The sequence below is a fragment of the Caretta caretta genome, chromosome 1 (assembly GCF_965140235.1).
Source record: "Caretta caretta isolate rCarCar2 chromosome 1, rCarCar1.hap1, whole genome shotgun sequence".
Classification (NCBI taxonomy): Eukaryota; Metazoa; Chordata; order Testudines; family Cheloniidae; genus Caretta; species Caretta caretta.
In genome coordinates this window covers 190,626,223-190,698,311 of record NC_134206.1, presented here as the reverse complement: position 1 = coordinate 190,698,311, position 72,089 = coordinate 190,626,223, and the positions used below count along the sequence as shown (strand labels likewise).

Here is a 72,089-nt window from a genome sequence, read left to right as displayed (position 1 = left end):
AATACATCCCAGAGCAACCTAGCATATGTGTTGAATAATTTCATGTTTTCTCTTTCTTTCTGTTGGAAAGAGCTGGTGGCCAATGGAAGAGCTCCTAACTGAGACAAAGCTTTTGGCCATGCAGTTAAAATGGGGTTTGCTGAGAGATGGCAGGACGCGAAGACACGAAACTGATGGCTTCTTTCACTGATCAGGAGTTTGACCTGGTCATACATCAATTGCAGCCTAATAAGGCTCCTGGTCTAGATATTATCCACAAGGAGTTTGTCTCTCACTTTGGACCAACCACTGACAGCTGGCTGCTTTGATTTCTGAATTGTTGTACCCAGGACAGTAGTACCCAAAAGCCTGCTGCAGAGCAAAGGTCATAGCTGTTCCCAAATCAGAGAAACCAGTGACAGACCCAAAGATCTGCCAACCAATTTCTCTACTGTGTGCTACCTATAAATTGACGGAGACTGAGATCTTGTCTACGTTACAGGTTACTTCAGTATAATTTATGTTGCTTAAGGGTGTAAATAAGCCACACCCGGGAACTATGTAAATTATACCAATCTAAGTGCTGGTGTAGACAGAGCTATGTTAGCAGGAGAGCGTCTCCTGCCAACAAAGATACCACCTCTCATGGAGGCAGGAGTTATTAAGCCACTGAGAGAGCTCTCCCCCGTCAGCTTAGAGAGTTTCTGCCACAGGCGGTGCAGCTGCCCCCCTATAAGTGCTGTAGTATAGATGTAGCATAATCCCGATTCAGATTAATGAGGTAGTTGACCCTCAGCTGCCTCACGTTCGGGCTAGTTTCAGGAAGGGACAATAAACCCAAGTTCATGTACTTCATCTGACTCAAGACACAGAAGTTGCATTTGAGCAAGGAAAGAAAGTTGGTGCAGTCCTTATTGATCTGTTGGTGGCCTAACGTACTGTAGCACATCGGTCTGACTGCCAAGATGCGGCGAGTTATTCCCTGTAGGCTGATGGCATGTTTCATCCAAGAAATGAGTAGCATTTCATCCTGTAAATCAGGGAGAACATCAGTTACCCTAAATGCCTCCACAAAGGCCTTCCACAAGGGGTAGTTTTGGTTCCCCTTTTGTTCAAGACATACACATACAGCCTTCTTGAAACACAGGCAGAGAAGTATGTGTATGCTGAAAGCACCTGTGTTGCTGAGACTGCAAACGACTCCCAAGGGATGCAAGGGAATCTCAGCCAAGACATGAATACTTTGACCGCTTATTTCCAGCAATGGAGACTATTTCTCAATGAAACCAAGACTGTGGCAACTATTTCCCACCTAAATAATGTCTTGTCAATCAACCCATCTCGATCCAAGTCCAAGGACAGCCACTACCATTCCATCCAGTTGCCACATACGTGGGAGTAAAATTCGATTATAGCCTGGCATAATAGCCTCACCCAGAACATCTGAAAATGAAGATCTCATCCTGTAGCGCCTAGATTCAAAAACCTATCAGGAACCTCCTGGGGAGCAGACCATTGGTCCTTCACAAATCTGTATTACTCCTGACATTAGCTCCAACCAATGTTCCCTCAAATTTTTCCCATCCATGTGCGGAATGAATTTTGCTATGTGCACCAATATGGAGGTGACGTGTCACGGGGGTGAGGCCGAGGGGTTCAGGGTGCAGGAGGGGGCTCAGGGCTGGGGCAGAGGGTTGAGGTGCAGGAGGAGTGAGGGCTCCTGCTGGGGGTGTGGGCTCTGGGGTGGGGCCAGGGATGAGGGGTTCAGGGTGTGGGAGGGGGCTCAGGGCTGGGGCAGAGGGTTGGGATGTGGGAGAAGGGTGAGGGCTCCAGCTGGGGGAGAGATGCCTCTCCCCACCACAGCCCCGAGGCTGGGGGAGTTAAGTCTGCAGCCCTTGGTGGCCTCCTGCACGGCTGCGCAGGCACATACTTTAGAGCAGAGGTAGGCAAAGTATGGCCCGCAGGCCACATCCGGCCCGCGGGACCCTCCTGCCCAGCCTCTGAGCTCCTGGCCCGGGATGCTCGACACCGGCCCCTCCCTGCTGCCCTCCTGCCCCCGCAGCCTCAGCTCACTGTGGCATGAACGCAATGATCTGAGCGGCGGGGCTGCAGAGCCCTGCCTGACTCAGTGCTCTGTGCTGCGTGGCTGGCTCCAGCCGGGCGGCGTGGCTGCCTGTCCTGACAGAGCCGCGCCTCAAGCCACCGGTGCTGCAGGCAGTGAGGTAAGGGGACAGGGAGAAGGGGGGATTAGATAGAGGGCAGGGGAGTTTGGGGCGTGGTCAGGGAATAGGGGTCGTGGATAGGGGTTGTCGATAGGGGTCGGGCTGGCCAGAGAGCAGGGAACAGGGGGGTTGAATGGGGGCAGGGGTCCCTGGGGGGGCAGTCAAGAAGGAGAGGGGGCGTTGGATGGGGCAGCGGGGGGCAGTCAGGGCAGGGCTTCCGGGGCAGTCAGGCGACAGGGAAAAGGGGTGGTTGGATGGGGCAGGGTTCCCGGGGTGAGGGCAATCAGGAAGGAGGGGGGTGGATAGGGCGGCGGGGGGCAGTTAGGGGTGGAGGGTCTGGGGGGTGGTCAGAGGACAGAGAGCATGGGGGGTGGATGGGGCAGGGATCTCGGGGGGTGGGGCAGGCGTCAGCGGGTGAGAAGCAGGGGTGGTTTGATAGGGGGTGGGGGCCGGGTCACACTTGGCTGTCTAACTGGCACTCCATACAATTTCTGAAACCCAATGCGGCCCTCAGACCAAAAAGTTTGCCCACCCCTGCCTTAGAGGGCGCTTAGGCGCCAACTGAATGCTGCTCTGTTGTCTGGGCTGGAGTGGTGGTGGGGGTGCAGATGCCACAGTCAGCTTGTCAACAAGGAGCTGAGTTCAGCCACTCAGATTGTTACTGGCTGTTTGAACTATACATCAAGCTCCAGTCTGTATGTGCTAGCACACATGGCTTTGCCAGGCCTTCAATGCGATGCCATTACTGTTAAGTCTACTTGCAGAATGGCGATAGATGAAAATCTATTGTCATCTCCAGTTGACTGATGCTCCATTATCAAACAGGGAGCAAAATGCTGAGTCTACTTGAAGGGCTGATTGTATTCAGAGGAGGAATGCCACTTCTGTGGTCTGGACTGTGACACCATGGCGGATCTCTTGACTCCCCTTTTCTATGGCTGCTCATGCACTCTTGGACAAGAGCACTAATAGCCCTTTGCCGTGCATGGATGATCAGGGCTGCCAGAGATTAGAAAAGTATGTCCTTGCAGAGTGGAAGCATGAGTGGGAAAGAGAGCCTGATACAAAAACTAAATTCAGGAGTCCCTGGTCGCACCTGCCTCCCTGTCCACTTGATCACAGATCTGGGACCAGGATCAACAGGCTATTCTCTGTCTCAACCAGAGTTACCACAACCATGCACCAGCTTTGACTTGTTTCCTCCTCACTATGACTTGAGTGCAGCATCAGCGACAATAGCTCATGGGCGGGAGAAGTGCTCAACGTGGCATCTGGAGGGCAGTCTACAATGCCTAGTCTCCTTTGATACAGAGACCATCCTTTGGTTATAGAACCTAGACATTGAGCTCTGGTATCTGCATATGAGAGAGAGAGAGAGAAATTGAAAGAGGATTATAAAATTGCCTGGCATATGTGTAGTCAGTTAAAATTTCCAGTTCTGTTGCTTACCATTCACAACTACAGGAGACATCCAGAAGCAGATAACAATGACTCCATGATTAGGACCTCTGTACTCATTATGGGCTGGTTAGGAAGCACTCATTATTCACAGGCAAAGAGAACAATTTGAAATTCAAGTAAGTCTCAGCAAGTGCCTAACAAAGATCACCAGGCAGTTAGCCAGCTTTAGATGCACTAATGCATTAGCCTGATGTTTCAAATATTTTTTGTTCTGGTGCCCCCTCCGAGCCACTTGATATTTTTCCTTTATACATTTGAATTTTCTGTAGGTGGGATGTTGAGAAAAATGAACTAGAATGAGTGGGGAATATTCAACAGTGTTTTAAGAGTGTCCTACAGATTTTCTAGAATGGAGATTTTAGTACCTCAGAGTGAAAGAAATTATTTAGCAAGGCATGATTTGGGAACAAAGCAAAAGCTAAGCTAGGTTTTCCTTCAAAAGAACAAAGGTTTAAACTTTAGTGAATTATTTGCTTAGGCCAAATTATATCAAAAACCTGGCACTTGTGCTTGGAGTCTTTAGAACTTCATCTGCAATTTTCTCAGGTCCTCAAAGTAAGAGCAAGGTGAAATTATGCTGTATTGTACAGGGATATTTTTTAAAAAGGCTGGTAATGCTGATGCTCTGTTAGAATGTTCTGCATAAAGATTTAGACCTTGGATGACAGAACAGATTTATGCTGCTTTACCGAATTTTCTCTTTTGTGATCATTGATCTCAGCAGATAGCTAGCTCTTTTAATATAATTTATGTCAGAGCTATTATCAGTATAGATAAACTGCACTGAAAAAGATGAGAAAGGTGCTATATTTGTACATGTGATCCTGGATGACAAACTCGATGACCAGCACTCTGGATATAGTGTTGAGATGGATTAATGTTAAGCATTACTGAGATTCTCTGGAGTCATATGTTCTAATCCTTGGAGATTCAACTGAGCCTGTCATCTTTAGAATTGGTGTAAACTGAGTGCTGCTTAAAATGTCCGTGGTTGTGGTGGTAAAAGTGGGTGCAAGTCTATGCCTAAAGTTAGGCTCCCAAATCCACATTCAGGTATGTAACTACAAGTGGCCTGATTTTCATAAGTGCTGAAAATCTGGCTCCAAACAAAGTCAATGTCATTTGCTCATGCTTACTACCTCTGAAAAACAGACCACTTATATATAGATGCAAAATATAGATTTGGAGTCCTAACTTTAGGCTCATAGGTTTGAAATTATTGTCCCAAATGTCTTTGAAATGTAGCTTAAACTGAAGCTTCATCTGCTCTAGGACACTAAAATGTAAGATTCCATCTAACTGTCTCTTAGATTCCAGGTTTGGGTTTACCACAGCATTCTCCTTCCCAGCAGGTGTGCAACCTACTGTGTTTTCATTGTCACCTTGTTCTACCACCCCAGAGCTGTCTTCATGACTCCTATATTGGTAAAGTGCTATGGGTTTAAAATAATAGTAGGATAAATCAAATTGGGCAGATCAGAAGCGGGACAATTACAATTATGCAGGCAAGAGGAGATGAATGCAGGAATAAACATTTCATTAGTGTAGCACTACAGAGAGAAAGTGAGTCTGGAGCAAGCAATATTTTGGAATCATCCAGGTACACTGTATGTTTAGTGACCCACCTTAGGGATCCAACAAGCACAAGGTAATTGCAGTTTTTCAAGCCATATTCTTGTTTGCTCATCATAAACAGAGAAAACCATAACCATTTAAGATTAATTTGTACAACATTAAACAACTGAGATTGTATTACAATATGGATGGAGAAATAAAGTGAGTGCTTCAGATATATACATTTGGGTTAGATACTCAAACATCCAGTGGGATGTCCAGAGGTGGTCAAGCTGTCAGGATTTAATTTTTGAAAATAAATGGGAACAGACTGTGTCTCGCCTCTTGTGATGGGGTGTCTGCCCCACACTGGTGGAGAAAGGGTTAAAAGCAGTCCTTGGGAGGCTGTGCAGCAGACAGCCAATCAGAGAGAGGCTGCAATGAGCAGTTAATCAGGGCAGAGCAGGCCCATATATAAAGAGAGCTGCAGAACAGAGGGTGCAGTTCCCCCTTGGGAGGCTAGGGAAAAAGAACTGGGTCCCTGAAGGGCTGAGGAAACTGCTAGCACCCTGGACAGAGCAGTGGTGGGCCGGGTCAGGGAGCAAGAGAGAGCTCCAGCCTGATTGGCTGAAAGACTGGGTTCTAGGGCTATGGGGAAGTGGCCCAGGGAAACGGATGGTGGAGGTTGAAGGAGATGCAGTGTGTGGCTGCCACCTAGAGAGAGGATCCCTGGGTTGGAACCTGGAGTAGAGGGTGGGCATGGGTCTCCCCCCTCACCTTGTCCCCACTTGCCACTGAGGGGAGTGGCCAGGAAATGGCTGCTCTGAAGCAAGTGGCTAGAACCTTGGGCTGCAGTTGGCCATGGAGGCGAGTGGCTGGACAGAGGACTGCTGCTCCCCTGGAAGTGCGGGAGAACGGAAGGGGGACAGCCGGAGGGCTGCCTCCTGAAGAGAACTCCGTGATCCTTGAGGAGACGTGGGTCTGGAGTAAAAGTAATGGTGGTGAGACACCACTGGAGGAGGGTGCCCTGCAAAAAGACAGAGCTAATTCCCAGAATGACCAGCAGGAGGTGCCATGATGGTGAGTCCCACCCCGTTACACCCCTTTAGTAATGCCCTTATCCCTTCCTGCAAAAGTACTCATTTACTGATGAATTTCAAGCTTATCTTTCACTTCCTGATAACATACTCTCTAGCTAAACACACTAGAAAAGAAAGCTCTCAGATACAACTATTTCATTTAGAAGGTTATGGAATACTTGTGAGTTTACCTGTGGCAAAAGTAAAAGAAAGTTACTTCTCCATCATTTGCATATACTGACATACCTCCCACATAAACACACGCTTCCACTCATTTCAGAATTCTAGCTTCGTTACTGTCCACCATATTCAGACATCTATTTGCTGAAACTATTTGCTATATAGTTTCAGTCAGTCACTCTTTTCTCTCTCCCATGTTTTCACCTGGAGCCAAATTCTACAAACACCAGCTACCAAGCACAGTGCTTTCTATTGGAAATAGTCCTCTTGAGGACAAAGGGACTGCTCACATAGACAGTATCAAACTGAGTAGCAAGTGACTGCCAATCTTGGGGCATTTATTTAACAGCATCAATCAGATGCATGCCTAGTGCATAATTTTTATTCTGAAATCATTTTGATCCTCTGAAACATTTATCTAGTCCACTGACTAGATTAAAAAAACGACTAGGCACAATAAACTGAAAGCCGGTATCTGTCAAATTGATCCACATAACCAGATCTCTCTCTCTTGTCCTAAGTAGGAGGAAATTAGTGATAATCCCACACATCACGTTGTAAGTAGTGTTCGTAAATGCTGAATTAATAGGGACCACTGTAGACTAAATGTGAAGATTGATTAGCACAGGGCTCAATCTTTGTCATAAGCCCTACAATAGGGGGCAGCATGTTGTTGCTCTGCCTCAGATTCACCATTTCTCGCTCTGTTTCCCCACGGCTCTGGGGCGGGAGTAAGTTGCACTGGATCTACGTTTGGCGAAGCGTACATTGGCTGTGATGTGTGAAAAGCCAAAGCTGCATCCCGTCCTCATTCTGTTCCATCCCCTCCCACCCACCTGCATGAAGGGGGAACCGCTCTGAGGAGCCTGCTTCCCCTCCCATGCTGCCACACTCATGGTACAGGTAGCCAACACAGGGTGTCATGGGGCACCTTGTACAACACTGCCACAGTAGTCTGGACACAATTTGTCCCACAGTGTGGCTATTTTCATAAAAGCACAGGGTCAGCTGACCCAGGGAAGCAGTGAGTAAATAGGAATAGCCTGCACTGTGGGCACTTTAAAACAATAGGTAAGGTGTCCTGCATGCTTCTACTACTGAGCTGTCAAGGTCAGTTAAAAAACAGGCAAAGAGTCCTGTGTCACCTTTTAGACTAACAGAAGTATTGGAGCATAAGCTTTCGTGGGTGAATACCCACTTCGTCAGATGCATGTCAAACAGTTAACTTTTACCACTATTTCTCAGGAATCCCAGCTACTGCAGTAACTACTTATGTTGAATATTTAACCACCTGACTTTTACAGATCTGGATTTAGTGATGTTCTGACAAGTTCCTTTATCTCTCATCCTTTCATCACTCAAGGTGTAAGACAGGCAAGACGAAGTGTGGGAAAAGAGGCAGACCGAATATATTAAGAGCCTACAGACATACGAACTGCAAGAATAGTAAGGATATGTAAATAAGCATGTTGGACTCCTTAATTCTAGAGTGGAGTCCAGCATGAGAAAATCCTCTGAAGTGAATGGTGGAATAGTAATGGTTGGGTGACTGACAGGGCTCTCTATCTGATCTGCCTTTGTGCAAGCACCCACATTTTTTTTGTTACACAGCATTTTTGTAACACACAGGTACCTGCATGCACAACTAATATTACCGTGTGTGCCTGGCAATATATTGTTCACTTTAAATTCTCCAGATGCTACATGGACTTTCTGCATATAAATTCTGCCAAGGGACAATACTGCAGACACAAAAATGCACGTAACAAACAGGCCAGGTTTAACCTACATCAAACCGCAGGTAGTATAATTTGACAGGAAGTGTGGTACAGGGGATAAGCTGATAACCTGAGAGTCTGGAAGCCTATGTTCTAACCCTGGCTTTGCTGTTGACCTTGGCAAGACACTCTATGATTTGGTTTCCCCCTTTGGAAAATTGGGATAATATTTGCCTCTTCTGAGATATACCAATGAAACGTACTTATTAGGAAACATGGTTTCATAGCTTTTTACATTTTCAAGCCAGTATTTGGGCTGCTATGGTTGCACAAAGGAGCAAGAAATCAGCCAGATATCCCTAGCTGGGGATACCTTTGCATGGGGAAACCCCCAAAGCTGGCTTAGAGGCAACAATTTGCTAGCTGCTATGCCACATCCCCCTGCTGCAGCACTCTGGCACTCTCCAGTGGGCAGATGGCCCCTGGGAGACAGTTCCACACCAGCATACTTCAGAACATCAGTGAGGCGGCACTCAGGTACACCCAGGCAGGAAGATCACTGGCTCCATAATCAGGAAAGTACAACTGGTTCCTTAGCAGCTCCTCCCCAGCACTCCCGCTGGCTATTGAGCACAGCACCTCAATGATTTTTCAGCAGCTTTCACAAAGTTTTAACATGAGGGCCATATTTATTTGTGTGACTCCTTCACAGCCCCTGAAGGGTGTATTCATTGTAACAATTTATGTGAAGTGAACTTGGGGTTCCTGGGCTCCTCTGTCCATCTGCCTTGGAAGCATCTAATATGACCCTTAGCAATGTACTTTAAATTGAACCTGATAGTAGTGACATTTTATTTTAAGTAATACAGTGAATGAGAGAACTGGTAATCATTACTTACTTTAAAGTACATTAACTGTGCTATTTATAGCATAGAATCACTCATTTTAATTTTAATAACATGATTAGTTTTCAAATTGATTTGCCACATTTTACTAAAAAAGAATCACACGCATAGAAATATTTGTTAATTATTCCAGTTCCATAATCAACCAGTGTCTAAAAGTTGATCCTACTGTTCCCATCCTATTATTTCTTGCTTTGAGATACTGTACAAATATTTTGATTGCATTCTTTTTTTATAGAAATTTTGTCCCTACTTTGAATGAAAATCAAATGAATCATTCGTTCCTGTGGATGTTGGCTTTTTACAATGCCAGATTACACAGTCTTATCCCAAGCATTGCATGGTTCTAGCTCTAATCACCAAGGAAAATGGTATGAGGGTCACTGTGAACAGTAGTGAAAAAACATCTGCTCGATGTGCAGCAGCTGTCAAAAAAGCCAAGCAAAACATTAGGCTGTATAAAGAATTGGATGGAAAATAATGCTGACAATATGTTAATGTCACTACACAGGTCAATGGTGCACCTGCACCAGCAATACTGTGTTCAGTTCTAATCACACCGTCTCCAAAAGAGAGAGAGCTGTAATATTGAAGGTTTAGTATGGGGGTTTCAAACACATTCTGTAGTAAAGGCCAAATTAACCTTGGGTAAAAATGTCATTGACAAGGGGCAAACTTTACAGCCTTCTCCAACTGCACAGCTGCAGAATGTTCCCCTTTTAGTTTGTAAAATTAAATACTGCATTTAAAGATAACAGATTTTACTTCTTAATTAGGAAATCCATTTTATGCATTCTGTACTCTGTCAATTAACTTGTGTTTCTGTGCGTTCCCATTATGACCATCCCCCATCTCCTAAGACATTTATCTCAGTCATAGAATATCTGGGATGCAAGGGACCTCAGGAGATCATCTAGTCCACCCCCCTGCTCGAAGCAGGACCAATCCCCAACTAAATCATCCCAGCCAGGGCTTTGTCAAGTCTGACCTTAAAAACCTTAAAGGAAGGAGATTCCACCACCTCCCTAGGTAACCCATTCCAGTGCTTCACCACCCTCCTAGTCACAAGTCTGAAGAATCACAGGACCAATAAATCTGTAAGGAGGTATATTTATAACTCTGTCCTTAAAGATTACAAACACACACTTTTGAACTATCCCTATCTTTAAATTTTGATTATTACCTATAGAAATATCTTTTAATCAGTTTTGGTGTGTACAGTGGAATCTGTTTATTGACATTTACCAATTAAAAATCCCATCTTTCCTAGCCTACACATAAACCATTTCCAGGAGCTTGCAATAGTTCTCTGTGCTAATACCTCATTGTTGGGACACTGTAGTTCTGGAGGAGGAGTAGTTATTCTAGGCACCATTCTGCCTTCAACTACCAGAGGATATCCAAGAGGAAATATACTGGAGCTGGCCAAAAAAAACCCCCAAAAAACAAAAATCATTTTGTGAACACATTCAAACTTTTAAACATGTTTTCCTTTAGAAGTGATGGAAGAAAAATCTTTGTTTTATAGGTTTCAGAGTAACAGCCGTGTTAGTCTGCATTCACAAAAAGAAAAGGAGTACTTGTGGCACCTTAGAGACTAACCAATTTATTTGAGCATAAGCTTTCGTGAGCTATAGCTGTATAGGCTACAGCTGTAGCTCACGAAAGCTTATGCTCAAATAAATCGGTTAGTCTCTAAGGTGCCACAAGTACTCCTTTTCTTTGTTTTATAAATGTTCTCAATATTTTTATTTTTTCCCCAGAATTTGACTTGACAAATTATTAAAAAATGTTGTTGAAATGGCTGAATTTTGTTTGCCAAAACCAGTTTTGGTAAATGATTATTTACTGTACACACAAAGCTATTCTGATGAAGTTTTGAATAATTTTGGATAACTTTTTGAAAAAAATATTGAAACGGGTATCATGATTTTCACAAAAAAACAGAAAATGTTGAAAACCTCAATGTCAAGATTTTTTTAAAAATCTGAAAAAAAGGTGTTTATGTGCAAAAAGTTCCTTCAGACATTTCAATGCTCTCTAAAACCTACACTGTCATTAATGGCATAGCATGAATTCCTTTCCCCTGATTCTGCCACACTGGAGGGGAAAGTGGATCAGAGCCAAGGGGTTAAGAGAACCGTGTGGGAGACTGTCAAATGGAATTGTACTTCTAGGGGAGGGGAGACAAGGAAGCAATGGGGCTCTCCACATAAATGCTCCAAAATGGATCCAGATACTTGTGCTCTACAAGATTTATACACTATGTCTCCTGTCCCTTTTTCAAGCCAGTGAACACTCATCCCACTCCCTGAAGTCAGCATGAGATGAGAACACTTTGACATGATGACCATATGGGTGCTTGAGAGTCCTCTTGCTTCCTGTCTTGGGTTTTTCCTTCTCCTGAAAGGTTGTTCTCATTAAATGAATTAAGGGCACTGAATTTTCACCTCTTCTTTGTAGGAAAAATTATACTACTAATGAGTTTACGCCAGATTTTTTTTTTTAAACACACACACTCCCCGTACAACAAGAAACAAAGTCCAAAACAATAAAACTATAGGAAGCAGAAGAACAAGCAATCCACAACAGCTTTACAAGGCAAGTAGCTACATTCTAGCATTGTACGTTGTAGCAAGTATCTACATTCTCTGTCATCCATTTGATAGGCAGAAATAAAGTAGAAGTGAGGAATGATAGTTTCCTAGCCCTGCCTCTTTTTTTCTTGAATAGACTGGAACAAAGTTCTGTTGGGGGCCACAGGCCTCTGAGTTTTAAAATGGGCAGTTTTCAAGAAAAGCGAAAAAAAAGAAAAGAAAAATAACAGGGGCCAGATCCCCAGAGGGTGTACATCAGGATAATTCTATTGATTTTTACCAGACCGAAGCCAACTATACAGCAGCTCAGGATCTAGCTCCTACTGTTTCCATGTCCTGAGAGTGGAAGGAGTTTACAAAATGTTCTGAAAAGAAGGAGTATGTATAACTATGTCATAATGTGTGCAAATTCCTCGGGCATCAGCCTGAAAAATGGTAACTGAGCTACGCCAAGCGCGCCTGGCACCACAAAGAGAATCTTTGTCTGGAATGAAATCCTGCAGCTGAAATCCTATAGAAGGGAATAACGTTGCTGTGCACTGGTAAGAAGAGAAAACATTGGCTAAAAGTAACTGAGTTTGCTGTGCCTCCCTAGATGCACATCAGAGAAGTGTCATTTCTAAGGATAGATTAAAGTGAAAGCTCTTCAGTTATTAATTATTAAACTACAGAGGCGAGGGAGTGTGAGACCAGAACGCTAACGACTGTCATGTACAGTCAACTATCTGACATAGTTCATCCTATCATTTTTTTAATATAAAATTGATATTCTCTTTTTCTCAGGTTTCAGAGTAACAGCCGTGTTAGCCTGTATTCGCAAAAAGAAAAGGAGTACTTGTGGCACCTTAGAGACTAACCAATTTATTTGAGCATAAGCTTTCATGAGCTACAGCTCACTTCATCGGATGCATACTGTGGAAAGTGTAGAAGATCTTTTATACACACAAAGCATGAAAAAATACCTCCCCCCACCCCACTCTCCTGCTGTCAATAGCTTATCTAAAGTGATCACTCTCCTTACAATGTGTATGATAATCAAGTTGGGGCATTTCCAGCACAAATCCAGGTTTTTCTCACCCCCCATTACCAGCAGGAGAGTGGGTTTGTCTGTGTGTGTGTGTGGGGGGGGGAATGAGAGAACCTGGATTTGTGCTGGAAATGGCCCAACTTGATTATCATACACATTGTAAGGAGAGTGATCACTTTAGATAAGCTATTGACAGCAGGAGAGTGGGGTGGGGGGAGGTATTTTTTCATGCTTTGTGTGTATAAAAGATCTTCTACACTTTCCACAGTATGCATCTGATGAAGTGAGCTGTAGCTCACGAAAGCTTATGCTCAAATAAATTGGTTAGTCTCTAAGGTGCCACAAGTACTCCTTTTCTCTTTTTCTCATTCTTAATTTGATGAATTGATGGAATGGAAGGAAAAGGATATGAAATAAAAGTGGTTCTCTAAAAATATTCAATCCTAGGTGTAGAAGAGATCTGAAACGCGGGTCAGATTAACACTACACAAACTATTTTATGGACAAAGTACTAAAGGATCTGAAGACAGTCTGTAAACCTTATACCCTAGAGAAGGGTCACTTTAGTAATCACTGGAATGTAGCCACCTCTAGTGGGAAGGGGAGGGTAACTGTCTTTAAATGGGAAAAAAGAATACAGCAAAAAAGAAAGCATGGAATAATGTGAGCAACTTCATTAGCATTTTGGAAAAGAAGAATTCAATACCTAATTAAACCATAGACAGGACATTGGCGCTAACATCTCTAGTGGGGTTTAATATTGCCACTGAATTTTAAATGATTAATAGAGATCAAGGCTTTGCTTCTACATCTGATCTGAAGGACAGCGTTGTCCACTAACTCTGTGCTGCGGTGTTACTTCACTACTGTTTCAAAGTGAAGCGTGACACTAGGGCAAGGCAATGAATGGGTTAAACTATGTGCTAACTTTTTTTTTATGAATAATGCACTCATGTATCCACACCCTACACACTATGGTAATAATCTTTATACAAATTATGCCTTGTGAGGTGTGATGCTCTGTATAAGAAATTTTGACCATTTTTATATGCCATGAACTGAATCACCAACACCACTTCCTACAGAAGTCAGGGTTTTCCTTGCTTGTCCCTCTATCCAGGTTCCTACCAGGCCAGACCCTTTCTTTAGACTATGAGAGGAATAAGGCTGCTGGCAAGAATTATAAAAATGCTGCTTTTTCAAATACTTGATTTAGTGAACATATAAAACTTCAGCAGTTTAGTTACTAACATTTTATTAAAGATAAACAGAATTGTTGACAGCACACAACTTAAGTGAGAAATGAGAGGGAGACAGATATTAAAAAAATAAGGGAGCAGCATAGTTATGAATTACAGTAAATATACATGGTATTACAAATGTGAAATCAATGATATTCTTTATATCCGTTCATCCCATTTGGCCTATCTTTCCTCAAATAGTTCAACAGGAATTCATTTTTATATAGTGTCCTTCATGCACAGTTTCACAAAATGCTCCCCAGAGAGCATTCATCATAAACTACAGAGAAAAGGAAACTTTTAAGATGTGATTTAAAGAGGGTAAATGATTCAATATTACTTGGAAGGAGAGTGTTACTGATAGACTGGGATGCACAAGTATAAGAGCAAATCTCCATCTGTGGAGAGTTTCCAGAGAGGAGGAATGAAGCAAATAGAAGACTATTGAAAGGTTTCTTCGATTTGTTTTGTCTTTAACAAATAAAAATTTAAGACATTTTTGAGCTGATGAACATGCCACTTTGACACTCCTTGATACTGAACTCTTCATTCTATCAACAGAATAGGCGCAGAGTAAAAATTTCTCTACACCACAATGGCAATATGCCCTACAATTGATCTGGGGGAAGAAAAAAAAAAACCTTTAGAGATAAATTGGTAATTCAGTTTCCATTGTAGAGTAGAAAGGGACTGGATGCCAGCTAATTTTCAAAGTAAAATTACCAGCAGAAAAAAGGATTTTCTGGACATGAAGGAATACCCCAAAATCAACAACTGAACTTGATTTTGAAATAAAGAAAACTTTTATTTAAGTAATCAAAACTGAGTAAAGAAACCAATAAACAATTAAATCAACAAAGTTTATGCAAATGAGTTACACCAAATAAAAAGAGAGGTAAACAAAACGAGTGATACAATGTAGCAATCATTAAAGCGACATCTTAACTAAACATGACAGTATAAAATATAAAGTAAATTAAAACAAGATTGGTTAACCATATTTAATAGACCAGTTTTATAAAACTGAGTACAAACTCAAAAAGCTCTATGCATCAACCACCATGGTATTCGTTTAAATATTTAGAATACTAATAGCGTAACCAGGTTGTTTACCCTAATTAAGGTAGACTAGTAGCTAAGCTTTAAAGAAACAGCTACACTTAAAGCAATAGTATCATATAACCAACCAAAAATGTAATGAAGTAACTAGATTTCAACAGCTATAATTCAACATGATATAAAAAACTTAAACTAAAGAAAGAATTAGGATGAAACTAGATAGATTGGATACGACAATATAATTGAAAGTAGTGTCACTTAAACAAAAGCTAGAAAAACCCTGACTGTACATATTTTACTTCTGTTTGAATCCTAATGCACATCCACAGTCATATGATCACTGAAGTCCAAAGTTAAGCAGTGTTTAGAAACAGTGTGTTACTATGACAACATGGAAGGCAAAGACAATAACACTGTGACTGTTACAATAACGTTGCAGAGTGAATAAACTAACTTTGGGTTTTGTAGAAGTTCAGAAAGGAGTTTGATTAACCAAATATGTTAAAATGAATGTTGCCCCAAGCAGGTTGAAGGAGTGGTTTTAGAGACTTGGTAACTAGTGTACTTCAGGGAGGTACTGGTGTTTGAGTTTATTAACATAAGAGGGAGTTCTCTTGAAGATATTATTAAAGATAACAACATACAGACACCTCCCTGCATATGCTCTCCCTTCTAAAGTACCCACAGAACTAGAAGCTCAATTGAGTCCTTATTTTCCATAAGGGCTAAAAATAGTACATGAGCCATATCTTGGTTTGTGACTTGCAGTGTAGGGCATTTTTCATTCCTTCCTCCTGATACTGCTTGGAATATTTTCTTTAAAACAAAGAAAAAGAAAAAAATGTGCCTACATTTAAACTAAAGCTGATTGACACTAAAATATTTCAGACAGCTGACAGTCTCGACAGCTATGAACATGGGCTTCTTGCCAGTTCAGAGCATTGTATTGATGATAATTGATTGATTATTATTTGTATTATCATAGCACCTAGGAACGTCACTCTTGGACCAGGACCCACTTGTGCTACACACTGTATGAACACAGAACAAAGGACAGCCCTTGTCCCAAAGAGCTTACAACCTAAGTAGAAGACAAGAGACAACAGATGGATTAAGACATACTGGCGGGGGAGTACATGGAAAGAGGGAGCCAAGGCAACGCTTCTGTTCCTCTTCACTTTTGATTGTTTTTTTCAAACTGAAACCACTGACTGGGCTCTGGTTTTCTATGTGAGCTGTATGTAAAGTATTAAACAAAAAATGTACGATCTCAGAGGATGGAGAAACAGGGAGTCTGAAGTGCTGTTTTTGTAGTTTCTACTGTAACACAAAAATGACTTCTGAAAAGAATGCCTGCAAAGAGCTGATTTTCAGCAAATGCTAAAATAAGAGGAGCTTCTCCAACATGAAAAGAGCAATATCAGAGACTGTAAGAAGCAAGAAATAAAACAGTGAAAATAAATGTAGTTGCATCAAAATATTTTTAGTTCTTTTTTTTCCCGCATGGGGCAGTGGGGAGGGAAATGCATCTGAGACTGATAGAATGACCGAATATTACTCTTTCCCCCAAACCATTGCATTTTCTCTGAGGAGCCAAAGAAAAAGACTGAAACTTACACTATCCAGGGCTCCACAAGACAATTTTCCCCCCTTGCAGCCTTTAAGCTTTTGATTTGGTTGAGTTTGTGGCCCTCATTTCCAGCACCGTGTGTCCTCTGTGGAAGATAAGTTTTCTGTTTCATGCAGTATGTTAAGTGATAGTTTACAGGCCTAATTCTCATTCAAACTAAAACCCCTTTACACTGCACAGGCAGCATAAAGGGTCCGATTGTAAATGAGAATCAGTTTATATATATTTGGAAGTTTTGCTATTGATTTAAATGAGGCCAGGATTTCACCCACAACTCATATTTACAAATAAAACTGTAGTAAAATAATTCTCAGAAATTATGAAATGTAAAATCTGTGTTAGTTAGCTACTGTGATCTCAGACCTGAAATCTATAAGAGAGTGGGGTTTTTTTGTTTGTTTTTTTGTTTTTTTTTAAAGCAGAAAAGAATTTTATTTGTGTAACACTTACAAAGAAATCACCAAAAAGGATCAAGGAAAACTATGGAACAAAACAAAAGCAAACGTAGGGTATAACACAGCAGCCTTCAGGAGGGAGAAATGTTCAGGCTAGCCTGGGCCCAGAGCCGGGGGGCTTCCTCGACACTCGTGGTCTTCCACCCTCCTGAGTTACCTGGTGGCTTAGAGCGAGGGGGCTTTCTTGACACTCATGGTCTTCCACCCCTCGAGTTACCTAGTGCCACGCCCAGTTTCACCGATTATTCCTCTCCTGAGAGTGCCCAACAAGATGGGCATGGCTGCGGGGTGGGCAGTTTGGGGGTGGGGAGGGATGTACACCACATGTGATAGGACCCCTCCTAGGTGACAGTAATGACGGTATCCACAGCGACAACGGCTGGGGCTGGGGTCTCTCAGTCTTCCCCTCAATCAAAGGGTCAGATGGAGGGAACCGGACGGGGTCATCGAGCAGAGAACCTCGGACAGCGCCCACCGCTCCTCAAAGGCATCAAGGGAGTCGGTGGACGCCGCCCAGAGGAACTCCGCCCGGATACGTGAATGTACTGAGGATGGGAAAACGGCCCTACAATCGCAGGACGCTTCATTAGCCAACCTCCTCTCTCTGGTTTTATAAATGGCTGTTTTAGCTAGGGCTAGGAGGAGGTTAACCAGGGGATCTTGTGATTTTGTGGGGCCACGGATGGGGAGTGTGTAAATAAAAAGGTGAGGGGAAAAGTGTAGCCAAAAGCGTAATAAAATATTTGTGAGGAGCCAGAAAAGGGGCTGCAGCCCAGCACGCTCTAAATATACGTGCGCCAGGGTTTCCCTCATGTTGCAAAAAGGGCAAGTATCTGGGATGGGGCTGAACCATGTCAAAAACATGCCCGTGCTCACAGCTCTGTGAAGGAGCCGCCAACTAATGTCCCCGACGGGCCTCGGGACCAAGATGGAATACAGGCTGGCCCACCGGGGTTGCTCACCCTCCAAAGGTGGCAGGAGGTCCCACCACTTTGTATCGGGGTGGGACACCAGGGTGTGAGCGTGGAGGGTGTGAAGTGTGAGTGTGTATAAATATTTCCATGGTGCGATTTGGAAGCTGACCGGCTGCAGTTCATGCAGCCGGCTCGTAGTAAAAGGGTGAGAGGTTTGTTGGGATCTACGAGGTAGGGGCCCAATTGAAAGGTCTGGTGGGCCTGGGGTAGAGGGTGGGCGGGGTGCACCCTCGCGCAGGGCTCGGTTGAGATAAGCCCGAGCAGTGGGCATCAAGGCGGCCTTCACCTCCTGAAGTACGCACCGGGGGGTACGAGGTCTGGAGAGCCCCATACGCCCAGCGAGCATCAGGGGATCCAGCCAGTCTCCCAGGAGGTCTCCGACTCTCATGACTTCTGCCAGGACCAAACTCTGGCGCACCGAGCGGGACTCCGCCACCTGCACACGGAGCTGGGGGTTGTGTAGCAGGGGCTCCGTGAGGAGATCTGCTCCCACGGTGGCCACCACGGACCTGGTCATTGAAAACAGTTTCCAGGTCCGGAGGAGGTCCTGGTAGGAGACCGGCAGCCCGGAGAGGTCTCGCGGAAAACCTCTCAGACAGAGATAAAAGAGCTGCCGGTCGTATCGGAGTCCGTGGAAGCGGCGCAGGAAGGCGTGCGCCAGTATGCTCCATGTCGAACTACCTGCACTACAGAGGAGCCTCTGCAGGGCCTGGAGGTGGAAGACACAGCCCTGGGTGTTCAGACACTTCAGGCCCTGCCCTCCTTCCTTCAGGGGTAGATGAAGAACCCCAACAGGGGCCCAGTGAATTCCTGACCAAAAGAACTCTAGAATCGATGTCCAGAGGTCGGTCAGGAAACCTGGGGCCGGGACCAGGGTGTTGAGCCGGTACCAGAGCATGGACAGGACTAGTTGGTTAAGCACCAGCGCTCTCCCTCGGAGGGAGAGACATCGGAGTAGCCTCGTCCATTTCTGGAGCCGCTCTATCACCCCGCCTTCTAAATTTTGCCAGTTCTCTGGCATAAGAGAGTGGTGGAAAGCAGGTCTATCAGCCCCAGTATGGTGTAAGCTCTTTTCTCTAAGAGCTGAAAAGAGTTCAGGTCAATTAGAGACACCCAAGTCCAATTAGGGGCTGCAGGTGATCTTAACCCCACCCCACCCTCTTTTCTGCTGTGAGAGAGAGGGTAGAAACAAGTTGCAGAAGGGAGAAAAGGCTACTCCTGGGTGGAAAGCTGCTCTTCTCTGTAGAAGGGAAACACCTAAGATAACTGCTATTGGGGAAGGACTGGTACCCAGGAGCTAGCATACGGCAATGTCCTGAAAAGGGAGCATGGAAAGGTATTCCCTTTTTGTGTTATGAGATTGTTTCTTTTGTTTGGCTTAAGAGTACTACTTGGGCCTAAAAAAAAAAGAGAAATAAAAAAACCCTTCAGAGTAGGACTGACTTACTCCAGCCCCCCACTGTTGGAGGAAGAAATGCTGAGTCCAACGTGGCAAAGGAGGTGCCTTGCCAGGCTACATATGGACCCGCGGGGTGGGGGGGTAGAACAATTTGTATAGTGAGGGTGCTGAGAGCCATTGAACCAAAACTGCAAACCCTGTAAATGATGGAAACTACTGCAAGCCAGGGGGTGCACTCCTAGTTCCTGCACCACTGTATAGACCTGTTTAACCTGGGCTCACTTTCACTTATTTTGTGAGATTTCTGTGCTGCTGACTATTACATGGCAAGGAAAGTTGCAGGAACATGACTCCCCACAGGACTCTCATGACTTCAAAGTTCTCATTCTATTCCCGTTATTGAGCTACATAACAGAAATGTGTCACAGATAGATAGGATTATAGGTGTCAGCAAGGATGTTCATACACAGAATACAAAATCATTTAAGGCATATTATGTAACTTAGTTCAGATTAGTTTCTTATTTCAGGGTTGGAGAATACTGTCTCCTCATTTGTAAGCTGTTGTTCTTTCTACATTGCCTAAGAAATGGAGTGACTCAGTTCCACATGGTGAGTAGGCAAGTAACGAACTAGTTTGGCATGTGCACAAAACTTATATTATTCAAGCTTTGGTGGAAGCTATCATGAGACATCCAACCCTGTCACTTCTGAAATCTCTCCCAAACTCCTTCAGGCTCTGAGCTATTTTGTTACTAAACAAGCCAAATATTCAAACTCTCTACTACTTGGGAGGGGGAAGCTAACATTGCAATCTACATGATTGCTGTTGCCAAAACAGGTATCAGCACTGAGGTTAATGAATATATGCACTTTTTCTTTTTTTTGCTACTGCTATGGGACTCTAGCTGTTGAGAACTGTATATGATTTTCTTTTTACTCTATTAGAATTTTGGTTATACTGATATATTACTGGTTGGCTTTTATCTATCTTAATTATATATTAATATTCTATTAATGATATATGATATGGAGGCTGAGTGAGTGCAACTCTTAATGAATGTGATTCTAATATCTGTAAACTTTATTATGTATATTTTACAGGCAGATCACCTTGTGGTAGTTTCTTACTATATTTAAGTTTTTGAACATTTGGTGATATAGCGCTTAGTTCTATGCTTCGAAATTCTTCACTTTTGGGGTGAAATTTACTCCCATGCAGACGGCTAGCACAAGGCCTCTGAAATCCCACTTAGGTCCTATTTAGAGCACTTTAGGACAAGTTCATTTTAACAGATGCTCCTCACTCAGATTTGAAATGGGACTAAAGTTGCAAAGAAGAGAGATTTTTCTCTTATTTCTGCCCCATTAAATTGTCTGAAGTATTTAGCACCCATTCTTCATTTTCTAGTCTCTTTTAAAATTACTCTGGGGAATATTTTCACTGCAATACAAGGCTTACTGGCAGAAATTCTATTGATACTCTGGAGACTATAGTAGACTAGTTATCTGTAACAAGTCTCACTTGGCGTGAACACCAAAATTAAGCTTAATAAAAGAATGAAATTCAAGAAAAACAAAGTGGTGCAAACTAAGGAAGAGAACACCAAGATGTGCGTAAAAGTGTTAGTTACAGATAACATGTCTATCCATATGGAACTTGAAGTATTAGAAAAAAATTCAAGGATCAAAATTATGAACGTTTTGGGTTTTCTGTGGATTGGTGCAATTCTATGATCAGTTGTTAAGAGTGGTGACTTCAACCTTACTCTGCAATTTTGTATTCCCAATAATACTCCTACATAAAAGTTCTCCATAAAATCTATCTTGTCCATGATTGTTGTATTCTACCAACAATGAAAGGTTAATACATTTGGTATGGAAAAAGTGGTAGGCTTTTTGGTTTAGTTTTTTTTAATAAATAGGTTCACTTATTTCCTGATGTATCAATGACCAAACAGGCTCACAGAAAGAAGTTGTTGTTGTTATACACAGAACTTTTGACTTTCAGTTTCAAGATCTCCATTTCATTTTCATCTAAAATTTGCCTTAGTAAAGGTGGTGGCAGGAAACAAATTTTTACTTGGATGAAGCTTGGGCTTTTTATGGCATGCAGTAGATTAGTAAAGATAATAATGACTTGGATACTAACAATTAGTGACTCAGCTCAATGTGTGCCTTAGGGTGATTGCTTTTGACTATATTAATAATAATTTGCATATAACAATGCACAATTCTGGTTATATATCAGCAATATACATTTGCTTAAGTTTAACTTTATTCCTTTAATTGATATTGATAATGGGTTAGCCTTTTTGATATGCTGTTTGCAGTTTCTGTTTGGCATTTCCATGTATGCTAAATATTAAGTTGTAGAAATATTTCTTCCTTGCCTTTTATATACTTCTTTTCTATACTCTCTAATTCAACCCCAAAGGGGTTTTTCAAGGGTTTTTCCTCATTGCTCATACTCTTTTTTTTTCTAATTGTTACAGAATTTCTTTTGATACATGAACTTTGTTTCAATATCTATAACTTGAAAAGTGTAATTTTGAAATAACTAAAATGACAAAAAATCAACAAAGATTGTGAAAACTTGCTGGTCTCTCTCAAGCAGAAAACATTAAGGCATTACCCTTATTCCTCTTTCATATTTTAGTTTTTGTTTTGTTTTAGTTTCTTAGTGGAATTAGGACAGATATCATAGAACAAAAGTATAAGGGGTGATTCTGTAAGTAGAAGAAAAGAATAATTGACTGCAACTTGACCAAGTCCATAGCTGGCTTTATGCCCGTGGAACATGTGATCACATTGGGCATAGCCATGCTCTGTCCATTCTTGCCTTATGGCCCCAACTCTATAAAGCATTTCAGCATATATTTAACTTTTAAGCATGTGCTTTAGTCGATCTCTTTTCAGCAAAGTGCTTAGCCTTTGGACTAGTCTTTAACATCTACTAATGTTTTGCATGCATTTTTGTAAGATGCTGAGATGCCATGCAACAGGGACCTTATGAAGGACGAGATTGTGTCTATGGCTTGCGGTTTCACAAGGAGAGGGAACATCCCTCTCCACTTCCTCTTTGCAGGCCATATAAAAGCTACCCAGAATCACAGCCCTCATGTTCATGGAGATGCAGGGGCTGCTATCAAGTTGCTCCCTCCTGAAAAGAACTCACTTGAGCAAGGAAGGATAGAGCAGAGCTGTTTGGACATGCAGCAAGGTGGGATAAGCTGTGCCCTTTCAAGAGGTGACACAAGTTACTCCTCCACCCTGGTGCACTTTGAGAACTCAATGGGAGTGTCTTCCATTGCTCTTACTGGGGCTTCATGCTTCTGCACCTGCCTCCACGCAGGGCTGTGCCATCTAGCCTTTACTGATTAAATACATAGAGAGAATAGCTATATTTGCTCTCCAGGTCATTCCCTTAACACTATCTTTCTTAATGTTTCCAGCCAATATATAGTAAATACTCAATTCTGCCATCCCTACTCAAGTTGTGTAGCCCTTTCTCGGCAAGCAGTCTTATTAATATAAATGAGACTTTTTGCAGATGAAGGGCAGCTTTGCAGTATGAATAAAGGTGGTAAACTCGGGACATTGGTTAGCTGATCCGCCACTCAAATATATTGTATTTATATTTCTGAACTTCTAACATGCAATGGAAAAAGGAAAAAAAAATGCAGTCATGTTCAAATGTCAGCACAACAGTATGCTGGTGACCAAGTATGGTGCAAGACTAAATTTCTGCTTCCCTGAACCACAAATAATTTACACGGCTATCAGGTCATGGGCTTAATTTCCCTATTAAGTTGGCAGTCATCCTACTTAGGTAGTCACCATTTAGCATGTATGAAAAATCCCTTTGTTACAAAATTTTATTCATTTTTCACATTTAGCAAAAATAATCAACTGAAGCAAGAAAGTATCACTTCTAAATTGAAAGTTTTATTACACACTTTACATCTGAACACCTTTTCATGATAAAGCCATACTAGCAGAGACATATGTATCAGCATTCCAGTTGTCTACTGTTGAGTAGAATTAAAGTAGCTAGTTTCCCCTTTATTACGAAAAGAAACCTATAGTATTCTATGGTAACAGCTAAAACACTGCTTTAACTGTACTGCAATCAGCAGTATTCTTCATGTTTACCATACAGTGCTGTAATACTCTATTTTTTGTTTATAAATGGACAGAATTAATATTATGTAGCCCAATATTTTAAAACTTGGGTGCATAAAGTGGAGTTGGCTAGCTATGCAAGGGAGAGAATTCTGCACCCCTTAAAGAAGTGCAGCACCATGTGTCTACACAATGGTGAGGTTCCAGGAGGCATTGTACCTATCGTCAGATGCCTCCTGCTGTTGCCCCTGGGATGGTGCAACTATGCACTGCCCCAAGTTCACTTATGGTAAATGTATAAGGCCACTAATGAAAAACAGCACCTAAGTTTAATTTCCTTTATTTAGCAACAAGCAACAAATATCAGAGTAGGAACTGTTTTATTTTAGGTTATTGGAAAAACAATCACAAACATTAAACAGGTGTATAATTTCAGCCTCCCTGTAGACTTTGCCTTTTCGATATAGACATAAGTATTGCCGGGCGTATTTGTCCCAAAAGCTTTGAGATGAATTGATATTTCAATTGAAATAGAATCTCCATTCTCAAAGCTCTTAATCTTGTTCTTTCACCGAGTGTCAAGTGAACTCCTACTGGCTTTAAGACATCTTTAGATCAAAGATGAGAACTTGATAAATTATAGATCTTTTTTGAGATCTGCCAAGGCCAGTATGCAAATTTTCCCTCCCCCCAATTTATGTCCATATCCCTCATTGTATATCAATAGGATTTAAACAAAAAAAATGCACATACAAAACCATTTTACTGGCAGTCATCCATAAACAGGAGCTTTAAAAGAGATTTAGTGCATCTGCCAATAGTAAAATATCTTCCAAATATAGATTAGTGTCCCAACAAGAAGCAGCATACATAGCTATATCTATCTCATTCATCCTGGAGGCACAGTATCTTCAGCATGTTTCTGAGGCTGAAATTTGATGTGTAGTAACTTGAAAGTCACTGAGTGCTCTGAACTCAATTAGGAACATATTTTACAACTGATTACATTTTCTTAGGCTACAACATTGTAAATTGTTGTTCCACCATCAAACATTTAAAAGTAATATAAATAAAGCTTAAAGAAAGTTGCCTTCCACACATATATTTCATTATACACAGTATAGCACATATTAAAATATTGGAAATAAAAGGAAAGACTGCCTGCCTGCAACAATTACAATTGTAGAATAAGAGAGGATTAATGCTGTTCAATTTTCATGTCAGCTACTTATACTTATAAATTCATGGAAAACTGCCACAGTAAGTAGTTATTATTGCTACTACACTGTAGAATTAAACAGTGGTCAAGGAAAAGAAGCTTTTGATATGGAAATAGTCTGCATAATACAGTCCCTCAGTGACAGGTTTCATTCAGATGCCTGTCCTGTCCTATACAAAAGAAAACGATTTCATGAAATATAGCAGAATTGGTCATTACTTGTAGGTGGGCACATAAGTACCAAGAGCTGAAATGAATAACAGAGCAAGTAAAAAATTACATCCTGTTTTTAGCATTTCTAATGGCTTGTCATGCTGTACTGATGGCTGTCTGTTTTTTCCCCTCAGACTGCAGAATAATATATTTAAAGGCAATGTAAGAGTACTGAATTAACTCCCAGTTCAGGGGCTAGATAGTTCCCATTAGATCTGCATATGTAAATTTTCACCCGTTTGTGATAAAAGAGGCTATGTTGCTTTTATAATAATACCTAATATGTCACCTTTTCATCAATCGATCGCAGAGCACGTTATAGTTTTTAATAGTCTTTCCAGAGCACTGTGCTACCTAGCTGGGATCCCAGGGAGGGATCCATTCATGGGGAGGGGGCACTATGGGGATGACTTGCAACCATGGAAAATCTGGGAAAAGCTGTTGGCAAATCTGCTTACACTGTAATGTAGCTTCAGTTCAGACAGTGATAAAAGGCTAGACTCTGAAAATCCTGGCTCCTCTGCGTATGCTTATTCCTAAGCATAGCCCCCACTGAGTTCAGTGCAACTACGTAGAATAGAAATTTGCTGGGTAGGGACAAATTCTGCTCTCAGCTTCGCTATTGCAAATCTGTAATAATTCTATTGGCCACAATGCAGAATGCCCATTGGCATAGCAGACCAGAATTTATCCCGTTCAATATAACCATTATATTTTCAGTGGGGGGAATGTTGGGTTTCAACCTGGAGATGCCATGTACAGAGAAGTGGGGGACTTAGGAAAGCCTAGATTGGTATATGTGAGGGTCTGCTTGGGGGGATGTTGCCCCTCCTGTAATGAGGGGTTTCCCCAAGCCCTTTCTAATGCAGTAACACTGTAGGCTGTAGCTCTAACCAGTTGCTGGACACAGGGAGATGCCCACCCCTGCTCCCGGGAGCTCAAGATATGGGTTTCAGGCTTGGACAGGGCTTTGCAGTCATCTCCTCCCTGACAACAGTTAGGCTTTTGGTGTGCTGAGACCACTGCCTGCTTGTTCTGTTTGTACCATGCCTAGTGCAATGGGACCCTGGCCCATGACCTAGAGTTGCTAGGAACTGTGGTAATACACATAATACACTAAAATAGTAATGAGTGTGGTGCGCAGGCCTGTCTTAGATTTTTGTTGTTCACTGGTATTCTCATACACATTAGAAAATTAACTCATTGGGTGCTGTTCGTACGGCACATTTGAAATCCAAGTAGAATTTGTTAGGAACCATTCTTTTGAATGGAATATGAGGACCATAAGATATATAACATGTGTGCCTCTGAGTGGGATGTACCCGTTGGCACTTAGAGAGGGTTAAATATTTGCATCACCCTGTTGTACCACAGTAAAGCTAGGAAGACTTCAGCTTTCTGTCTAACCAAAAAGTATAAGAAAAGAGGAGGAGGATGAATCCATGGAAGAGGGTTAATGTTAACTTGGAGGAAATGCTCTGAATCATCATCAGACAAATGATCATGCCCTGTGATTTATAGCCGAAATTGCTAAAATCATGGATTGGCTCAATTTAAACAAATCTGCTATCTGAAATTAAGTCATTGAATTGAAATAAGGGAGCTGGTTACATATTCATGGTGTCTGTAGGTGAATAATGTTTGGGACATTTCCATTTAGATGTTTTGCTATATAATATTTTGACTATCCCTTGAACATACTATCTCTTCTGGAAATGTTTGTGTATTTCATATTCTGAGCATCATTGGTAGATCATGTTTATGATTGCTGAAACCATTATTGAACTGGTGGTTGATGTCATCTTGAATGAAATCCACCTCAGACAAATTCCCCCAAAGCTTCTGAATTTCCAGTGCTTCTTGTCTTATGGACTCATCTTCAAAATTGCTACTTCTGCAGCTATTTAAGCAGTGTTTAGACACCATAGTGATAAGTATTTTCTAAAAGCTTTGGTGGGATAAAAATATTGTGGGAATTGGGGAATTTTGCCAAAATGAGTTGTTCCCCTGGCAAATGAAGTATTTGGGCTTTGGCTGGGTATTTTTATGTATTAGTATAATTAGTATATGAGTTCCATAATTTAAGACCACCTCATCTCCAGCTAAATGCATGTATAGTAAAGACATAGTCTATAAACTTGGTGAAAGGCAGAATTTGCCTCATGGAGCGGACACTGAATTAGGAGTCTGGGAGACCTGGGTTATGTTCCCAGTTCCGCTTCTGGCCTGCTATGTGACCTTGGGCAAGTCACTTCAAACCATTGTACCTCTGCTTCCCCTCCCATTGCTTTGCCTATTTAGGCTGTAAGCACTTTGAGGCATAGACTCTTCCTCATTATTTAGACATTACCTAGCATAATTAGTCCCCAGCCTCATTTGGGGCCTTTAGGTGCTACAAGAATACAAATAAATAATAATAAAAAGAAATTACCCTTAAAAATTGTTACTTAACTATCACTTTCATGGGAACACGTAAAATAACTAGTCAGGGTCAGAACGTTTTTGTAATAAGTATTTTGGCAATGGTTTACACAGGCACCAATTGTTTTTCACACAGAGTACTTCTCTCATGTCAGAGTGTAACTATTGTGTGCCTGTTCCTTCTCCTTCAGATTCCATACTCAAAATCAGACTAATCGTCTGAGCACAGGGTAACAATTCTGTTCTCCTTCCACCCTCTTAATACAAAGGAGACATTTTCAAAAGCATCTAATCCTCATTAATTTAGGGGCAATATTTTCAAAAGCACCTAAGTGACTTAAGAATCTAAATTCAGCTTTAGCCTGGAAATAATATCTTCTCCTGGACCTAGATTACATTGCACATTATATAATCGTAGCTAGGCATCTTACAAAGATTAGCAAAACTAATGCTAGAACATTTAAGCACCAATATAACAATAATTCTTGCAATTGACTCTAAGTACTAATAGCTGTAGGTGAGGGCATTCACTGTATTCTAAGTACTCAGTCACATATCTCTGAGACCTGCAGGGTACTTCATCAGCAACTAATTTAATCCTCCAGTCCCTTTCATGGAGTAGAATAACTACTAGGAGTCTCTCTTACTCCCTAACCCCTACTTCTCCTAATTCTTACGTTCAGTTCCTTGTTCTGTTTGGTGCCAGTTTCACTGAAGGTGATCAAGGGGGCAGATTTTTGTTAAGATATCTTGACAGTTTAAGGTATTTCCTTTCACCGGTTTCTCTCTCTCTCTCTCTCTCCTGGATTTCATCTGCCCATATTTCAGACAGTGTTGGTATGATCTCGTAAGCAGCCCCAAACAGTCAGACCAAATTTTTTTCATTCAAAAATGCTTCCCTTGGTACAAATGTGGTCAAACTCTGCTAATAATAAATAATAATTAATAATAAATAAAAAAAACCCACCTAAATAGTTGAAACACATGTAGAAAATCCATTTTGCCTGGTCTCTGAAATATCCAAACAGTGGGCTGTATAGTCAGCTTGGCCAACATGAGCAAGAAAAGAGTTAGTGAGATATACATAGGGCATAACTATGGCTGCTCCAATGCCAGTGCAGGGTAGTGCAGTGGAGGGAGGAAGGCAGTGTTAGCAACTGCACAGAGAGTGTTTCTCTGCTCCATTCTCATTGTGCACCCACACGAAGCTCATGGACAACACTAAACTATCTGCCCAAACTGTGGCAGGTGCAGATACACAAATGGCAAATTAAAGACTCTCTTCAGTGTGCAACTGGGGTCACCCAGAACAGACCATTTCCAACTCAGTGCCCGATTCACAAATACAAAGGAGGCATTACAACAATACACTCTACTACTCCAGACGCAATTATCTGGCTTAACCATCTAAATGTAAAATTATAGTTGTTGCTCCACATTTACATCAGCCATATGAAGAAGAAGAAGAAGAAGATGATTGTGCACTCAGATGGCTGTATCAGAAGGACCATTTGCTGTACCATTTTCCCAGGGGTGGTAAAGGAACGTTTCTGATCATGTTTCCCTCACTATAGTGGAAACAATAAACCTTTGGAGGAATGACAGAAGCCCCTGAATCAGCAAAGTATTTAAGCATGCTTAAGTGGTAGACGAAATAAGGATGGACTTAAACATGTGCTTTAGTGCTTTGCTGAATTAGGACCTAAATAAACAATAATGATTATGCCTGAAGCTGCATGATTTTCTTCCCTTTCCTTTTCCTCAGTGAAATGCTACAAGTAGCTTCTCTTATGACATTACAACACTACCTTGAAATGCTTTAGAATTAATCCATAAATCTACACATTGTTGATATCAATACTATCTCATTCTCAAGAATACATGAATTAGTGCTGGCTTTTGTAGGCCATGGTAAAAAAATATAAATATAGATATTTAGTGCAAAAGATTTTCTCCAACACTTCTCTGAACTTATTTCCCAAGGAAGAAAAAAACCCATCATTCAGTCCCAGGAAAAGAACATATTAAGCAAGATAATAAAGTATAATAACAGTAGCCTTAGTATCTGTAACATACTGCAAACTATACTGAAACAAATTTGAGATTTACAAATGAAGGAATTAATGGAACTGGAATATGACTACATTGGTTTCCCAATGTGTTTTATTTCCCTAGGGTTGAATTTGCATTCAAACTGTGTTAGATATCTTCTCTGAAAAGATTATAATATGGAGGACAAATAGCTAATTTAATAGAAATGAATCGCACTGTGAGGTTTGTCTTTAAAGATCTAGCTCTGATGAGAAAGCTTCTGCATAAAGCTCTCAACTTAATTCCTAATATACAGTAGGAAGTTAATATTGGAATAAAGTATTTGACTGAATTTTTCTGAAATCTGAATGCATATAATATACTTTCATGCAAACTCTTATGAGATAAAAATCAATGGGTGAACAAAAATATAGTTCAATGCTAATCGTATTTTCTGCAGAGTGCTGAAAGAGATAAATGACATATGTTTTATCATTTGAGGCATGAGGGGATATAAATGTACTTGTGATATTATTTTTCACCATATCTTATGTTCTAATATACCTGTAGTTGATTAAATCATAAATAAATAAAATGTTATATAAAAATATAGAATCCTTTTTAGACTGAGAGAAAATCCAAAATGATAGCAATTCTGAGTCTCACACTTTTTTTGTATTTGTCTGGTGTCAATTTATGGATATGAAAAATGATTTTTCCACACTTATTCTGTTAAAAAAAATTGAAACTACATATATTTCAATATTCTCCACAATTAAAGAAAATATAAAACTATAACTGTCGCTCTTCGCTGGAGAGAAGAACGTCATCATGTGGCGTTAACAAGGGTGGAAAGTTAAGAGGGAGAAATATGGCTGAAATTCCACCATCCACAATATATAAATAACTGGGCATATACATACATGTAGACCCAGATTTTCAGCCAGTGTAAATCAGTGTGACTGTATTGTATTTAATGAAGCAGCACTGATTTATAGCAACTGAAGATTTGGCCCACAGGATCCATCCATCTTGGAGGTGGTGATCGGAAAATACTATCAATTTTTCTCCTCCTCATCTAGCCTTCATCACAAGAACGTTCTCTTTACCAATAAAGGAAGATCAAATGTATTTCCCTCCATAGATTATCAATACTGCTAGGTTGGTGAGCCTCCACCCACAATGGTCAATGAAGAGTTAAGAGGAGAGCTCACACCTTCCCTCAGGCTCAATGGGTGATGAGTCTGATGGGTTTCTGACATACTCAATTCCAGTGACTCTGGGGGATGAAGTGGCTCAAATTCTTGCTCTCTTGGCTGGCTGTGTATTGCATTATGCTGCTGCCAAAGTGATAGCTACTTTATCTATGCTTAGTATATACCTAGGACCTTTTTTCTTCCACATCATTTCTCCTTAATGTCAGTTTTTGTGTAAGTTACATAGAAAACAACCCCAACAAACCTGAAATATGATTTCTCTGATTATTTTTCAGATACTCAATAACATGTATTACTTATTGTTCTATGGCACATTAAGGAGGTACTTCCTGATAAATGTGCAATCCCCCAAAAGGTAAGCAACAAATTGATTCATTCAGATGTTAGGTGCAGAAAATAAAGTTTTCCAGCAGCATTGAATGTGTTGATTGATACTTAGCCCTGGTCTACACTAGGACTTTAGGTCGAATTTAGCAGTGTTAAATCGATTTAAACCTGCACCCGTCCACACAATGAAGCCCTTTATTTCGACTTAAAGGGCTCTTAAAATCAATTTCCTTACTCCACCCCTGACAAGTGGATTAGCGCTTAAATCGACGTTGCCGGCTCGAATTTGGGGTACTGTGGACACAATTCGATGGTATTGGCCTCCGGGAGCTATCCCAGAGTGCTCCATTCTGACCGCTCTGGACAGCGCTCTCAACTCAGATGCACTGGCCAGGTAGACAGGAAAAGAACCGCGAACTTTTGAATCTCATTTCCTGTTTGGCCAGCGTGGCAAGCTGCAGGTGACCATGCAGAGCTCATCAGCACAGGTGACCATGATGGAGTCCCAGAATTGCAAAAGAGCTCCAGCATGGACCGAACGGGAGGTACGGGATCTGATCGCTGTTTGGGGAGAGGAATCCGTGCTATCAGAACTCCGTTCCAGTTTTCGAAATGCCAAAACCTTTCTGAAAATCTCCCAGGGCATGAAGGACAGAGGCCATAACAGGGACCCGAAGCAGTGCCGCGTGAAACTGAAGGAGCTGAGGCAAGCCTACCAGAAAACCAGAGAGGCGAACAGCCGCTCTGGGTCAGAGCCCCAAACATGCCGCTTCTATGATGAGCTGCATGCCATTTTAGGGGGTTCAGCCACCACTACCCCAGCCGTGTTGTTTGACTCCTTCAATGGAGATGGAGGCAATACGGAAGTAGGTTTTGGGGACGAAGAAGATGATGATGAGGAGGAGGTTGTAGATAGCTCACAGCAAGCAAGTGGAGAAACCGGTTTTCCCGACAGCCAGGAACTGTTTCTCACCCTAGACCTGGAGCCAGTACCCCCCGAACCCACCCGAGGCTGCCTCCTGGACCCAGCAGGCGGAGAAGGGACCTCTGGTGAGTGTACCTTTTAAAATGCTATACATGGTTTAAAAGCAAGCATGTGAAAGGATTACTTTGCCCTGGCATTTGCGGTTCTCCTAGATGTAGTCCTAAAGCCTTTGCAAAAGGTTTCTGGGGAGGGCAGCCTTATTTCGTCCTTCATGGTAGGACACTTTACCACTCCAGGCCAGTAACACGTACTCGGGAATCACTGTAGAACAAAGCATTGCAGTGTACGTTTGCTGGCATTCAACCAAAATCTGTTCTTTATCTCTCTGTGTTATCCTCAGGAGAGTGAGATATAATTCATGGTCACCTGGTTGAAATAGAGTGCTTTTCTTCAGGGGACACTCAGAGGAGCCCATTCCTGCTGGGCTGTTTGCCTGTGGCTAAACAGAAATGTTCCCCGCTGTTAGCCACAGGGAGGGGAGAAGGTTGAGGGGGTAGTCACGTGGTGGGAGGAGGCAGAAAGCACATGTGCTATGTATGTAATGTTAACAGCAAGGTTTACCCTGAAAGACTGTAGCGACTGTTTTATAAAATGTGTCTTTTTAAATACCGCTGTCCCTTTTTTTTCTCCACCAGCTGCATGTGTTTCAATGATCACAGGATCTTCTCCTTCCCAGAGGCTAGTGAAGCTTAGAAAGAAAAAAAAACGCACTCGCAATGAAATGTTCTCCGAGCTCATGCTGTCCTCCCACACTGACAGAGCACAGACGAATGCGTGGAGGCAAATAATGTCAGAGTGCAGGAAAGCACAAAATGACCGGGAGGAGAGGTGGCGGGCTGAAGAGAGTAAGTGGCGGGCTGAAGAGAGGGCTGAAGCTCAAATGTGGCGGCAGCGTGATGAGAGGAGGCAGGATTCAATGCTGAGGCTGCTGCAGGACCAAACCAGTATGCTCCAGTGTATGGTTGAGCTGCAGCAAAGGCAGCTGGAGCACAGACTGCCACTGCAGCCCCTCTGTAACCAACCGCCCTCCTTCCCAAGTTCCATAGTCTCCACACCCAGACGCCCAAGAACGCGGTGGGGGGGCCTCCGGCCAACCAGCCACTCCACCACAGAGGATTGCCCAAAAAAAAGAAGGCTGTCATTCAATAAATTTTAAAGTTGTAAACTTTTAAAGTGCTGTGCTTAAAGTGCTGTGTGGCATTTTCCTTCCCTCCTCCACCACCCCTCCTGGGCTACCTTGGTAGTCATCCCCCTATTTGTGTGATGAATGAATAACGAATGCATGACTGTGAAGCAGCAATGACTTTATTGCCTCTGCAAGCAATGATTAAAGGGAGGAGGGGAGGGTGGTTAGCTTACAGGGAAGTAGAGTGAACCAAGGGGCGGGGGGTTTCATCAAGGAGAAACAAACAGAACTTTCACACCGTAGCCTGGCCAGTCATGAAACTGGTTTTCAAAGCTTCTCTGATGCGTACCGCGCCCTCCTGTGCTCTTCTAACTGCCCTGGTGTCTGGCTGCGCATAACCAGCAGCCAGGCGATTTGCCTCAACCTCCCACCCCGCCATAAACGTCTCCCCCTTACTCTCACAGATATTGTGGAGCACACAGCAAGCAGTAATAACAGTGGGAATATTGGTTTCGCTGAGGTCTAAGCGAGTCAGTAAACTGCGCCAGCGCGCCTTTAAACATCCAAATGCACATTCTACCACCATTCTGCACTTGCTCAGCCTGTAGTTGAACAGCTCCTGACCACTGTCCAGGCTGCCTGTGTACAGCTTCATGAGCCATGGCATTAAGGGGTAGGCTGGGTCCCCAAGGATACATATAGGCATTTCAACATCCCCAACAGTTATTTTCTGGTCTGGGAATAAAGTCCCTTCCTGCAGCTTTTGAAACAGACCAGAGTTCCTGAAGATGCGAGCATCATGCACCTTTCCCGGCCATCCCACGCTGATGTTGGTGAAATGTCCCTTGTGATCCACCAGAGCTTGCAGCACTATCGAAAAGTACCCCTTGCGGTTTATGTACTCGGCGACTTGGTGCTCCGGTGCCAAGATAGGGATATGGGTTCCGTCTATAGCCCCACCACAGTTAGGGAATCCCATTGCAGCAAAGCCATCCACTATGACCTGCACATTTCCCAGGGTCACTACCCTTGATATCAGCAGATCTTTGATTGCGTGGGCTACTTGCATCACAGCAGCCCCCACAGTAGATTTGCCCACTCCAAATTGATTCCCAACTGACCGGTAGCTGTCTGGCATTGCAAGCTTCCACAGGGCTATCGCCACTCGCTTCTCAACTGTGAGGGCTGCTCTCATCTTGGTATTCATGCGCTTCAGGGCAGGGGAAAGCAAGTCACAAAGTTCCATGAAAGTGCCCCTACGCATGCGAAAGTTTCGCAGCCACTGGGAATCGTCCCAGACCTGCAACACTATGCGGTCCCACCAGTCTGTGCTTGTTTCCCGAGCCCAGAATCGGCGTTCCACAGCATGAACCTGCCCCATTAGCACCATGATGCATGCATTGTCAGGGTCCATGCTTTCAGAGAAATCTGTGTCCATGTCCTGATCACTCACGGGACCGCACTGACGTCGCCTCCTCGCCCGGTATCGCGTTGCCATGTTCTGGTGCTGCATATACTGCTGGATAATGCGTGTGGTGTTTAATGTGCTCCTAATTGCCAAAGTGAGCTGAGCGGCCTCCATGCTTGCCTTGGTATGGCGTCCGCACAGAAAAAAGGTGCGGAACGATTGTCTGCCGTTGCTCTGACGGAGGGAGGGGCGACTGACGACACGGCTTACAGGGTTGGCTTCAGGGAGCTAAAATCAACAAAGGGTGTGCCTGTACATCAAGGAGTACTTCAGGCAGGACTGCACGGAGGGTTCCAATAAGAAATGGTGCACCTAAGTTATCGTTGTTATTAGAACAAGGAGGTTAGCCTGGCCTCTGATTGATACATGGCTAGATTTACCTCGCTGCACCTTCTCTGTGAGTGACTGCAGTGTGATCTAGACAGGGGAGGAGGCAAATGAGTACAAAACAAATCTGGTCTATTTCTTGTTCTGACCCACTCCATCTATCTTTTACATCTTTGGCTGGCAGCAGACGGTGCAGAAGGACTGCATGCCATCCACATCTCATGGCTGCTCGGCAGAAGATGGTACAGTACGACTGCATGGTACAGTACGACTGCTAGCCATCTTCATCTCTTGCCTGCCTGGCATAAGATGGTACAGTACGACTGCTAGCAGTCCGTATCGCCTGCCTGCTCACCATAAGATGGTTCAATAGGACTGCCTGCAGGACTAAAGAGAATGACCTGGTCAAGTCACTCCAAATGTAGTCCCTGCGCCCATGTCTGCCCAGGCGCTCCCAGCCGACGTGGCCAGGAGCACCTCGGACACGACGAGGACAACTACCAATCGTATTGCACCGTCTGCTGCCAGAAGGCAATGGGTTGCTGCTACTGTGCAGCAAAGCCGTACCGCGTCTGCCAGCACCCAGGAGACATAGGGTGACGGTTACCTGAGCTGGCTCCATGCTTGCCGTGGTATGGCGTCTGCACAGGTAACTCAGGAAAAAAGGCGCGAAATGATTGTCTGCCCTTGCTTTCACGGAGGGAGGGAGGGAACGGGGGCCTGACGACACGTACCCAGAAGCACCCGCGACAATGTTTTAGCCCCATCAGAGTGCTCCATTGTGACTGCTCTGGACAGCACTCTCAGATGCCCGATTGTTTGCCATTGCTCTGACGCTGGGAGGGGCGCTTACAGGGTTGGCTTCAGGGAGCTAAAATCAACAAAGGGGGTGGCTTTACATCAAGGAGTATTTCAGGCAGGACTTCACGGAGGGTTCCAATAAGAAATGGTGCACCTAAGTTATTGTCCTTATTGGAACAAGAAGGTTAGCCTGGCCTCTGATTGATACATGGCTAGATTTACCTCGCTGCACCTTCTCTGTGAGTGACTGCAGTGTGATCTAGAAGAATGAGTCCCCTAGACAGGGGAGGGGGGGAAGCAAATGAGTACAAAACAAATCTGGTCTATTTCTTGTTTTGATCCACTCCATCTATCTTTTACATCTTTGGCTGGCAGCAGACGGTGCAGAAGGAGTGCATGCCATCCACATCTCATGGCTGCTCGGCAGAAGATGGTACAGTACGACTGCTAGCAGTCCGTATCGCCTGCCCGCTCACCATAAGACGGTTCAATAGGACTGCCTGCAGGACTAAAGAGAATGACCTGGTCAAGTCACTCCAAATGTAGTCCCTGCGCCCATGTCTGCCCAGGCGCTCCCAGCCGACGTGGCCAGGAGCACCTCGGACACGACGAGGACAACTACCAATCGTATTGCACCGTCTGCTGCCAGAAGGCAATGGGTTGCTGCTACTGTGCAGCAAAGCCGTACCGCGTCTGCCAGCACCCAGGAGACATAGGGTGACGGTTACCTGAGCTGGCTCCATGCTTGCCGTGGTATGGCGTCTGCACAGGTAACTCAGGAAAAAAGGCGCGAAATGATTGTCTGCCCTTGCTTTCACGGGGGGAGGGAGGGAGCGGGGGGCTGACGATATGTACCCAGAACCACCCGCGACAATGTTTTAGCCCCATCAGGCATTGGGATCTCAACCCAGAATTCCAATGGGCAGCGGAGACTGCGGGAACTGTGGGATAGCTACCCACAGTGCAACGCTCCGGAAGTCGACTCTAGCCTCGGTACTGTGGAAGCGCTCCGCCGAGTTAATGCACTTAATGCACTTAGAGCATTTTCTGTGGGGACACACACACTCGAATATATAAAACCGATTTCTAAAAAACCGACTTCTATAAATTCGACCTAATTTCGTAGTGTAGACATACCCTTAGTGTGTGGCAGGTAGTTCATAGTGGGTGCAATCACCCCTGTGCAGAAGCCCACTCTCCCTTCAATAAGAAAAGCAACTTTAATTGCCTCTTACATCTCAAAATGGTGTTTAATAGTACAATAGAATTTCACCCATTGTTTATACTTTGAGCTAAAGAGCATGACAGAGGAAATGTTGTTTTCTGGCATAATATACAAATTCCAGTATATTTGAACCAGCAAAATATTTTTCCTCTCTCACTTAAAAAGGCTATTTTTAAAGAAAAGATTCTGAACACAGGAGAACCATCTTGCTAGGAAAGCATTCATTGTTCCTGCTCTGGGAAAAGATCACAGCCAGGCAAAACTGGGATGATTGGTTTGGCTTTGTGCACTTTCTCACTGATCTCTACAATCCAACAGAGAACCTCAGACTTAAAAATAAATATCCTTTATGTTTTTTTTTATTCACCATAAAAGTCACAACAGAACAAAGGCAATAGGATATGGCTGAATGTGTACTAATTGGATTTGTCAACACATGCTATCATGCTAGCATAGTGCAGGAATCTCTGCTTTTTGGCTTTGATAGAGGGAATTGGGCCTTGGTGGGGGGTGGTGGTTTAATCTCCCACCTTAATCTTTACCGTTTCATGATGCTATTTGTTACTCTTTTGTTGCAGGATCTGGTGCAATCGATGTATTACTCTAGTAATTAAGGTTATTCAGTTGTCCCTTCTCATTTAAAAAATAATCTTCCTGGCCAGTCTTTGCATTTTTTCAAAAAGGTGAAAATACTTGATTGACTGAACAAAAGCCTAAAAACTCCTTTCCAATGGTCATTTATAAATGCATAACTTCGGGGGGGGGGGGGGGGGGAGGAAGGTTGCTACTAATGAAATGGGGAAGCTGTAAGAGTTAGCAAAGATCAAAAAATTCCATTAAAGCATATGATGATATAGAGGACGCATTTATTTTCTCACCTTATGTGTTTCATCCACAGTGTATGGTGACTCACCCTCCCACTATAGCCAGGTTTATGTAGTTTTTTAAAGTGTTCTGATTCTCAGGAGTCTGTGAACCTAGGCAGACCCCATCTTAAGGATAGATTCCCACCGCCCACCCATGTAATATTATCAAATTAACATTCATAAAACAAGGTCCTACCCAAATTCTTCATATCCTGAGGGGAGAAAAGGAAGGGCGGGGCACCTGCCACTCATGGGAATTCCATTCTCCGAGATCCTTAAACTGAGGCACAAATTCAGCAAAGTCCCAACTCGTGGCTTTAAATTAAGCCTCCTGAGAACATGACTTTTTATTCCTCAGTTCATCAGTATTTGTCTAGGTGTGAGGAGGTACTTGTCCTATAGCAAGGGTGGCCAAAGTGGCTCGCGAGCCACATTTGGCTTTTACCGTTAAAATGTGGCTCATGGAGCCCCCCCCACCCCCATTCTCCACCTACCAGATTGGGGGGGGGAAAGCTCAGGACATCTGCCTTGCCGTGGGGTGGTGGGGAGCTTCTGTCTGGTGGCGGGGGGGGGGGGGGGGGGAAGGGGAAGGAGTGTCTCAGGGCTTCAGACTTGCGGGGCACAGCTGCTGGGACTCGGGGCTTCAGCAGGAGTGGGTGGCTCTTGAACTTCTGAAGATTGTCATATGCGGCTCAGAGGGCCAGTAAGTTTGACCACCCCTAGCATTTAGTCTTTAATTAAAATCAAAATGGCAGTAGGAAAATAAGGAGGAAGAGCAGGAAAACCCAGGGAAGCAGCTGAATTTCCTGAACAGATGACCACTTGACGGAGGAGCCCTCGCATGTCTGAAGAGAGATGCAATTCATAACAATTTTTAGACTAATGGAAGAATGAAAGCAACCTGCTCCCTGCTTTTCTATGAAAGTGGGAATTTTTTTTTACTGGTTTTACTTCCCTAGTCAGAAGCGGAAATTTCATAAATTATTACAATTTTGTAATATTGTTATGAGCTGGGTGAAACCTTGTTATGGTTTGAGTTAAAAGCTCATTCAAAATGACATGTGAACATGCCCTTCATTGAAGATAGCTGTTAGAGACAGTTAAGGGACCACACCTGAAACAAGGCCTTGTACAATCTGCCCAGAAACTAACACCAAATGGGCAGAGACTTCCAATACATATTGTGCCAGGTGTGTGAGAGAGAGGGAGAGAACACACTCAAAAATAATAGACAAGAAGAGACAGAGAGGCAGAGGCAAAATGCAAGAAAGCCAAGCAGAAGCCTGTCAGCACAATGTGATCCTGGTAAAAGCTAGAGAGAGAGATTTTTGGATCTGTTGGCTAAAGAGGCTTGGGTCTGTAAGCTCAGATATTGCTCCTTTTGTTCTTGGTTCCTCCTGTGTTTGGAAAAACAGAACTTTGTACATTCCTTGTAAATAAACAAAATTGTATCAAGTAAATACCAGACTCCACCAATTAAGTCTTCCAACTGGAACAGCCTGGAGTCCTGAAATTTGACTTAGCCACTTGGGTCGAAAAGTATGAAATTTTCTTGAAACTATTTGTTGTGGTTACTTTAAACACTGTATACCAGTGATTCACTATAATTCCTGATAATGGCAGAAAATATGAGAAGGAACTTTTTTTTTAATTGGATATAAGATATGGCCCCAATTCTGCAGTTGGATCTACATGGGTGAAACCCTGCCCACATAAATGTAATTATAGGATTGGTGTGTGTGTGTGTGTGTGTTCAAAACCATCAATAATATCATTAATTGATAGTCCATTATGACTTTTTAAAACTGCCATACAATGACATTTTTTTCAGGGTTTTTTTTTTTAAATGGGGAAAAAAAATAGAACAAAAATCCAAACAACAACAAACAACCCTTTTCTTTACAAACATTTAAATATATTCCAGTTCAAACATTTAAGGGGCCACAGTAGTTTAAAATGATTAATGTTTAAAATGATTAATGATTAATGGTTAATGTAATGTCAATTCAAATGTACCTTCCCTAAAATACCAAATCTAGAGTCGAGTATGCTTAGAGTGTATTTTGGCATTATAAAAAAAAGTGGGAAGATATAAAGTACAGCTAAGCCAGTTCAGCAAAGCAGTTAAGCATGTGCTTAAAATTAAATATGCACTAATAAGTTCTCTAAACTGGGGCCTAAAACTACATTCCTCATTCACCACTATTTCTTGCTTAAATCACCCCAGATATTGCAGTACATGTTCTACGAGTCATTGTAGCGTTAGCAATAATTCAGGTACATTAGGGTGAATTCTTGTCAGTTTCATTGAGCAATGAGATTTAAGATACTACAGCTCAGCAAGTGAATTTATCCTAATATCAGTTGTTCATTTGTTATATATGTAGTCATGTACACATGTGCCATATCTTCCCAGTACATATACCTTTGCCTACATTCGGGACATAATTCTGATCCCACCGTAGCCACTGGCAACACTGCCTTCCATGAGAGCATATAGGTTTCTCCCTACTGCCAGCTTCATAATTCAAATACAGTTAAGAATGTTTAAGCAAAGCATATACACTGAATTACCCATAAGAGAAAAACTTAACAATGGTTAAAAGAAGCACAAGAGAGTATTGACAATGAATAAAGGATCCAGAAATGTGGGAGGGACAGAAATGGATGGAGAATTTTTAAAGATTAGCGTAGTTCAGCTGCTTTTCCATTTTTTGGGGTGGAACTGGATTCAGGTAGAGAACATCCAGTTGACACTTCCTGGGGAACAAGGGCCCTATTGCATTAGTCATCATCTTTATTACTGTTTTTATTACAGGATTAGATTTCTGCTGTAATTTTTTTTTTAAAATAGCTGCCGATATTTATTGGACTTTGGGATTCAGAGTTGTGGCTCTAGGAAAGGAGCAAAATTATACATAAAGGACCTGATTCTGCTAATATATACACATAGTCTCAACTCTACTCACATGAGTAAATTTAAGCATTTATGTAATGGTTTGCAGGATCAGGGCCAAAATAATTGCAGTGCATACAGTAGTTTGGCAGAGAAGGATTTCATTATAGCACATTGATCCTTTAGTGCATTCTGAAATGGTTGATTTCTCTGTTAGAATAAAACAGCATATTATCTGTTGCTAATTAGATGTACAGTTTATGTAAAATATTTACTAGTGCCACGCTCCATGGGTTTTTTTATTCCATTAGTGCCTATTGCAAATGCAAGAGATACAGGAAGAAAATCTTCCTTTACAGTAGCAGAGACACATGGGTTCATTTTTACATTAGGTGGCACTAATTCCCTATTAACTGATATTAATATAATATGCAGTCGGCATGCAGTTTCATAAAGTTATAGATTAGTTGTGTTACACTTTCAAAGCACAAAATACAGTGCCAAACACCGGCTTCTCTCTAATCATAGACAAGTTGTGCTGACCTCCAGATGTTGTTTAATAGCAAGTCAGATTGTGGGTTTTGAGATCACTGACCCTTCCAGAAGCTTTACTTTTTACTCAGCTACACAGGCTTGGCAGAATTCATTTATATATATATAAAATTTAGATGGATAATAGCAATGTTTATTTTAAGCATTTTAAAATGTGTATTTGATTTACATTTTCACAGTTGCAGGAAATTATGGAGGGTGAGACGATATGAGTGTCAGACAATAATTATGTAATGACAGTAGACAGATTTATAAGAAGTTAAATCTTTATAACCTTTAGCACACAAATTGTCAACATCATGTCAACATAAACAATGCGTTAAACTCAGTAAGTTCTGAAGATCATTTTTCTTTCTTTGCCTGTCAATAAATTTCAGTTATCATCAATGGAAATATTTTTCATTGGTTTGTGTGTGTTCAGTGAAATTTAAGTTTACCAACATTTAGCTATAAAAATCCAATCCTTCCAAGCCTAAATATACAGTACATATTTCTATTAACTAGTGACATTAGGAATTAGTGTATAATTGCACAGGATATCCATTATTCAGGTACCTGAATAAATCCAAATAACTGCATACAATAACAATTAAGTTTTATTATATACAATAGGAGTTTCTTGCTGCAACTTTATAAATATTGCACTATAATTGTTACTTTAGGAAGTGAAGTTACATAGTACACAAAGTATTTCAAAGCTACTAAGCTCTGGTCCAATGTTTCATAAAGTTCATTGTTTTCCAGCATCCCATTAATTATTTTAATGGTTTAGATAGCCTGTCTAGTACAGGCAGAGGGCCTGATTCTCCACTCAGTTTCACAGTTTTGTGCCAGTGTAACTTCACTGATTTAAATGGAGTTGTAAAAATAATTAAATATGAATTAGAGCAGCAACTTGATCCTGGATTTCTCACATCCCACATGAATGTCCTAACCACTGGACGACAGAGTCAAGCTCTTGCTCTCTGGTCCAATGCATCTTTAATTACTTATAAAAAAGGGGACCTGCTCCAAGAGGAAAGCTTTCCACCCTGGAGTAGCCCATAGCCTGGAGGTTATGTTACATTACTCAGTTGGGATATAGAAGAGCTAAGTTCAAGTCACTGCACCAAATCAAACAGAGCAGAGATTTGAACCCAGGTCTCCCTCATCCCAAGTTCTTTAACTACTGGATGACTAGGTATAAATGGACAGCTACTATCTCCTCTCTTTTTTGTGAGAAAGGGCTGACATGGGTTTGCTGGCTGTGAAACCCAAGTGGAGATAGGCAACTAAGGGCATGGCTACACCGGCAAGTTAGAGAGCATTAAAACAGCCCAGTGTGCTCTAACTCACGACGCGTCCACACTGGCAAGGCACATAGAGTGCTCTGACTCAGCGGCTAGAGCGCTCCTGGTACTCCACCTTGCTGAGTGGAATAACATTTGATGCACCCCTGCTGGAGCACCGCAGCGCCAGTGTGGCCGCGCTGGTCTGTCAATGCGCTCTGATCGGCCTCCAGAAGTGTCCCACAATGCCTGTTCTAGCCACTCTGGTCATCACTTTGAACTCTACTGCCCTGCCCTCGGGTGACCAACCGTCAGATCTGCCCTTTAAATTCGCTGGGAATTTTGAAAATCCCCTTCCTGTTTGCTCAGCCAGGCATGGAGTGCTTTCAGCAAATCTTTCCAGGTGACCATGCCTCCACGTGCCAGGCAAACCCCAGTATGGAGCAATGGTGAGGTGCTGGACCGCATCAGTGTTTGGGGGGAGGAAGCTGTCCAGTTTGAGCTGTGCTCCAGCCCTAGAAATTACGATACCTTCCGGCAGATATCAAGGGACATGATGGAAAGGGGCCATGACCAGGACGCACTGCAGTGCAGGATTAAAGTGAAGGACATGCAGAGTGCCTACCGCAAAGCCAGCGAGGCAAACAGCCACTCCAGTGCTGCCCCCCGCAACCTGCCATTTCTACAAAGAGCTGGACGCGATAGTTGGGGGCGACCCCACCTCCACTCCGAGTACCACCATGGACACTTCAAAGCCCAGTTCAAGAAGACGGGAGGAGGAGGAGCACAGTGGGAGTGAGGGTGCTGAGGTGGAGGAAGACACCCTGGAATCCCTAGATGCATGCAGCCAGGAGCTGCTGTCAAGCCAGGAGGAAGGTAGCCAGTCACGGTGGCTGGTGCTTGGGGAAGGAAAAATACCAGAGGCGGTTCCCGGTAAACGACTTTTATTTTGGGCAAGGAAGTTATTCGGTGCAGGCTCTTGGCAGAAGGAGGGTTAGGGCTGCATGCATGCCTAGATGTGGAATAGGGGGTTGATGTGCTCTCTCACATCATGGTAATCGGCCTCAGTGATTTCTTCAAAGGTCTCATCCGGAACTTGGGCAATGTGCTTGTGCAGGTTTCATGGGAGAGTCACTGTGGTCCTTGTCCCAGTCAGGCTAACACGTCCACGCCACTGTGCCATGAGGGGCGGGGGGACCATTGCTGCACAGAGGCAAGCTGCATATGGGCCAGAGTGGAAGCCACATTGTAGTAGAAGACCCTCCCTTGCTTTCCAGGTCACGCTCAGCAGCGAGATATCTTCCAGGATGATCTCCTGTGGAAAATGTGGGGACGGTGTCCAGTATAGGGGCCCCCTGCAGCTGTTGGCTCTCCCCAAGGCACAGAAACCCACAGAGGACAGTACAGCCATGAAAGAATCAGTCCCCCGTGACCCTGTGCTTACTCACCATTTTGGGGCTCCCAGTGGTTATGTGCACTTGCTTTGGGACAGGCAAATTATGCGATTGTGTAGACTGTGCTTGCCCTCCTTAAGTATGGGGGGAATCATTGCTCTGTCTGGTGTGAACAATGCTGCCTCTGTTAAGTGTTCCATTTTGCCTTTACAGATGCAACCTTGAGATCTCAGCCATCCATGTTATCACCGGCCAAGAGGCTACAAAGAACCAGGAAGAGGCCACGTAGAAGCAAAGAGGACATGCTGCACGAAGTCATGCAGCACTCCCTTAATGAAAATCAAAACGTGCAGGAGTGGTGGAGGAGTGAAAGGAGGGTCCGCCAGCAGAATGCGGATTGCCAGCACCAAAGTACGGAGCGGCTAATAAGCATCATGGAGCACCAAGCAGACTCAATCCAGGCACTCATAGCCATGCAGGCAGAGCACTACCCGCCTCTGCAGCCCTTGTCCCAAAACTCTTTCCCTTGTGCCCCCATGTCACCTCCAACCCACTTTCCCCAACATCTGGGTTCTTACCGCCACCAGCTGCCTCCAACACCTGTAGCTTCACCACCCAGCCCTGAAAACTACGACCCTTGCCCACTGCACTCAACCCCCATCACCATGCAGTATAGCCATCCTGAAGTGCTGCACTCATTGCATAGCACTCCAGACGGGAAGGCTGAGTATGATAACAGGACATACGCAAATCTGTGATTGTACCATTCCCGACTCCACCCCCTTGCCCTTTCTGCTTCCCAAGCAGTTGTGTTTCTTTTCAATAAATGCATTTTCTTTTAATTAAATGGATTTTTGCTTTGAAAATATTCTTCATTATTGCACAGTCTAACAGATACCATAGCCCAGGAAAGCAACAGGCACTGCAAGTCAGTGTATCATACGTAGCAAACACAGATTTCTACTAACATTGGAACCACTGCACTTCACTCCCGTGCAGGGCACCAGACATTACTGGTGGCTTTCAGTCTCAAACTGCTCCCTCAAGGCATCCCTAATCCTTGCAGCCCTGCACTGGGCCCCTCTAATAGCCCTTCTCTCTGGCTGTTCAAATTCAGCCTCCAGGTGTTGAACCTCCGAGTTCCATTACTGAGTGAATCTTTCACCCGTCCCTTCACAAATGTTATGAAGGGTACAGCACGTGGATATAACAGCAGGGATGCTGTTATCGGCCAGGTCCAACTTCCCATACAGAGAGTGCCAGCAGCCCTTTAAATGACCAAAAGCACACTCCCCAGTCATTCTGCACCGGCTCAGCCTGTTGTTGTACCACTCTTTGCTGCTGTCAAGGCTCCCTGTCTAGGGTTTCATGAGCCACGGCATTAAAGGGTAAATGAGGTCTCCAAGGATCACAATGGGCATTTTGACTTCCCCTACGGTGATCTTCTGATCTGGGGAAAAAGTCCCGGCTTGCAGCTTCCTGAACAGGCCAGTGTTCCGAAAGATGCGTGTGTCATGCACCTTTCTGGGCCAGCCCGTGTTAATGTCAATGAAATGCCCACGGTGCTCCACAAGTGCCTGAGGAACCATAGAGAAATAGCCCTTCCAATTAACGTACTCGGAGGCTAGGTGGGCTGGTGCCAGAATTGGAATATGGGTTCCATCTATCGCCCCTCTGCAGTTAGGGAAACCCATTTGTGCAAAGCCAGCCACAATGTCCTGCATGTTACCCAAAGTCATGGTTCTTCTGAGCAGGATGCGATTAATGGCCCTGCAAACTTGCATCGACACAATTCCAACGGTCGGCTTTCCCACTCCAAACTGGTTAGCGACCAATCGGTAGCTGTCTGGAGTTGCCAGCTTCCAGACTGCAATAGCCACCTGCTTCTCCACCGGCACGGCAGCTCTTAATCTCGTGTGCTTGGGCCGCAAGGTGGGGGCGAGCTCCTCACACAGTCCCATGAAAGTGGCTTTTCAAATCAGAAAGTTCTGCAGCCACTGCTCCTCATCCCAGACTTGCATGATGATGTGATCCCACCACTCAGTGCTTGTTTCCTGAGCCCAAAAGCGCCGTTTCACGGTGTGAGCATGTTCATGAATGCCACAAGCAATCTTGTGTGCAAGAAATGAACAGTTGACATAAATCTGATACAGTGACTGTCCAGCAAGATAAATATATAGCTAAGAAAACATGTGAAATAAATTAGAGGTCAGGAAAATATACTACTTTAAACCAAACAAGGAAAGAAAATACAGAATATGCTTTTAGCAAATTCAGTGCCCCCATAGTCTTAAAAAAAATCCAAGGCTGTAAACTTAAGAAAAATCTTCATTTCACATTTTAAAAAAATTTGCTATAGCAATAACTTGTAGAGACTAGAACGTAGCATATAAAAAGACTTGAGAACATTTGACTTCAATGTTTCCTCCAGGTGCTCAGCATTGCTCTAGGATTTGGCCTTTAATCTTTTTAGATGATCTAATTTTCTTCTGTCTAAAGTCTGGATTTTCTCAACACTCATATTACATATATTTAAGAAGAAATTTATTTTGCAGACAGTTATGCCTTTGAACAGCAATTAGTGACGTATATCACAAATTGTTTCTGAATGAAGTACACTTAAAAGTTGTATTAAGGTGTTTTTTCCCCCCTTTGTCTTCTCCTCGAAGATTTATTGGCTGACTATCTCCTAAGTAGAAGTGTATCTACCATGTAGTCATCATATGACCTTTTGTGAAAACTGTCTTAATATAATTTCAGTTTTTATAGGAACACAGGAATTGCCAGACTGAATACAGCCAGTGGTCAATCTAGTCCATTATTCTGTCTCCAACAGTACCAGAACTAGATCATTCAGTGCCGGAAATACTGTAGTAGGCAGTTGTTGGAATAAACGGCTCACAAGGAAAGACTGACCCCGAATGGTTAAAGACTAGCTGATGTTCAGAAGCATAAAGGTTATTATACCTTTCCAAACTCTTGGTTTTTAAAAATTCCTATTATTTTAACCCTGGTTGTTCTAGCTATTCATATTTAAAAATAAAACCAGTTAGCTGTAGAATAACTGTTGTTATTTGAGTTGTGCTGTGCACACATGCATTGCGCACCCAGTGCACTGAGGAACCATATGCAGTGCACTGAAGTTGGAGACTTTTATGAATCATACCAGCAGGCAGTGCAGGCACCCCCCACTGGCCTCGTGGGCTGAACTGATGATAAAGGGGTGTGGTCACTGCGTCCTCCCCTGTTCCTTTGTACTGCTAAAACTGACACAACTGGGGAAGTGGGAGGGTGGTGGAATGTATATGTGCACGACACATCTTGAACAATAATTACTGTAAAGGTAAGTAATTATTTCTCTTTCAACTGATTGTGCACATATACATTCCACTCTAGGGGACCCATCAGCAGTTTCCTTACTGATGGTGGGACTTTGGAGTACTTGAAGAGAGACTGGCTGAAGTCAGCATCTTGGGAATCTGTAGTTGTAACATAGTGTCTGGAGAAGGTATGTACGGATGATCATGTTGCTGCTTTGTAAATATCCAACACAGGTATATAGCTCAAAAAGGCTGACAAAGTGGAATGAGCCCTTGTGGAGTCGGCTGTTATCGTTGGAGGAGACACCTTAACCAGATCGTAGCAAGACTTGATGCAGTCAGAAATCCAGAGTGAAATATGCTGGGCAGGTTGTCCTTTAATCTTCTCAGCATAGGTTACAAAAAGTTTGGGAGCCGATCTGAAAGACTTTGGTCCAGGTAAAATGCCAGAGTTTTCCAAACATCCAAGGTATGAAGCGTCTCTTCAGCCCTCAAAGAGTGAGGCTTTGGATGTGTGTATGGTGAGAGAATGGTGAAGGACCTATTGAGAGCAAAATATACTTCTCTGTGGCTCTCAGGATTTGGCCCTATTTCAATGACTGTATTAAAAATTATCCTTGGGTTGGGCTGGGACTGAAGCAGGGTGTGGAGGCACTAAAAGTGATCTTATGTCCACAGAGGGTCTCTTCAGCCCCACCACAAATTAGAGTATCTCAGGCTTTAAGGGGCCAACCTGGCATCGAGATGCATCAAAAGAACAGTGGTTCTCTGGCTATGCACACTCTGCTAGGCTATGCTGCCAGGCACTCTCTGCAGTGGGGTAATCCTTCTGCCTATACCACTCTACACCACATGGGGAATCTCTAGCACTGGGGGAACTTCAGCTCACCAGAATTACAGCCAGAGTATAAAACTCAGCTCTGAATGATGATAGAGGGAGTAGTTAAGAGGGAGAACTTGCTAAAACCTCAGGGCAAACCTAACCCCTGTTTTTAAACTTACTAAAGTCAAGTAGTCAAATCCAGGTCACCTTTCTTGTGTTTCAGTATATATGATTTGTGGAGTGACACAGTCCTCTGAAATGCACTCCTCCGGTCTGCTGTGAAAGAGCCAAGAAGAAGGTACTCTAGTTTGAGAGGATATGGTCAGCACATTGAAACTCACGTGATCTGTGATTTGGGGATTCCATCCCGTGTACAGATTACTTCTGCCAATGGCCAGAACAATCTGTGCAGGGAGCTCTCCCTGATTGGGTCAGAATATACCCCTACAGAAATTCTATTTTCACAGCCTTAAAGGATATCCATTTTCCTGTCACAAAAGGCTGGCATCTAAATTTAGACCCTGGTGTTTGGAGCCTGCTGAGAGGACAACATTTCAAAATTCAGCCTTGTAACCCAGAGAAACCATGGATTGTAAAAGATTTGATGCCCACTTCCAGCCCAAGGCCAGCAGAGACAACTTTAGACTTTCTGGCACCCTCCAATTGACATACTGACACAAGTGAAGAGCTTGAAGGGAGTGTCAGAAGGAAAAAGCAGCATGATGGCAGTGTTGGGGAGGGGATGATGGGGGAGAGAGAGAACCAGAATTCTAAACCAGGGTGAAGGAGATTATCCAGCAATTAGCTACTGGGTGTGGGAGGAGAAAGAGAAGGGAGATCAGTTTGGAACAAATTTGAAAAAAATAAAGATTAATTCAGGGAAAGGAAGAGAGTGTTAACTGGGCTGGGAAGAGGCAGGGGGAAGACTTCATAGGCTTTTAATAAAATCCAGGGTTTATCTACACCTACCATGAGTTAAAGTTAGGTCTGAGCCCAAACCCCAGATCTGAATTCTGGGGTTCTGTCAAATCCAACCCCCCACCATAATTTCACAATGGGCCGCTATAGCTCACAGTAGATCAAACCATAATCCCATATCCAAACATCTGCTTTGAAGAATCTTCCGAGGTTTGTCTTCCACTAGTGCCAAGGAGATCAAAGTAAATGGTTTGAAAAATCCAGACCCTGCTTTTCTCCAACCTATGTAAGATCTCCATGTGCACTGATATCGAAGAGTGAGTGTCTTCTCAGTACAGATGCTACGTTTGTGAGTAAAGCGGAAGAAAACCCTTGCTGTACTGCTTGAATAAGATTCTCCATTGCCCTGCTTCTTGTGCAGTCAGTTTACACCACTGAATGAAGGTGACACACTGCCAAATCATAATGGTAGTGAGCTGCACTTCTTTGTCCTGATATACGTGAAAATAAAAAAAATGTATACAACATTGGTGAGACTGAACTAAAGTACTCAGTCCAGGTCTGGTGTCCACAGTTTGAAAAAGAATGCAGAAGAACAAGTTATGGTGCAAATGTGTATCTTATCAAAGAGATGATTGAGAAGCAACTGTATTACAGTCTATAAATAGGTTCATGGGGAGACAATACCAGGTACTAAAATGCAGCTTAATCTAGTACAGAAAGGCACAACACAAACCAATGGCTGGAAGCTGAAGCCAGACAAATTCAAATCAAATATAGCACATGTTTTTTTAACAGGGAGGGTGGTTAGCCTTTGGAAAAAACTAACAAAGGAAGTGAGGGATTCTCCATCTCTTGATGTCTGCAGAGCAAGACTGGATGCCTTTCTGGTAGGTATGGTCTAGCTGAGCACAAAATATTGGGCTCAATACAGGGGTAAATATAATAGTCTGTAATATATGGGCAATCAAATTAGATGATTTAATGGTCCCTTTTTGCAAGTCCCCACAAGTCCAGAACCCACAGTCTGCAGAGTTGCTAAGCAGCTAGCACCTCCATGCTTTACCTAGCAGTAGCTGTATGCAGCTGGTGTTCCACTGCCCATGACCCATGGGGGACACATACTATGGGAAGTCCCACCTCAATTGGTCTGACAGGCAGCAGCCTCATGGCTTCTGATTGACTCCCCACCCTATATAAACCCAAGGGATGTTCCCAGAAGCAGAGATCTCCTGTGGCTACCATCCCTGCTCTGACCTTGGCTTGACATCCACAATTTGGGCCCTGAAACCTGGCTCAGACTGACTGTCCTGACTCTGGTCTAGAATCTGGCTATGAACTCCTCTGCTACTCCCAGCCTCAGGTTTGCCCTGGATCCTGCCACTTTTGAGTTTAAAATCTATGATGACGTAAGGCAATGAAGAAACAGGCCCTTTGTTTTTCCAAGAGCACATTTCGCGGTGATCAGAATGTTTTACTGAGGAGAATCAGTTGAGGGTTAAGAGAAGCCATGCTGCCTCCATGAAAACATACACAGTGGATGTCAAACAGTACGAAGGCGGTCAGTAATTACTGCATATGGCACTTGACTATAATGATGTGCACTGAAAGGAAAAGCCACAGGAAACAAAAACCCACATTCATCTGCTTTAGGACACATATCCAGGAAAAATAGGCAAAATATCTTTTGCAGCATTCAGTCTGCCTAGTCTTTGGTATGTCACTTATTTCAAGTGTGTGTCTTACGCACCGGTTGGAAAAAAGCCCCCACACCATTCATTTACATAGCAGCAGGGATGGTTACTAATTAGTTCATTTCTTTAAAATGATGTATAAATCATGCAAGATGCTACTTGTTTTATCTAATCTACCCAAGATTTATGCTGCACTCATCACTGTAGTATCTGAGTTCTTATGAGTCATACTGTGACAGAAGTTGCTACATGTATACAAGTAAGGCTCTAACAAGATTTGTGCTACCCTTAAGAAAAGTCTCCTCAGGTGGTCTGTTGCGCCATGCAAATGATTCTGTTAAAAGAATTATATAAATAAGGTGAATTATAAAGTGCTCAGGAACGTTAAGCCACTCAAGTTTCTCAGCTGGCTGAACATTTCTAACCTTACAATTTTGAATACATCAGTTTGAAAAGACATGGGTGCATTATGTATAGCTTCGTATAACATTTGATATGTGATGGCAGGCAAGAAGAATACAAACTCACTGGGGACTCAATTTAACAGTTACATTCCAAAAGGTTTAGAAGAAGCATTGAATCATTAGAGAAGTGAAGAAGAAATGTATGTGGGTCAAGAAACAAAACACTTTCACATTTATTTGGACTCCCTTTTTGGTGTAAAGAAGAAAACCAGGCTAACTTGGTTATTAAGACACTAGTCTGTCTGCCCACACCACCACCTGAGATACCTTATTCTCGGTTATGGTAAAGGCCCTTTACACCATAGTGTAAAGGGGACTTAATATGGATGTAAGTATAACTGTCATGTCAACGTAATGCTGGAGTAGCATAAAGGGTAAGTTAGAGTACCTGAGAATTCATTCTGAAACACCTGAATAAAGGCTGTGTTTGAATGATGTAGAATAATGCAAAATGTACTAAAAACCAACCTATAGACACGGGACCTGATTAGCCACAGCTTTGCATATGTCAGTTATTTACACCAGTGCAAAGTGGGTATAAAATGCTATCAGAAGAATGACAGCATTTTATACTCCATTTACAGAGGTTGTATATGACTCCATTAGGAGCAAGGCAATATAGGATCAGGTCCATTCTCAGTTGTTTTGAAATACTGCTTGACTTGATTTCTTCTGATCTTCAAAATTATGTGACAAAACAGTAGATCCTGTGCTCTAGTTACTTAATTTTTACTTTGTAGCTCCCCCCCCCCACACACACACATGATTCTTAACATACTAAATGCGTCAATCCTGTGATTAGTGCTATATAAATCATGATGGTAAAATTAAATAGATAATATTCCCATTCAAACAAAGCCTCTTTTATTAATACTGTAAAGGGTAGGCAGAGAGTGAGACAAGAAAGAAAGCTAAGATTGTACTAGAAACCTCAGTAAAAAGTAGAAATGGTCCCGAATCAGAACCTTGCATCTGAATACACACGAAAAATCCATATGGATCCAAATTTTGTGACTCACTCCCATCTCTGTTATGGGGAAGTTTGGATGTAAATACTCTTCCAGATCTGCACTTCATTACAACTGGCCAGCTTCTAATGAAAGTCAGATTTTTTTTTAAATGCTAGTAAAAGATTGTTGAATTTTACAGGTGGTCTAAGATTGTGTGTTGGATTGATGTGATCGCATTTGCTGGTTGTCACAGCAAAACCCAATATCCAAACTCCCTCTAGCATTTGAGCAGTGATAACCCCAGAGCAGTACCTAAAGTTTACTTAAAAATAAAACTTGAACACTTCAATCATTTTCTGTTGGAGTCCAAAGAGTTTCCTGCAGCACTGGAGCAAACAGTGCAGTACCTGCATACCCCCACTGGGTATATGTTAAGACCTAACTGTGCAAAACAATTCATTTGTCAACTTATCCTTTTGTGGAGCTTTCCAACAAGAGGGTGTTGATGCAGTGCTGCTGTCTGGAACTGAGTGTCACTGGCATGCATGCCTTTTTCTTATTACTATTAGACTCTCTATAAATGCAAACAATCAGGCCTGTTGGTCTAGTTTAGTGGTACTCTCACAGGGACACCTTGAACAGTGCCTCTGGCTTTCACAAAACAAAAGTCACAGGAGTTTCTCTCTCTCAAGGATGAAATACAAAGAGTTTATTTGTCCTCCACTGAGCTGGGGAAGAACATGTACCAAAACACACACACACATCCTTTTTCTAACTAAAGTCATAGAGTTGAAGGCCAGAAGGGACTACCAGATCATCTAGTCTGACCTCTTCCAACACCACCCAGCAGCCACATACTAAACACAACAACCAAAATTAGACCAAAGTATTATAGCCCACAGGAGATTAAACTATTATGTGCCAAAGGCAGACAACAGCAGGGACCAACATGCACCAGTGCCCAAGGCAGGGCTCTGCAGGGAAATGATTAAGTGAGATATATCCAAGTAATCTTGGCAAGTGAACCACACCCACATGTTGCAGAGGAAGAGGGGGGTGTGTGGAGGAAACAAAGTCACTGCCTATCTGACCTGGGGGAAAATTCCTGGGGGAAAATTCCTTCCCGTCGTCACATGGGACCATCACATTAGACCCTGAGCATGTGAGCAAGAATCAGCCAGCCAATCACCTGAGAGAGAGAATGCTTGATACCACCATGGAGCTCTGTCTTCAAGACCAGCACTGCAAACAGATTTTCAAACTTTGTCGGAAGGAATCACTTCACCCACCACACAAATGCTGCTACATCTGGAGTGGAGATTTGTATGAGAGCACAGACACACTGCACAACAATCTAGGACATACAGTGTTTTAAACGATTTCCAAATAACTGAAACTTCACAAGGTAGTAATGACCTATTCACCAGGGCATCCCTAATTAATACTCTCCTCTTCCTGTAAAATTCAATGGGATTTTTAATAACTGTTAGTGGTCAGGATCTCATTATTACATCACACTTCAACAACAGAAGTCACTAGCAGAATGCTGTGGTAATAGTTCAGCATTGATTCAGGGGGAATTAGAGCCCTGCATGACCAATATCAATTCCTAAAAGCACGCTGGGTTTCTCTTAGCATGTGTCTTATATAGTTAATAACAAGATGAAGCTCTGCTTAGCTTGAGAGAACTGATGAAATCATCGCTCAAGGTGGTATGACTGTAGGCATCTTTTATGTTACTTTTATATCTCTATGGCCATTAATGTAGCCTATGCCTATCGCTGCCAGAACAATTTGGTTTTGTTTGGGGATAATGAAACAATATCTGTTTACAGTTTTTTCATTATCCTACTGTGCTTTGGAGATTTTTTGCTGCTTAATTACAGCTAACCCTTTAGGACATGTAAGTAGTCTTTAAATCATCCATCAAATGAGCATTTTTGAGCACTTCCCAAAGCCATTAATAAAATCAAGAATTCCCCCCTCCCCTCTACTTTCTGCTGAGTTGCTACACATAAGATGTAAAACCACAACAGGGCACTCATAGTTGTTGGCATCATTAAAATGTATGGTCACTTCCTTCAGTGAATATTTTTCTCCTCTGTTGAAGGGAAAGGAAAAGCAGATATTTGTCCATTTTTAATAAGTGGTATAAAATGTGAACTACTGGAGTTGGGTTTTGTTGGCTCATTCTAGGTATACTTTTTCTGTGTGTGTGAATCTATTTTTTGGGGACCAACAGAAACAAAAGTAGTAGATAAGTTTCAGAGTAGCAGCCGTGTTAGTCTGTATTCGCAAAAAGAAAAGGAGTACTTGTGTCACCTTAGAGACTAACCAATTTATTTGACCATAAGCTTTCGTGAGCTACAGCTCACTTCATCGGATGCATTTTTATGCATCCGATGAAATGAGCTGTAGCTCACGAAAGCTTATGCTCAAATAAATTAGAAGATAAGGGCACTCTCATCAGGGCCAGGGCCAGACCCAGAAACAAATGCCTTATTTTCTATAGCTGAGTAGCCTTCAAAATAGGCTGCCTTGAAGAAAAGTGTACTTCCCCGGAGCGGGATCCAAAAGCAGCTCTACATCCTGCAGGAGGGGAACCTTAAAAAAATATTAAGGGACTTCTGTGTGATATCACTATATGTAGGAGCTAAACGAGGGGCAAATCTGAGTGAGAGAGAGAAGCTAGGATATTAGAGATGCTTTTGTGTGGTTCTTGGCTGGCTGTTTGGTCTGAAGCAATCCCAGTCCTGGGTCCAGTACAGTAATATTTAGTCAGATATGTCAATACAGAAGCAACTGCCTGAAGCTAAAAGATACTGGCATAAATTGTGGCTTTTGTCTGCCAGAAATTCATTTCACAGAGAAATGCAGGCCTGGTTTCTGACTCATCTCCTCACAGAGTGGCATGTGAGTGTCATCACAGAGAAACTAAATTAATTCTTTGCTTCAGTCTTCTTGGCTGAGGACGTTAGGGAGATTCCCAAACCTGAGCCTTCTTTTGTAGGTGACAAATCTGAGGAATTGTCACAGATTGAAATGTCACTAGAGGAGGTTTTGGAATTAATGGAGAAACTTAATAGTAACAAGTCACCGGGACCAGAAGGCATTCACCCAAGAGTTCTGAAAGAACTCAAATGTGAAATGGCGGAACTATTAACTATGGTTTGTAACCTGTCCTTTAAATCAGCTACTGTACCCAGTGACTGGAAGATAGCTAATGTAATGCCAATATTTAAGAAGGGCTCTAGAGGTGATCCTGGCAATTACAGACCGGTAAGTCTAACGTCAGTACCGGGCAGATTAGTTGAAACAATAGTAAAGAATAAAATTGTCAGATACATAGAAGAACATAAATTGTTGGGCAAAAGTCAACATGGTTTCTGTTAAGGGAGATCATGTCTTACTAATCTATTAGAGTTCTTTGAGGGGGTCAACAAACATGTGGACAAGGGGGATCCAATGGACCTAGTGTACTTAGATTTCCAGAAAGCCTTTGACAAGGTCCCGCACAAAGGCTCTTACATAAATTAAGTTGTCATGGGATAAGGGGGAAGATCCTTTCATGGATTGAGAACTGGTTAAAAGACATGGAACAAAGGGTAGGAATAAATGATAAATTTTCAGAATGGAGAGGGGTAACTAGTGGTCTTCCCCAAGGGTCAGTCCTAGGACCAATCCTATTCAACTTATACATAAATGATCTGGAGAAAGGGGTAAACAGTGAGGTGGCAAAGTTTGCAGACTATACTAAACTGCTCAAGATAGTCAAGACCAAAGCAGACTGTGAAGAACTTAAAAAATATCTCACAAAACGAAGTGATTGGCAACACAATGGCAAATGAAATTTAAGGTGGATAAATGTAAAGTAATGCACATTGGAAAAAATAACCCAACTATACATACAATATGATGGGGGCTAATTTAACTACAACTAATCAGGAGAAAGATCTTGCAGTCATCGTGGATAGTTCTCTGAAGACGTCCACGCAGTGTGTAGCGGCAGTCAAAAAAGCAAACGGGATGTTAGGAATCATTTAAAAAGGGATAGAGAATAAGATGGAGAATATCTTATTGCCATTATATAAATCCATGGTATGCCCACATCTTGAATATTGAGTACAGATATGGCCCCTCATCTCAAAAAAGATATATCGGCATTAGAAAAGGTTCAGAAAAGGGCAACTAAAATGATTACGGGTTTGGAATGGGTCCCATATGAGGAGAGATTAAAGAGGCTAGGACTTTAGAGCTTGGAAAAGAGGAAACTAAGGGGGGGATATGATAGAGGTATATAAAATCATGAGTGGTGTAGAGAAAGTGAATAAGGAAAAGTTATTTACTTGTTCCCATAATATAAGAACTAGGGGCCACCAAATGAAATTAATGGGCAGCAGGTTTAAAACAAATAAAAGGAAGTTCTTCACTCAGCGCACAGTCAACCTGTGGAACTCCTTGCCGGAGGAGGTTGTGAAGGCTAGGACTATAACAGGGTTTAAAAGAGAACTGGATAAATTCATGGAGGGTTATTAGCCAGGATGGGTAAGGAACGGTGTCCCTAGCTCCTGTTTTTAGAGATTGGAGATGGAGTGGCAGGAGAGAGATCACTTGATCATTACCTGTTAGGTTCACTCCCTCTGGGGCACCTGGCATTGCCACTGTTGGTAGACAGGATACGGGGCTGGATGGACCTTTGGTCTGAGCCAGTATGGCCATTCTTATGTTCTTATGTGGACTGAAGTTAACAGAGGCAGCTCTCCTCAGTTTGAGGGACTAGCAACAAAACATATCATTGTTACTGTCTCAAATGTGTCCAAGACTGTTACCATGAGCTAGCAAGTGTCAGACTAGTTGTCCTATGTGTAGGATAAGTAGTTTTAATGCCACAAATGAGTAAACACTGACACCCAGATCCTCTCAGGTATTTAGGATTTAGGAACCTAACTCCCATTGAGTATCCAGAAACATATTGATGCCCCACACATGTCCCCGACAAGGTGACATCTGTATTTGGTGTTTTAGGGAAAAATTCTTCTCAGTACCAGATGCACCAAGAACTACTTTGTGTGCTATGCACCAGCTTTATTCCCACTTTCCCTCTCAAATAAGATCTCTATTGGGTTTTACGTTCAGATTTCCTGTCAGTCTGAAAGTTCAACACACCAGAAGCTTAACTGCCAGCATAAAACTACCACCATAACATTGCACATTTCATATATATTGCACATAGCTCATTGTTTTGTCTTCTACACAGACAGGCCTGTCTTCAGAATTTGGCTCAGTGCAATTAATCCTTGCGAGAAGGAAAAGTTAAGTTAACAGAAGAAACAAGTTTAGAAGTTCTACAGTTTCAAATAATGTAATTAAGCTCTCAACCAGACAAGTTTCACCTGTCTTGGAGTTTAAATTAACATTTTACACAGTCCAGACAGTAGCATCAATATAATGAGTAATGGTATTTTTCCTCTATATTTTGCTTTATACACATCAGCAGTCCAGTGGTAAATTTTATAGCCAGAAGAAATAGAGTGAGAAATGCCCTCTCTATTGTTTTTGTCACTATGAACAATTTCAGGAAGGAGTTTAGGACAGAAGGCACCATAGAAAAATCTGTCAGCAATGGGAGGGCGAGAGAGTAATCAGGTAATTGAATGACCCATTACCCAGCCCACTGGCCTGGCACCAGACACATTCTGATCTGGTGTGCCATATGTTATACAACCACATTGATTCTACAAGTCTGGTTGGAGTTTTATAGCAATGAGATTCATCCACTGTCAATTCCTGAGGTGATAGCACAGTGAGGAACAAAACAGATTCTGAAGGAGAAAATATCAAAAGATAGCAGTGAAGTAAAAAACAAAACAAACAAAAAACTTTGCAACAAACTGTTGCTTTGGACTACCTACATTTTTTTAATGAATTGTAACCAAAAACTATCACATCCATGGATTGATAGAGGAAACCGATTATGGAAATGGCATGCCAGGATCAAGCAGGTATTGGTTCATATATACATATATGGTTGAGAGTAAATACCAGTAACCTAAGGGTAAAATACATTACTGGGCTGTTGTATTAATACAACAACTAAGCATTAAAAATCCAGGAGATTCAGAGTCAAATAAAACTCAAAAGAAAGTCAAACTTGTTCAGCTAATTAAATGTACATTTTGGGCACCCAAACGACCTTAATTCTACCCTGAAGAGATGTCATTCAATAAACTCTAAAATTATAATTAATGCATAGTAAAGTTTGTGGTTTCAGATTAAATTACAGTGATTTTAAAAGACACCATAGTTCTAATTTATTCCTCAGCTCATTATTATTTGTTTGTTTTGTGCTAGCACCTTAATCCCAGTGACAGTCCAAGATTACATATTTTAGGCATTATATAAACACAGAACAAAGAGACAATCCCTGCCTCAGGTAGCTTACAAGCTATGAACACTACTACAGGGCAGAGTTAAGGTTATTTAGGTGTCTGAACTGTGCATTTGCAAACCTTAACATAAGATTTAATTGCTAGAACAGTTGTTATGGGTGACAGTGATACTGTGGTTTAGTATATACCACTACGATAAGACCATCAGTAACAGTAACAAAACTTCAGAGAAGCAACAGTAGAATATTTCTTTCTTTGTGTATGTACACATTTAAAAGCAATGTACATATGGCTTCAAAAATAATAAATAATAATACCTCTAAGCAGTACCAGCAGAAGCAACAGGAAGCAATCATCTTCTCTTTTCAGCATGTCTGTATACCTGAGTAGTGGCCATTGAGGGGGGTGGAGGGGAATTACCATCATGGTTATACCTTAAACTAACTTGCTTTTCTCTCAAACATAATTGAAGGGCTGCAGTGTCAGGAGCAGAGACCACCTTTGCCTGACTGCATTCTTCACCAGTATGAGAGAGCATAAGGGACAAGCCTCTGCTCATCAAGATCTGGCAACAATAAAACTAAAGCTCACCTAAAAACAAATAAGGTTACATGTAACAGGAATGATAAATTAACTTCATTGCCAGCACCAGACTGGTTTCTGCCTCCAGATGGTGGTGACAGCATTCTTGATGTAAGATAGTTCTTTTCTGACTCTCACTCTTCCTACTTCTTTCTTTAGTTTATTTATATATATTTGTTTCAGATACCTAGAAGAAAGGGTCGACTAAGTATAAAGCGTTATTATTTCATACATCAAGGCTGCTGCTGACTACAGAGCAACTGGTCTTTTTTGAAGGCAAGCAATTACTACTGAATCAGTATGAGCAGTTTTTATGAAGAATAGTGGTATTTGACCCTTCTCAATTCATTTATACCAACAGCTCTATAAAGACCTCTTATCCTTCCATAGTCCCTCAGAATGTCTCCATTTATACTCAGATTCCATTTATGCAACCCCCCTGTCACTCTCAGCACGTGAAGTTTCCTGAACTCTATCAATATGTACACACATTTGGGAGGAAAATATATTCTAAATATATACACACAGGATTTGCTTCTACTGAACACCTGTTCAAGGTTTCCCTCATCTGTATGATATCTTTGTTGGATTATTAACATTTATATTGGGTATTCCATTTGAAAAGCATGTGGTGGGGGGAGTATGTGTGTTGTGTGGTGGTGGTGGGGGGAGGATCATTATGGCCAATGACATAATCAGAAACCAGGATTATTTTTTTTAAAGTTGAATGTTCTTAGGCCAGGTAGAAAAATCTTAGTATATATCCTGTCATCTCGTTATGTATGTATCTATGTAGGTGTTGATAAATTTGCACACTACTGTCATATCTGAGCACCTTTCATGAGAAACAACATAATTTTCTCTTCCAGCTGGAACACCCTTACTGTCTGTGGAAAATTATGTGTTTGAAAGAGTTATTACAGGAAAGCTAACTTGAAGCACTGGGGCTAGTATGGAAGTTGTGAATGTGGTGAGGGTGGTGGACATTCGTATATCATCTGGCAAGGTCTTGTATAGTGTTAGTCCAGCTCCTGTGAAAGTTCTGTCTCTTGAAGAACAGAGTCTCCCCCTATTTGCCCACAGTCTGATTTCTTTGGTGGAATGAAGCTGTCATGGTAGGTCACTATCTTGGAAAGGATATATGATCTTAAGTAACTGGGGCCAATACTATCCCAGGGATTTGAGGGGGAGGGAAAATCGTCACAGCGACCTGGAAATGGGCTCTGTTCAATGAGAAGCAAGGATTGGCAAAAGAGAAAGATGTATTCCCAGTAAGACACATTAATGACAAGGTAAGTAGCAACATCCTGCATTTCCTAAGTTTAACTCCCACTGCAGCAAATGGGAGTTTTACATGCTGAAAGGCTGGGCTTGACTTCATCTGAGAAATTATGACTTCTTTACCTATGAAAAAAATTGCTTCTTCATAACCTGTAATAGAATTGTTTCACTCCAAAAGCAATTTTAGTAAGGACCATATTGAACTATAATTAAAGATTTATGATCCTATTAAAAGGTAATGTTGTAGTTAATCCTTAATAATAAAACACTTCATAAAAGTTCAGTGTTGCACACAAAGCTGACTGCAATTGACAAGTTCTGCAAAATATGTGTTGTATATTCAAAGTGTCAGCAAAGATTGTATTGTTACAGTTCCCTTTCAAATAATAATCCATAGAAGTGTAGAATAATTTAAGCAATTTTGAGATATATATTTTATATAATCTATATCTATACAGATATCTAAGGGAGCAATTCTTCTACTTTCATGTTGAATAAAGCTATGTGTAGTTAGTCCCATTTTCCTCACCTGGGCACAGCATGAGTTATGGTGGCAAGATCTGGCCTAATTTTCTTTACCAGCTTGTGATACCATTACTCATGTGGAATAATACCATATCATGAGTAATACCTTTGAAGTCAATGGGACTATTTGTGGAATAAGGTTCTCTTCAATGTAAAGGTGAGACAATCTGCCCCATAATAAATATTGTTAATGAATTAGAATAAGGGCATGAGATACATGTCTCAGCATTATAAAAATACAATTTAACTTTGTTATTTTTATACCAGAGAATCAGATCAATCATGAACCTTAACTCCAAACCATGACAAGGGGAATGTACATTATAACTGGTGTGCTCCTTTTCACAGTTGGATATTCTTTTGCAAGATCATTTCTCTGTCAGATTAACAACTAGATCTGTGAGAAATATTGTGGTTCTGGAGAAGGAATATTTCTGGTAGGTAATCTTTGCTTTAGACTTAACAAACCTACCAGAAAACACTGCTGGAGTTCAGAGTCTGTGATGAAATATAAAGTCAAGTTGCACCGTGAACAGCTACAAAAAAAAAAAATCTGGTAAAAAAACCCCAAAAGAATATGAAAGTGTCATCTGATCAATGACAACTACAAAGCTTTGATGTAGAACTTCTCAATATTTAGCATTTTTATAGCACTTTTCATCTTCAAGGCTGTTTTAAGCATTACATAATTTATAGAACATTTCCCCTGCTCCCCCTTCCAGTTTCGCCCTTGCAGAAGAAATGTGAGGATTTTTCCCAGCTATTTAGGGGTTTTTGTTTTGGTTTCCTTTTTATGCTCTGTCATGGATTCTACTCAAATGAGTCAAAATTTTAAGTATCTTGAGCCTACTACTGTTTTTTGAAGTCCTAGAGCCTGATTTATTATGACTGGCCAGGTAGGGAGGTGTAATTACATCTCTTTGTAACAGCTAATATCTCTGTGCCCCAGAAAGATCCAAGACAGGAAGGGTATGTGCCATTACATCTCTTGCCATGCCTTTTCCTGGTCAATATCTCCCACCCTCCAAAAGGTTCCAGAAGGTAAGGCTGCTTTCTTTCATCACAACTCCAGCCTCCTCTAGTGGACTTTCTGCAACCATGGTTTAGTATCAGAGTCAGAAGCTGGAATGCTCACTACTGAATCTAGTCTATAATTGACATTTGCCTACTAGTAGGAGTTATGTAAGAAATCCTGAAACTGGATCAAGGTAGGTTCTTGTTTTGTGGGTGTTAGAATAGGCTCTATGCTTACATCGTGTGTGTGTGTGTGTGTGTGTGTCTATAATCCAGCAAAATGTGCTGCTCAGTTTGTTTTTCCCCTATGACTCATTGAGCAAGAATGTCTGACATTTTTGCCTCAAGATATGAGAAGGGAATGATTATTTCCTAACAGCTTTTTATCTGACACACTAGGACACAGAGTCCGAGGGTGTCAGATAAAAAGAAATGGGCACTGCTCCTGACATATCACAAGTGCAATATAAATAAGTTGTCTGCCTAGCAATTTAAATGGTTCTTCAACTTATAATCATTATTTGTTGCCCCTTCAAAGCACATGTGAGACTGAAATGGTATCTTAACAGCTGTTCAAAAGAAGCCACTTGAGTAGTGAAGGATGTTGCTGACAATCTCAGTGTGATATTTCCTTTACTCTGTCTCTAGAATGTGATTTTGAAAGAGATGAAATGTTACTTTGAGGCAAGAGGAGATATAGTAACTTGCTGTTTGTGCCGACATGAGTAAGCTCTCTGATCTGCTATGTTAGACTGGGAGTGTTCTTTTAACCATACATCCCCAATAAACAGTCACTCTAGTGGCAAATATTGAAGATTCATGAAATTATTGAATATGTATTTACAAAGCAAAGTATCCATTGTATGGACAAGTCAACAACTATTTCAGCTGCAGCAACATGTAGCTGCTTTTCTGAAGAATTAGTCAATATTTCTATCCTCTTGATCTTCTGAGCAAGTGTATTTATTTTCTCATCCACACTGTAGTGCCCTTTCAACCATGTTTAGTTGTCTTCCTCCTCAGCCTCTTGAAGCAGTGCGCTTTTGTATGATTTTTCAAGCTTTAAATTGATGAGTGATGTTCCCAGTTAGCATCTCACCCTAATGTACATGCGGACATGATCTGTGGACAAACACTGTAGGCTGGCAGCATTAATTATTTGTCTGATTGCCACTAGTCTCCCATTTTTCTTTACATCACTGTTTCATCAGTCAGGCAAAAAATAAAAACAAAAAGCCCAGCCATCATTTACCAGTCAAGCCAAGATCCTTTCTTCATTCCAGGGCATGTCTTTCTCTGATGAAGCTTTGCCAGATTTATACCACTGTAAGCAAGATCCCAATCTAGACCTCAATGTCTAGCGATAAAGATCTCATTAAAAAGCTTCATAGGAACAGAGGAATTGCACTATTGGATCAGACCAATAGTTGATTTAGTCCAGTATCAGGTCTCTAACCATGGCCCATAACATGCTTCAGAGGGAGGTGCAAGAAACCTTGACGTTAAAGGTACTTATATGGCCCCACTACCATCGGCTCAAAGCAGCTCACAATTTCTAATGTATTCATCCTCACAACACACCTATGAGGAATTGAATAATCCCCTCCATAGAAGTTGGTTTAGACCCTGAAGCATGAAGGTTTATATTCCTTCCATTCATTTGGATTTTTTTTTATCTTTACAAAATGTCACTTGTTTCCCTGATACAAGGTAGAGCCTAGCTGGTGTACATCAGCATAGCTCAGATTTATACTGATTGGTTGTGATAACTGTCTAAGGTCATGTCTACACTATACAGTTTGGTCGATTTAAGTTACATCAATGATCATCTACCTCTGTAATTAAACTGCTTTTGCATGTCCACACAGTTGATGCTCTTGCATCGACAGACAGAGCAGTGCACCATGGGTAGCTATCCTGTGCAGCTAGCCACCATCTGCTGCTGGGAGTTGTGGGAAGGATCACAATGGCTTATGGGGTGGGCTCACTGTCCCATGATGCAGTTTTCTCTGTCCCATCATTTCAATCACTTCTAACTATGTTTTGTGCCACTTTTCAACAACTACTGTACACTGTGCACCCACAGCCTCTGCCTGAAAGCATGGATCCTGCACTGCTCTCCAGTTTTGTGATGAGTGTTATGAACTCAACATGGCTGATCCTACAGTATTTCATGAACTATGAATCTGATAATGACAACGTGGTTCTGCCCTGCTGTGTGCCATGGACAGAAACAATTCAAAATTGCTGTTATCATTCATGAAGCAGCTGTAGATGGTGGACCATCAGTCCTGGGCTCAGGAAACAAACACTGAGTGGTGGGATTGCATCATGATGCAAGTATGGGATGAGGAACAGTGACTGCAGAACATTTGGATGCACAAAGCCACCTTCCTGGAACTGTGTTTGGAGCTTGCTCCTGCCCTCCGGTGCAAGGACACCAAACTGAGAGCTGTCCTGATGGTAGAGAAGTGAGTGGAGACCACTGTGTGGAAGCTGGTAATGCCTGACTGCTACCAATCAGTCGCGAATCAGTTTGGAGTTGAGAAGTCCACTGTGGGGTTGCAGTCATGCAAGTATGCAAGGCCATTAATCACTTCCTGCTACGAAAGACTGTGACTCTGGGCAATGTGTGGGAAATAGTGGATGGCTCTGCGGCATTGGGATTCCCTAACTGCATCAGGGAGATAGATGGCATGCATATCCTTATTTTGGCGCCAGATAACCTTGTGACAGAGTACCTCAATAGGAATGGGTACTTTTCTATGGTATTGCAAGTACTGTTGGATAGCCGTGGTTCTTTCACCAACATCAGTACAGGATGGTCAGGGAATGTGCCTGATGCATGCATCTTCAGGAACACTGGCCTGTATAGAAAACTGCAATGTGTCTTTCTGTAATGCTTTGGGCTATCGAACAGGAAGTGGAATTTCAAAAATTCCTGGGCCTTTAAAGGGGGAAGGGCACATGCCAGTGTACCCGGCTGCAAGGCAGTGGAGTTTAAACTGCTGACCAGAGCAGTCATGATGAGCATTGTGGGATACCTCCTCGAGGTCTCTCAGGGCAACATAAGCAACACAATGTCTACACAGACACTGCGTTGCCAAAAGCTCTGTCTCTCATCCAGGTGGTCTTATATCGATGTAGCAGGAGAGTTAAATCCGCAGGAGGAGCATTACAGTGAAATCCGCGGGAGGAGCACCTCCACTGTTTTGTTGATGAAAACTGACACGGCCTAAGTCTTTTTTTTTTTTTTATCTCATCATGCTCCCAACCACAATAATACCTTGTGGCAAAGAGTTCCGCATGCTAACTGTGCATAGTGTTTTGTCAGTTTTAAATTACCTGCCTTTCAGTTTAACTGAGTATGCTCTTCTTGTATTATGGATACCGCATGAATAGAAGTGCCAGTTTTACTTTCTCTGTACCATTAATTATTCTGGGGCCTTTGTCATGTCTCCTTTTCTTGATGTTTTCCATAAAATAAACGGTCTATATATTTTAAATCTCTTCATAGGGCGCTCATACCATGCTTATAATCTAAACTCCCCTTCATTTCTGCCTTGTTCTTTCTGAGATACAGACATGAGAACAGAACTTAGTTTTTTAGGTGACGGCATACTATTGATTTCTATAACAGTATTCTAATATGTTCAGGATTCTTTTCAACCCCATTCTTTATGAATCCTAACATTTTAATTATACGTTTTAGGGTGTGGTTGCCGCGATACACTGAGCAATGCTTTTCTGAGGGAAAAGACATTGGTATAAGTGAGTTCATTTAGAACCCAGTAAGATGGGTGAACAGAGCTGTGCAAATTACTAATTTTTTTTTTTGGGGGGGTTCACTGGCCAAATCAAAAAAATCATTTTTTGTTTTGTTTCAGATTTACCTGAAAAAATCTTGGTGGGGTGAAGAAGTGTGTATAGTTTTATACGTGACTTCCCAGAGTTTATGGTCCTTTCTATTTCCTTCAATAGGATTTGACTTCCAATTTTTAGATGATTTTTTGTCTCTAACCACCTCTTTTACTCTGTTTAGCCACAATGGCATTTTTTTTGATCCTCTTAATTTTTATTTTTTTTTAATTTTGGGCATATATTTAGTTTGAGCCTCTATTATGGTGTTTTTAAAAAGTCTCCATGCAGCTTACAGGCATTTCACTCTTGTGACTTTCCTTTTAATTTCTGTTTAACTAACTTCCTTATTTTTGTGCAGTTCTCCCGTTTCAAGTTAAATACCACTGTGGTGGGCTTCTTTGGTATTTTCCCCATAGCAAAGCTGTTAAATTTAATTATGTTACGGTTGCTATTATTGAGTGGTTCAGCTATATTCACCTCTTGGACAGATCCTATGTTCCATTTAGGACTAACTCAAGAATTGCCTCTTCCCTTGAGGGTTTGAGGATTAGTTGCTTCAACAAGCAGTTATTAATGTTGTTTAGAAATTTTATCTTTGCGTCCCAACTGGAGGTGACATGTTCCCAGTCAATGTGGGGATAGCTGAAATCAGCCATTATTATTGGGTTTTCTGTTTTCGTAACCTCTCTAATCTCCCTGAGCATTTCACAATCACCTACAGTATCCTGGTCAGGTGGTTGGTAGTGTGACAGAGGTTCGAGTGAGGAGCTGACTTAGTACCCTGTTAGATCCTCACCGATATAGGCTAATGGGATCTAAACAGAGGATCAATTAACAAGTTGTGGTGTTTAGATGCTGCTTGTAATTATTAGAAGCCTGGTTGCTACAACACGAGTGCAGCCACAGCTGAAGGGCAAATTATAGGGGGAAGCAAACCTGATAGCTGGGAGCAGGTTAATGGAGAGGAAGTAAGACCTAGAAAGAGGAGAGCAGAGAACCTGAAGAAAGGCAGAGCTTGTCCCTCCTCCCTGCCCCTTTGGAAGCAAAAAGGGGAAGCTGGCTGGGACTTGTAAGTATGTAAATAGCACTATAGGTAATGGCCTGCTGAAACAGGCCAATAAAGCACAATGAAAGTGAAATAGGCATGCAGTAAGTGTGGTCTGTGCTTAAGGCAAGAAAATACTCACAAGATACCTTGTGATAGGTAGTATATGCCTAATGCCATAACATTATTATTCAAGCATGGAATTTATATGTATAGAGATTCTATGGTACTGTTTGATTCCTTTAAGATTTTTACTATATTTGCCTATGTTTGTACATATAATGCTACTCTCCCACCAGTGTGACCTACTCTGTCATTCTGATATATTTTGTACCTTGGTATTAGAGTCCCATTGATTATTATCATTCCACCAGGTTTCTAGGATACTTATCAATATTCTCATGTAATACCAGGCACTCTATTGGGATTGTCATAGCTCTAAAACCCAATATTATTTGCAATATTATACACTCTAAAACATAGCTCATGATCTGCCAACCTAAAAGGAAGAGACAAAGTTGTGGCTTTCATAATTTGAATGCCTATATATATACATATAGGCATTCAAATTATGAAATATATATATAATTTGTTATGAAGTGGCAATCTGGGAAACTGAAGCCTTCTCTTCACTTAAAGAACTGGTACAGCATGATCTATAGCCATTAGTTTATTTCATGTATTTCCTGGAACAGTCAAGCCAAATGGTAACATGCTTTCACACAATATAGATTGTAGATTTAAGACTTGATATTGTAAAAAAAACACATAGATAAGTAGCTTTATGCCTGTGAGTAATCTCATTGCACTTAATGGGACCATTCAAATATCTAAAGCTGCATGGATATATTTGCAGGTTCAGTATCCTAGGCTGGATTTGAACCAGTCACCTAGACTAAAAGTAATGGACTCTGTATCCTAATAAAAAGGGGGGGGGGGAAGTCCCCTGAGCAATCCAGTTTTGTCTTTAGTACACAGCTGAATTCTGACCACTTCCATTCTTTCATCCCTCTTGAGAAATCTTTTATATGAATAAAAATGGACAAATATCTAACCTTGTTTTTACTTAATAAATCTTGGAAACAACCCACTATTTCTGAGGCCAGTGGTTATTTGATTGACAAGCACTGTGTGTGTCATGGGAACTTGGTTTGAGACCTGGAAAGTGTGTGTAAGTATCCATATGTATATTAGAATATGGAGATTTATGTTCTAGAGCAGTGATTCTGAAACTGTGGGTTGGGACCTCAAAGTGGGTCACCAGGGCTGGCTTAGACTTGCAGGGACCTGGGGCTGAAGCTGAAGCCCAAGTCCCACCACCTGGGTCTGAAGCTGAAGCCCAAGGTCTTCAACTGTGGGCGGCGGGGCTCAGGTTACAGGTCCCCAGTCTTGGGCTGAAGCCCTGGGGCTTTGAATTTGCCATCCCTTTCCCCGCCCAGCGTGGTGGGGTTTGGGCTTTGCTCCCCACACACACACCCAGGATGGTGGGACTCGGGCGGGTTCAGGCTTTGGTCCCCTCTCCTGGGGTCATGTAGTAATTTTTGTTGTCAGAAGGGGGTCACAGTGCAATGAAGTTTGAGAACCCCCATTCCAGAGGACCCGTGAGGACTTGATTTTTTTTTTAAAGCAGTTAAGTATGTCTTTAAAGGTCAAGATTTACATATGTATTTTGAACAAAATAAATATTTCCTCTATGGTCATCACTCAACACAACATTCTGCAGATGTCAGTTTCTAAGTTTAAAAGCTCACATTTTTGGGAAATATTTCATAAGTGGAAGAATAGCATTTTTTCTTAGCAAAGTGAAGCAGTGACTACCAAGATCTAGATTAAATATGAAGGGCACTGAAGACCTTAAGCCCCTTCATAAACTTGTACTGGGATTTCAAAGTTGTTTAAGAGAAATGCATTCAGTCCTTCAAAAAGCTTTGAAACATCCGGCCTTCATTCTGTTTAGACAAATATAATAAATCCACACTGATTTAGGGCCAAATTCAGCCCTTAGATGCATGCATGCATTTCCTTTTACCTTTGGCATGGGACTGGAATTTGAACCTTTATTTTGGATTGAATATAAAAAGTATCAATGAAAAATTACTGTTCGCTCTGGTAACTGCTACCAAGGTAAAATCCACAGGGTTTGCTTATGTCAACATTTAAAGGTTTAGGCTTTCTGCTTGTTTTCTTATTGACATTCTATGGTTCAAATTTTCCTCTTAGAATTCAAGTCACTGGGAATGACTCATCTTGGTAAGTACTACCAAAGTGAGCGGGGCTTCCACAATCTCTTATTAAGTAAGAACTTTTAAAGTAGATTTATGTCTGTCCCACTGTCAAGGTTCCTCCCCCACTCTGAACTCTAGGGTACAGATGTGGGGACCTGCATGAAAAACCTCCTAAGCTTATCTTTACCAGCTTAGGTCAAAACTTCCCCAAGGTACAAAATATTCCACCCGTTGTCCTTGGATTGGCCGCTACCACCACCAAACTAATACTGGTTACTGGGGAAGAGCTGTTTGGACGCGTCTTTCCCCCCAAAATACTTCCCAAAACCTTGCACCCCACTTCCTGGACCAGGTTTGGTAAAAAGCCTCACCAATTTGCCTAGGTGACTACAGACCCAGACCCTTGGATCTTAAGAACAATGAACAATCCTCCCAACACTTGCACCCCCCCTTTCCTGGGAAATGTTGGATAAAAAGCCTCACCAATTTGCATAGGTGACCACAGACTCAAACCCTTGGATCTGAGAACAATGAAAAAGTATTCAGTTTTCTTACAAGAAGACTTTTAATAAAAATAGAAGTAAATAGAAATAAAGAAATCCCCCCTGTAAAATCAGGATGGTAGATATCTTACAGGGTAATTAGATTCAAAAACATAGAGAACCCCTCTAGGCAAAACCTTAAGTTACAAAAAAGATACACAGACAGAAATAGTTATTCTATTCAGCACAATTCTTTTCTCAGCCATTTAAAGAAATCATAATCTAACACATACCTAGCTAGATTACTTACTAAAAGTTCTAAGACTCCATTCCTGGTCTATCCCCGGCAGAAACCAGCATATAGACAGACACACAGACCCTTTGTTTCTCTCCCTCCTCCCAGCTTTTGAAAGTATCTTGTCTCCTCATTGGTCATTTTGGTCAGGTGCCAGCGAGGTTACCTTTAGCTTCTTAACCCTTTACAGGTGAGAGGAGCTTTCCCCTGGCCAGGAGGGATTTCAAAGGGGTTTACCCTTCCCTTTATATTTATGACACCCACCGTATTTAATATCCTGCCATGTGGTATTGCTAAGGTGTGCATACCTTCAGCATGCTCTGAATACCAGGGGTTGGAGATCTAAACTGAGAGTAAGAAGGAATGCTAATGTGAAAAGGGTTTATTTTCACAATAGGCTGCCAATATCACCTGCTGTTTTCTCTCTCACTTGCTAAGTCCCAAACAGTGGCCCAAAACTGGGGCAAATGGCCCAACAGGAACAAGGAAAGAAAGCCTTGGTTATCAGCTGTGGAGCTTGAAGCCTGGCACACCTGGGCTAAACAGGGTCTTTCCTCATTTATATTTGGAGTTTCCACTGGTGCAGAAAAATCAGTTGCTGGCCAGACACCCTGCCGCTGAAATGCCGCCGATAAGCGGCAGCAGAAAGAAGCATCTCTGCCGAAATGCCGCGTTGGGGACCCATGCTCTAGATCTTTAAATAAAATTCTGTAGCTCCAAGATGCACCCAATCACACAAAAAAATAGGGTCAGGCGCTGCAAGTGAAGAGTACGCAGATTGGCAGATCTAGCTGTGGGAGGGGCGGAAGAGGAGTAGAACTACGACCCTGCAGCGTCGCCCTCATTCCCAGAAGACTCCATGGAGACTGTGCTGGGTAGGTTTTTAAAGGGTGCCCCATTCCCTTGACATTCTCCCTGCCCTCAGCAGCAGCAACCAGGACTCCGTGCCTGCACCTTCTGCAGAGGGCCTGGATTGTGCCAAAAAACAGAGATGCGCTAGTGGATTAAGCGGTGGAGAGAAGCTACATAGAAGATCCATTGGACTGAGGTTTCCCTTTCCTACAGTTTCTGAGGATCCCTTAGGGTTGGAAAGCTGCTCCCTGTTTGCTATATGGTGGCACTCTGACTCCTATGCTCCCCCTAAATCCCTTTTATCCCATGAGAAGATTAGAGAGTATTCCATGAGATTAATCTCTGTTTCTTGCCCTTCTGACTCTGTCCCACAGGCACAGTGTCTCTGCCAGAGGTCAGAGTTTAGTTTTCATATTTCCCTTAAATGTACTGTACTATGAACCATTTACCTAACCATAGATATTCCTGCAGCTGTGTCATAAATATAAAGGGAAGGGTAACCACCTTTCTGTATACAGAGCTATGCAATCCCTCCTGTCCAGAGGCAAAACCCGTTCACCTGTAAAGGGTTAAGAAGCTAAAGGTAACCTCGCTGGCACCTGACCAAAATGACCAATGAGGAGACAAGATACTTTCAAAGCTGGACGGGGGGAACAAAGGGTCTGTCTGTCTGTGTGATGCTTGTGCTGGGAACAGATCAGGAATGCAGCTCAGAACTCCTGTAAAAAGTCAGTAAGTAATCTAGCTAGAAATGCATTAGATTTCTTTTGTTTAATGGCTGGTAAAATAGCTGTGCTGAATGGAATGTATATTCCTGTTTTTGTGTCTTTTTGTAACTTTAGGTTTTGCCTAGAGGGATTCTCTATGTTTTGAATCTGATTACCCTGTAAGATATTTACCATCCTGATTTTACAGAGGCTCTCTGACCTCAGTCTGTGTATGTTCTCTTACACTCACCTACCCAAAACAATACTCAGCCAAAAGCTCCTGACCTATCATTTGTCTTAGGTAAGGGCCTAAGTTTACAGTTATGTTAACGGAAGGGGGAGTTCACACCTACAAATCTCAATGGGGTTTTAAGAAAACCTATAACAAGGTTTTATCCATCTCATAATACTTTGTATGGCATCCTGGAAGGCAATAAGGAACTACAGTTAGGAAGCACTGAAGGTAACATTTCTATTACTGAAAATTGCTTAGCCCTAGGTATTAAGAAATTGTCTCGCTCTAAAACATGAGAGTTTTCAGAACAATGTGTAGTGCAAAGAAAAATGGGAACAAAATTCAGTTTAAAAATCTTAGAACCCTTTAAAAATATATGTATTAAACTAAAATTCACATCAAAGGCTTTTGACATATAAAGGGTAATCTTTATGCATTATTATTTTACAGGAAGATAGATGATCCTGGTTCTCCATGTGAAAGCTAT

At 42.1% G+C, this 72,089-nt stretch overlaps 1 protein-coding gene across 1 annotated transcript; it reads left to right on the top strand.

The window, feature by feature from the left end:
- Nucleotides 1–31,491: 31,491 nt before the first annotated feature.
- LOC142070640 (uncharacterized) lies at nt 31,492–37,606 on the top strand. The gene is made up of 3 exons (XM_075124493.1): nt 31,492–32,082; nt 32,653–33,091; nt 37,543–37,606. The coding sequence occupies exons 1-3, from the start codon at nt 31,500–31,502 to the stop codon at nt 37,604–37,606; spliced, it is 1,086 nt and encodes a 361-aa protein (XP_074980594.1). The 5' UTR covers nt 31,492–31,499.
- Nucleotides 37,607–72,089: the final 34,483 nt, after the last annotated feature.

Bases quoted from the DNA above. Each gene is read 5' to 3' on its own strand.
- LOC142070640 (XM_075124493.1), top strand. From the start codon at position 31,500: ATGCAGAGCTCATCAGCACAGGTGACCATGATGGAGTCCCAGAATTGC. The intron at 32,083-32,652 runs GTGAGTGTACCT...TTTCTCCACCAG, and splicing joins AGGCGGAGAAGGGACCTCTG to CTGCATGTGTTTCAATGATC. The intron at 33,092-37,542 runs GTGGGGGGGCCT...CTTTTGTTGCAG, and splicing joins CCCAGACGCCCAAGAACGCG to GATCTGGTGCAATCGATGTA.